The sequence below is a fragment of the Malus domestica genome, chromosome 11 (genome assembly GCF_042453785.1).
Source record: "Malus domestica chromosome 11, GDT2T_hap1".
In the NCBI taxonomy this organism is placed as follows: Eukaryota; Viridiplantae; Streptophyta; class Magnoliopsida; order Rosales; family Rosaceae; genus Malus; species Malus domestica.
In genome coordinates, this window is record NC_091671.1 from 14,147,255 (window position 1) to 14,219,343 (window position 72,089).

The 72,089-nt window shown below is 37.9% G+C and overlaps 2 protein-coding genes and 2 pseudogenes across 4 annotated transcripts; 3 read left to right on the forward strand and 1 right to left on the reverse strand.

Moving 5' to 3' along the window:
- The first annotated feature begins 22,630 nt into the window (after positions 1-22,630).
- On the forward strand, positions 22,631-29,943 carry LOC103448022 (protein argonaute 5-like). 3 transcript variants are annotated; one of them, XM_008387254.4, is made up of 22 exons: positions 22,631-23,419; positions 24,334-24,560; positions 24,665-24,814; positions 24,916-25,049; positions 25,145-25,254; positions 25,685-25,785; positions 26,019-26,154; positions 26,258-26,374; positions 26,482-26,592; positions 26,686-26,757; positions 27,095-27,214; positions 27,311-27,482; positions 27,598-27,719; positions 27,851-27,988; positions 28,070-28,212; positions 28,318-28,380; positions 28,461-28,524; positions 28,674-28,800; positions 28,889-28,962; positions 29,106-29,200; positions 29,306-29,337; positions 29,427-29,943. In XM_008387254.4, exons 1-22 carry the CDS (start codon positions 22,955-22,957, stop codon positions 29,600-29,602), a joined length of 2,949 nt encoding a protein of 982 aa, XP_008385476.1. In that variant the 5' UTR covers positions 22,631-22,954; the 3' UTR covers positions 29,603-29,943. The 3 variants fall into 3 exon arrangements, with proteins under 3 accessions (XP_008385476.1, XP_008385477.1, XP_070664940.1); XM_008387255.4 differs by lacking the exon at positions 22,631-23,419 and adding an exon at positions 23,940-24,230; XM_070808839.1 differs by lacking the exon at positions 22,631-23,419 and adding an exon at positions 23,983-24,129.
- A 2,088-nt stretch (positions 29,944-32,031) lies between these two features.
- On the forward strand, positions 32,032-50,365 carry LOC103448086 (protein argonaute 5-like; annotated as a pseudogene).
- On the forward strand, positions 37,504-38,197 carry LOC139189237 (heat shock protein 82-like; annotated as a pseudogene).
- Positions 50,366-51,079: 714 nt separating the features above from the next.
- On the reverse strand, positions 51,080-54,981 carry LOC103448024 (aspartic proteinase 36). The gene is made up of 10 exons (XM_008387256.4): positions 54,504-54,981; positions 54,055-54,184; positions 53,683-53,933; positions 53,355-53,582; positions 52,798-52,960; positions 52,527-52,600; positions 52,332-52,428; positions 51,890-51,956; positions 51,596-51,667; positions 51,080-51,484 (listed from the first exon to the last, which is right to left on the reverse strand). The coding sequence occupies exons 1-10, from the start codon at positions 54,734-54,736 to the stop codon at positions 51,309-51,311; spliced, it is 1,491 nt and encodes a 496-aa protein (XP_008385478.1). The 5' UTR covers positions 54,737-54,981; the 3' UTR covers positions 51,080-51,308.
- Between the last annotated feature and the right edge of the window lie 17,108 nt (positions 54,982-72,089).

The following is a 72,089-nucleotide window of genomic DNA, read 5'->3' on the forward strand; positions in this document are numbered from 1 at the left end:
GCTGATCTGGACACATTTCACGCACGATACAGAGCATAAGTATAGTACAGTAAGGTGAGATAATGATTATACCATCATAAAAGATAATGATTATACCATCATAAAAGACATCTGTGCTGAAAAGTGCCACGAATCTTCGTCGATACGGAACTCTGCTGCTAGAACCTGGAGGGGTACAAAAACAGAAAATGTGAGTGAGTGAAATAAAACACTTCAAACCAATTCCAACTACCAAAGATAGTAGCCCCTCGCCATAATACCTGTTTAATTTCCCAGAAAATAACATACGTGACTATAAATCAAAACCATAACCAAAATAATAGTCTCACAGTTATGCTACGTCAAATATCTTAACAGGAATGAGTAACCCAGGTGAAATAAACCAATAGGAAATGGCATGTTAGCCGGATCCACCTATCATGTACGGTTGAATCAATATCTCATCCCGTATATGCTAGCATCTCATCACATATCTCATCATAAATATATGCTAGCATCTCATTATATATCATCACATATATGCTAGCATCTCATCACATATCTCATCATAAATATATGCTAGCATCTCATCACATATCTCATCATAAATATGTGCTAGCATCTCATTATATATCATCACATATATGCTAGCATCTCATCACATATCTCATCATAAATATATGCTAGCATCTCATCATATATGCTAGTTCGTAACATATCTCATCGTACATGTTAGCATCTCATTACATATCTCATCGCATATATGTTGGCATCTCATTACATGAATGCTAGCATCTCATCACATATCTCATCATAAATATATGTTATCTCATCACATATATCATCACATATGCTAGCTCATAAGTCGGATTCACCTCTTGTGACATGTACGACTGAATATATATCTCATCACATAAGTCGGAGTCACCTCTTGTGACCTGTACGACTGAATATATATCTCATCACATAACATGTACGATTCATGAGCAACCAGTACGACAGTGTCAGGGTTGTTTAAGACATAATATAGTCATGCCATAACCCCATCATGTCAACTAATACCATAAACTTACCAGAACTTACCTGGGTGTCTTGAGTTCACCTTCGCGCTTCCAAGCATTTACAATGATTATGTACAAGTAATATACATAAGAATATACCATGATGCAATCAAAATTCAACCATGACATAGTATTCCTAAATATATATATATATATATATATATATATATGGCATAAGATGCATAATTCGTAACGCCTTACTCCTGAACTACTTATTTTCGGAAATAATTATCGATGATAAGACCAATTAGATACTAGTTTAATTAACTATCATTACTTACATTTCCTTACTTCAAATTCCTAATTCTTCATACATTGATTTATGACCAATATTTAACTACCAAATCATAAGGTTAAATCTTATATTTTCCACCAATGTCCCTCACATTACTAAATTCCCTAGACAAGGCTATTGCCTCAATTATTTAGTCTCTTTTATTGTATGACTGCATCTAACGTCTCGTTAGACTGCCTACGTACCCTAAATAGGGATCAAGCCATTCGTAGTTCACAATGATTACTTCAAAGCATTCACAGTAAGCCATAATCAATTTATAAACGTTTATGGAATTATCAATCGTGTATATATATATATATATATATATAATATGCGATGAAAAGGAAAAGACCCACTCACTTGAGGTTCGCGCTACAACTCCCTAGCACGCATATCGAAACATCAAGAACCATTGTCACATGTGACCAATTATCAAATCACATCTCAGAGTTCTGACTAATAAAAATACATAATTTACATAAAACACACCACTAAGATTTTATCCGGAAGATCCGCATTACGGATTTCCGATATGTTACTTCCAAAGATACACATTATGCTTCTAGAACGACATCCTAAAATTTCATTACGATCCAACAGTCGGATCTCCGCCAATTGTCAAAAACCAAGTGGCGGTTAACATTTTATTTTATGAACTTACAAATCCAATTCGGGAAGATCCGTATGTTGGATTCCCGATCCGTAAGTTCCTATGGTCCTCAATTATTATATACTATAACATACTAAAGTTTGGTGACAATCCAACAGTCGGATTGTCGATTCATATCTTTACCAAGTAACGTATCCTAATGAGTTTAGGTCAAAACGATCAAACTACGATATACAATTGCCAAAACTGAACTCAAGACATCTAATTTAGCCTAAGGATAACATCGGCAGTCCCCTGGCCACGCGCCGCCGCACTCACCGCCGCGGGTGGCGGTTAGCCATCCCGGAAAATCCAACTATTTCCAAAAATTATCAAAATTTACAGGAATGAAGATCTCAATGAGTAGATTAGACTTTATACCTGTGGCCAAGTCCAATTTGGCCGAGAAACACCTCAATTTTACATAAATCCGTCAAAAACCCTAATGAGGGTGTGCTTCGATTCGACCTTAATTCAACTCCGACGCTCCAACCAATGATTGGGCATTGTTCTAAGCCTCCAGGGAAGTTGGTTGATGGTGGGAATCGACGAGAAAAGTTGCAGAAAACGGCGAATCACTGTCAGGTGTCCTCGGAGTCGCCATTACCACATCCCACGAAACAAGCCCAAATCTCGTCCAATTTGTGTAGGAAATCGAAGAAGAAGGACCGAGGAGAAGTTCCTAGGTATTGGCCCGGTGCGATTCGCCGGAATTTGACAAGAGAAAGCACTGGATTCCATGTATTCCCGCCGGGTCCGATTTCAAAGAAGAAACAGGTCGGAGGGGACCTGGGTAATCTACCCCTCTCCCTCCATCCTTTCCCTCCCGTCTCTCCCTCCGATTCGTCCCCTCTCTCTTTCTCCTTCTCTTTGATTCGTCCCCTGGTCTTTCCTTTCTTTCTGATTGGGCAATGCCCATCTTCTTTTTCTCCTTCTCCACTTTGCTGCCATCAGGCAGCCTTCCTCTTCCTCTTTAAAATAATTAATAGATAAATAATATCAACATTATAAAATATAATTAGTGACTAAGGCAAAAGTACTTCTCGATTTTACTTCAGGACAACACTAAAGGATTAATTCATACACCTCACTATACGCTGATCAACGAAAGTCAATACCCCCGCCTCTTTTTCATAAAATCACGCTTTTAAATTAATAGAAATGTAAAATTTGGAATGGGTTGTCACATAGTTGATAAAGAACCCTACTTTTAAAAAATGTCTACTTAACATTTCACTAAAAGTATTGCAACGAAAATTAAGGAATTTTAATTCACTATATACTCAAGAATGTCGAAGAAATGCATGAAATTTTTTTTTTTTCAAACTTGAAGATGAAAGATGATTTATTCATTTCAAACCATGAAGATGAAATATTCATAAAAAAAAACCTATGCATCCTTTTAAAAATGAAAAATCATTCACTTAATTACACCGTACTTTGACTTTTATGATTTACTCTTTTCTTCTCTTATATGTGATGCTATTAATGATAAAAACTCTAAAATTAAGGTAGTGCTATGTGTTTAGGATTGGATTAGAATAATTAACTCACTTTATTCAAGGATGATGAAGAAATACATGAATTTTTCTGTCAAGCTCGAAGGTCAAAAATGAATTATCCATTTAGAAAACTCATGCATCCCACTAAAAATTAAAAATCATTCATTTTCACATACATTGACTTTGATGAATTGTCAAATCAATTCAAATCATATACACCAAACAAGTCATATACGTTGAATTGTAACTGTGAGTACAAAAATAAATGTTTTACTCAATTCTTCTCTTATTCGTACATTGATGTTCAATGACTTAACTCATTTGTGCAAATAATGATTTGGTTGTCCGACCTCTCTTTTTTAATCAAATTAATGTAAAAAAATCTCTGTTAATTAGGCTATAACTTATAAATCATGAGTTAAAATATAAAATTTAAGCTTGTAAGTTTTTATTAATAATACAACAACAACAAAGACTTTTCCTATTAAGTGGGGTTAATTATATGAATCATATAACGTCATTGCGATCGGTCCTGTGCTATGTCCTCCGTTAGATCCAAGTACTCTAAGTTTTTTTTAGAGACTCTTCCAAAGTTTTCCTAGGTCTTCTTCTATCCCTTCGGCCCTAGACATCTGTCCTATAATCGCATCTCGCTTTTATTAATAATAAAAGGAAAAAAATCATGTCAGTGTCAAGATCAAAACCATTTGTTAGATATGTTAGTTCAAGAAAGGCGCGATAACATGTCGGTCGACCAACCAAGGGTAAATGGGCGGCAAATTGAACATCTACAAAACATAACAACATGAACGTTTGGATAAGAAAACGTGTTTTATTTTATTCGTTGAAGTTACAAGCTCTCAAATTAAAAATAGTTTTTTTGTTTTTTGCTTGAATAATTAACTTTACTATTTAGGTCAAATGATAATGATGTACAACTTTACCAAAACATTAAAAAATTCATAACTTGACTACCAAATAAGAACAAAGAGGTTTGGTATGCTTTGGGGCCCACTTCTAATTTGGTAAAAAGAAAAAAGAAATGTTTTGGTCACTCTCTAAAAAAATATGGCTCTTCGTAAACTCAATGAAATTTCACAATTAACGTCAATTTTCATATGAATATTATAAAATATTTGTACCAAAAATATGAGGTATCAAAATTTTTGAAAAGTTGCACTTTTGAAAGAGAGTTCCTAAGCTTTCTCAAAAGGAAAATTTGATATCCAATATTTTCATGCTATTGGCGCAGTGCAAATACCTACGTTTTGCCTTCTGCCAAAGAAATGTGTCCCACATGGTGTGCCAGTACAATACCGCTACAAGTTATCACGTTGACGACATGCTGGCTAGAGCACCTTTACACCATATCATGCACAAAGTTTTAAAGCGGTCTAGATAGTGTTAGGCGGGTTGGACGGCTTAGTGACTTTACTTTTATAAATAACTTAGATATTTTATCTACAAATTGTTTAAAGTTGTGCATGTAACGTTACTTGGTGGACAATTAATCCTACCTTAATTCCCACCAAAAGAAAAGGTCAAGGCTTTCCTTAAAAGAGGGAGCTTGTGGAACCCGCATGTGCAAGGCACACCAAAAACCTTCTGCACTAAGTTTGAGCGAGGCTGTACGGAGCAGAAGAATCCAATAGACTTGTTTCCAAAGCTATTGCTTTTGGGATAAAGATATAATCTGCTGCAGTGACGGTCTACGGAAATAAATACCAGATACGCGCGAGACACGATCATAAGTTTTAGCGGGTTTTGAGGTCTCGGTTTGTGGGGCCCGTCCTAAGGATGTTTTCTTGGTTAAATCAAATCACCTCCCCGTTTGAAGTTTTCCATGGTAGTGACTGTTTGTTTTCATTTCAAATCAACATCTCTCTGCCATGATTAGACAAATGCTTTGTAAATTTTAGAAGGTTATTATTTCACAGATGCGTTGTATCGGACTTCGGATTAGATTTATTTTTATAGAACTTTAACGAAAAACATCTGGTACTGTTCACTTTAACGAAAAATCACATTTTTACATTAAAAAGTCAATCTTAGTACTATTCACTTTACCCTTTATTTTATCCTTATCATTAAAACTCAAAGTTTTCAATCTCTTTTCATTAATTTTCCTTTTATTTTACGGATTAAATTGAATTGATTTTACCTAAAATAAGTAGTATATGAATGGTAAAGTTTTTGGTGCAGGTTACATAATATAATATTTTTAAACTCAATAAATTCTTTTTTTAATATTTTTTACCCTTTTTAATTTCCTCAAACTTTCCTAGAAACTTCTTCCCTTGCATTATTTTAATTAATTCAATAAAAAAATGCACAAATTAATTCAATAAGTAATTTAAGATCAGAAGAAGAATCTCGCCAAGGTATACCCAAAACCATAACACCCTTTTCTCCTTCATCCGGTCCTATGTGCGATAGTCTGATACAAGCGGTGGTGGGGCTGGGTCATCGTAGAATAGCTACTATGGTGGTTGCTACTCGGTGGAGATGATTTTGGGGAAGATGAGAGACGAGTAATGTAGTCCTAGCTAATACCGAATGAAGGTTTGTACTAAATAAAAGCACTTAGCGGGGCGTGGAGTACGAACGAATCTGAGCTAGTCTCATTTAACATAATCATTTGCCACACTAATTGTGGGGTTATAGTCCCAGCTAGTATACTTCCCCTTATCGGCCAATAAACATATACTAAAATTAATGTAGGTGAGCAAAATACACCCTAGTAACTACTCAGTACTACGATGTGGTGCAGTAGTGATATTCTTCTTCACTTAAAAATAAGAGGTTATAGATTCGAATTTTGTGGATAGTAAATTTTATACCAAATTAGGTTGTCCATTACGTGGTTTAACCGAATTTCTCTTCTCCTTAATGTAAAAATGTCGATGTACTAAAAAAAAATTAAATAAAAAAAAAAAACCCCTAGTACGAGGGTGACATTGTAATTTACTATTGATATGAACTAATCCAAATTCGAAACGCGTCACCTCAAACCTAGCTTCTTTTTTGTTTTGGACTTAAATTCTACTGACTTTTTAATTTATATTCTTTAATTTATTAGATTATAAAACTGCTCTTTTGTTTTTTCTTTAGAGTACACTTTTTCCTTTTACGTGGAAAAGGAGCAGTATGACATAAGCTGTGCCTTAATTTTGATTAGCACGCGTAAAGTTAATTGCACTTTTACATATCCTCTGAGGGTTTTTTAAAACTACACAATCATCCTTAAAGTTTTGAGGTTGTTCCACATAATCTCTTGAAGAAAAAAGCACTAAAAACAAGCATGATTGAAATAATAAACCATCCTTACACTGCCAAGTTATTAACATTTTTTTAATGAAAATTTTGATTCCACATAATCTCTTGAAGAAAAAAGCACTACAAACAAGCATGATGAAAATAATAAACCATCATTACACTGCCAAGTTATTAACTTTTTTTTAATGAAAATTTTAATCCAAGAAACATAAAGTTTATTTGTTTAAAAGAAATTCAACCATGGTGCTCGATCGCCATGTTTTATCAACTTAATTCTTCTTCTTCTTTTTTCCCTTTGATTCGTTCTACAACTTGGTTTATCATTATAAATATTTTTTTTTCCTCCCTAAATTCATGAAACTCAATTTCTCAACCAAATTCAATGATCCAGTTTCATACATTAACCAAATTCTCTTATGCAAACCAATCTAACTGGCCTCCTCATATGTCGAGAGGCCTCATTTGATGAAGAGGATAGACATAGATATGACTATTTAGTATATTGAAGGCATTTTAAAAGGAATGACAAATTTCTTATTTTGTCTAAATTGAAGGGTTACTCGTGAAGAAAAGATATCCATACTAATTTTCATAAAAAATGGTAGAATTAAAAGGTAACTATTCTTCACGTGCAACCTTCAACTTAGACAAAATAAGAAATTCGTCGTCCATTTTTTCTTTCAAAATACCTTTAATATAGAGTCCACCTAAGTCAAATTCTTTCTACCAAACAAGTCTTAAGTGTTTTAGTATTTTTAGTAAAATCTGAAGTTTGTGTTTTACACCTAACTATGGCTGTTGTACAAGGATTTATTATTGATGGTTAGTATACAAAGGGGGCCATGGGAAACAACTCTAAAATCCTAGGGATGTTAGTGTAATTTTCAAAACCTCAACGGACAATACAATAATATAATAAACCTGAGGGCATAAGTACAACAAAGTTCATAAGTGATTCCATCCCACATGGCACGTGACTTGCACAACCTCGTGGAGCCCGCGTGACCAAAAACGAATGGACAAAGCAAAACCGCCAAAAAGGACTCGTACGGACGTTGGGCCCACCAAAACAACCATGGAAATCGGATGAGATCTATTCCCGGGTAAAGTTGAATAATCAGATGCGGTGGGGACCAGGGAAAACAATACCAAACATACGGGGACAGAGTGATGGCGTCCTGCGCGTCCTGCGATGATCGTCGTCGTCGTTTCAGCGGATGTCGAGGCCAGCGCAGCCTACGAGTCTAAGGCAGGCATACGGTTGTCATACGTCCTACGGCTACCTTCTGACTGATATTTCATTGTTGTTACTTTGGATTCCATACTTTCTTAAACAAAAGTGGCAAATAAAATTTTCAGAGTGCCACTTTTTAACAAATATGAAATATTCACTTTTTGATTGTACTGATCTCTCGGTTGTTCTCTAAGTTTCTCTTTATAAATTTATTTTCTTAAAAAAAAAAAAAAAAAAACCTTTCGCATTAACAATTTTTTATTTTATTTTTTATGAACATTCATTTTTAATCAGGCGCATTATACGTTGAATCGATATAAATATAAAAAAGACAAACAAGAATATCAAAACTGAAATACAAACTTGCATATATCTTAGTTATATTTTTTTTTGTTGGATGCTAGTTATATTATTATAAATAATTAATGACAAGAAGAATTCAGTAGTCAAGCTACTGAAGTCTGAAGTAGATTATTTTCTTTTCGTTCAAAGAGATTAAAAAAAAACTAATCTCTCTTATATGGAATAAAGCTTGGTTGCTGAATAATTACTAAGAACTCATGTTTAATAACCAACGTGATTGCTCAGCAGTTTGACGCATGTCCACTCCTTTTCTCTTTTCTAAAAAATTATGCAATATTAAAAATAACTATGTAAAAAACTAGAATAACCTTTTTACAAAGCTTGGATGTGCGAACCTCGTTAAAATTATCCAGTTCTTTTCCTCTTTTTTTCTTCATAGACGCTGATCCAAAACAAAAGAAAAGCCGAGGAGTTTAAACCTAATCCAAATTCACAAGGGTTTTAGAAACAGCTAATGATATCTTCTTCTTTAACAAAAAACCTAGCCATTTCAATGTAGTATTTGAAATCCTCAATTTCAATTCCAATTCCAATGCTTCTTCTTCTTCACTAATAAAGGGGAAAGGGAAATGGTCATGGTTGCTCTGGCTCACACCCTGCTCGACATTCCACCCGTTGTGGTCTTTACCAGGTCGTCAATCCCAAAGACAATTACAAGCTCTGCATTTGGGGTCTTTCAGAGCAATTACTTGCTACGGAATCTCCATTACTAGGGTTTCGACGAAGAAGAAGGATGATGGTAATCTCACCGTCCCCTGGACATTGAATGCAGTTGACACTCCTATCATCTTCCACAATGCTACAGCTTGCACCACTGTCGAAATCCACCGTTACCTCTCTTTCCTCTAAACGAATTGAAGCGTGGTTGGCGCATCTAAGCTTTGTAAAAAAGTTATTCTAGTCTTTTACATAGTTATTTTTAATATCGCATAATTTTTTTTAGAAGAAAAAAAAATTAGTGGACAAGTGTCAAACTGTTCAGCTGCCACATTAGTTATTTAGTAGGAGTTCCTGCTAAGAGCATATCCACTTATTAGTGGAGGGCAATGACAATTGGAGAGCAAGGAGAATAAAATTGCCCTTCCTATTCACTTTAAATAGTAATTGTTTTTGTGCAAATCCACCGATTTAGAAGAAGGAAAGGCAATGGCAAGAGCAAATACTATTCACAATTTTTTTTTTACTTTTTTTTTAATGTTTTGTCCTTGTAATTGTGTACTTAGTAAGTTTTTTGTTTTTTTTGTTTTTATATAAATAACACTCAGTATTTAAGCGTGTTGTTAAAAAACACTCGTACTTTTTTTAGAATTATTTGATATTTTTGTGTATTTTCAAATTGTTTAAACATTGGAAATTCGAACAGTCTACTGATTGAAAGGAACGTGGATGGGTTGGGTAGGCTGTCACATGGGCAGGGCTCTCACTCACCCTCATGCTGATTGAAAGGGTGCAAGCTCGGGCAATTGTTGCAAGGGCAGTTGCAATGGCTGCTGCCACTTGCTCAACTGCCTCTCATTCTTTCTACCAGTTGAGCATTATTTTTGGGTTCAAAGGCAACTGAACCTAATTGCCCTTGCAATTGGAAATCGGTTGGAGATGCTCTAATGTTCAGCAACCAAGCTGTTCCCTTAAGAGTATACCCGTCATTTTAAAGTTACCGGTTAAGATCAAAGATCAAAACTCTTATAGCAAAGAATTTAAAATTGCATCAACAGAATCCTCAAGCCAAATTCTAAAATCACCTAAAACGACCAAAAGTCCAAAACAAGCAACATGATAAGTCACCATGTTGCCATTGTGGCAGATTTGGGTGAAGTATCTAATGCACGAGAGGAGGAATAACTTCGAATTCCTCTCACTAATCAATCAAAGAAGATTAGGCATCTCCAACAGGAAAATGTAAATAGGAGAGTATAATGTCGTTATTAATGCCAATGACAAGAAAGGTAACTGGGGCATTCTCAATACATCGCCCAATCTGATGCCTACGACAATTACATTGGAATGGTAAATATTCATATTTACAGCATTTTTAAAGGAGATGTCAAATGTCCAAACAATAACAGTAAAAAAAGACAGCAACAATGTTTTCTAACTTAGAAACCAAATCTGATGTGGCATGACCCCCTTGCTAGCAAATTTGACAGCAGCTTCAAAAAAAATTTAATTAATTATTAAATGCTTTTTATTAATTTTTTTTATTGGTTTAAAGCCTTGCTTGCCTTTTAATTGAGTTTGACTGCCAATGCAATGTTTAAATATCTTTATACTTTTTATTCATTTTCTTCCATTATCAATGCAAAGAAAATAAATATGAAATTTTATTTTATCTTTAAAATTAGACATATCAGGCAAAAAATTTAAAAGATGTTAAAGTGCCACATAAGCTGTCAAATTTAAATTTTATGTTAAAAAATTTATGGGTAACTTTTTTGTGAGACTCCAGTTTACTGTTTGAAGAAAATACTGAAAACACACTCACCTAGTAAAACAAAATTATACTATTACTAAACATGAAGTGTGAAATAATTTAAGATATGAGTACACAAGAATATTTGATTGACTCATAAATTAATCTCTCAATTGCACTCAAAGAGCTCACAAAGAATATCATAGAGATGAGATGGATGAAAACTGCTTAACTATTTGAAGAGTTTTTATGAGGTATCATAAATTGACTAAAGACAAATAAGTTGCGTAGAGTTTATGAACATCCAGAGATGGATAAATATTATTAAAGTTGCCTAAAAAGAATGACAATGTCTATTAAAGTGAGAAATGAGTTGTTTTAATCTTGAGGAATGCTAGCTGCCTTGATCATTTACCTTCATCTACTTTCATTCCCACAGATCACCTGATACGTGGAATTTCTTTACACATTAACGTGGAAATTAAATGCTTTGAAATTACGAATATAAAAGTAGAATATAAAAAAAAAATCTAACATCAACACCTCCTTCTAACTCTATTTCCTAATTTGTCGTTTTTACGCTTTCTGACATACCCTGACCTAGATAGAAGTATGTTGGCCGTCACGTGAGGGTGACGTAGTCATGTGCACAGTATGGAAGAAAAATTGATATAAGAAATACGAATAAACAAAAATCAAACCAACTAGAGCACTAGATAAGATAAGGTGCAAGTACGATAATCAGAGCATAAGTAGCCTAAGTGCAGTACAGTAGGACGAATACTATACAACACCGAAAGGGAAAATCCTACATTAGTGATAATCTGTCAGAGCTGCCGTGAGTTCCTCGTAAGCCACCAACTAGCACTCTTACCTAAAACTTGAAGGGGCGCAAAACAGAAAGTGTGAGTGGGCAAAAACAAAACTTTTCCAAAACCATTTCATTTATCAAAAGTTCTAACCACTCGCCGTAAAACTTGTATAATTTCCCAGAAAATAGAGTATATATACATATCTCAAAACCTTGCTCAGAAAACAATATTCATAAGTATGTCATGCCAAATATCTCAAAATGACATAATAAGTAACTCAGGTGAAATAACATATCAGCCGGATCTACTTAAAGTGGCCTGTAAGGCTGAATCTATAGCTCCACAAGTATGCCTGCATACGAGTCAGAACTACCTATAGTGGTCTATACGACATGACTGAGTTAAATAAATACACTATAATGCTATAATCACGTGAAGACTGTACGAATAATCGTGGGTCACCTACGAGTCGGAACCACCTATAGTGGTCTGTACGACAGGACTGTGCACCTAACTTGGATCCAAGGTGAGCGTATGGTGCGGGAGGTGAACATCATGTGAAGGATTGTGCCCTAACCACGGGCCGAAACACTAACACCGGGGTGCAAGTTTATGAGTTCTCAACACATCTCACATAATCGTTAATTCATAATAACAATCTACAAATCACATGTACTTACCTGAGCGTCCACAATGTCGAGCATAGATATATGCAATTACTATACTAATTCATAGTCTAAGCACAAATCAATAGGCATGGCATTTCAAAACATGGTTTCATTTAAACACACTTTCTGGGAAAAATACCAAGTATATATTGAAAATCAAAAGCCCACTCACTGATATGTGGAAGGGTCGTAGCCCCCGAGTCTCGCTTGATTGCGCTCGTCCTCATGATAGGTCTCACCTATATGCAAAACAACTATTTAAACGTTATTTTAAAGCACATATACAAAACTACGTAATAATTTCTCATACATTGCTCAATTGGGGTATTTGAATATACAACCGTGACCTACTCAACCTCAGGAACATCCCCATATTTTTAGAAAAAAATTTCGAGTACTCACGCGCCCTCACGCACCAGCCAAGGCATGGCCAGATGCGTGGCATACGCGCAGGCACGTGCCTGGCACACTAAACGGATTCCCTAACGGCGTTAGGGAATATTCCGTTAAAAATCAGCATATACCTTTAAATATACCTGACGCTGTTAGCATATTCCGTCAACTTTGACGGAATATTTTCCTCATTCAACCTTGGTTCGCCGGAGTCCGGCGCTGGTACCGCTGCGATCGCCGGTTTTTGAAAAATCTTAGAACTTCAATATCTTCTTATTTTTCAACCAAAATTCATGAAATTTGTACCAAATTGAAGCTTAGGATGAGAGGAACAATTCCTTACCACTTTGGATACCTAAAACCAACGGAAACTCGCTGGAAAAAGTCACGATAATCTGGGCACCCTGAAACTTGTCAAACCCGAGCTTCCCAACGTCCAAAACCTTCCAAAATTAATCCAAAGTACTAGCAAAGCAAGAATATAGCCTTCTTAAGTCTCAAAACTACTTGAAACCTTCGCGATCAAGTCGAGTCACTGTGCACCTCTTCGGGGGTAACCTGGTTCCCGAGTTCCCGACGTCCTCACGTCCAACCAAAAGTATTGCTCGACTTCTAAGCTTGAAAGGAGCACAAAAACAACTACTAAAACCCCGATCTGAGATTAGTGAGCTAGGTTCGAGGTTGTCCGTATGGTTATACGGAAATGGAAGAAAATTCGAGAGGGAGGAGAGAGAGAGAGGGTCAACGGGATTGGTTGATGTGTGTGTGTGGTCCAGTTTGCAGCTAATCAACCAAAACCTTAGGCCTTTTAGTTCTAATTAGGTCCAATTAATTAGGAATAGAACTAATTGGTCCAAAACCTTAGCTTATACACACACGACTCAACAATTAAAGGGCATAATAAAAATTTCCACACTCTCGAGGATAAAATAATATATACGTTCGGGACGGGTTGTCACACTTTCACTTGCTTAACACAACATTCTCTGCAACTCTCCCACAGCCGCCGCCACCACTACAAACTCATCCCCTCTCTTTCCTTTATCTTTAATCTCATTCACTACCTCTAACCCACAGAACCCCTCTCTTTTTCTTCATCTTAATCCTCCAAAACCAACTTCCCTCTCACATACCCACAAGCCCCCATCCCCTCTCTCTTTCCTCTATCTTTAATCTCATTCACTACCTCTAACCCACTAAACCCCTCTTTTTTTTCTTCCCCATAACCCTCCAAAACATTCCTTCTCAAAACCTCATCCCTTTCACTTACCCACAAGCCCTCATCCACCCTCCACTATGAAAACCCAATTTTCTACATTTTCTGGGCCACTAAACAAAACCCAGATGGCCACTCAATCAATTATGGTGATGAGAAAAAGCTCTAGGAGGAGTGTGGCATGGTCGGCATATATTGTGGTAGAAAATTTTCGCCATCTTCGGTCTTGATGAATTTGTACCTACAAAACAAATAAACACCTTTGATCAAAGACCAAAACAACGTGGGGAGGGGTTTGGCCAACAACACGCCTAAGGAGTTGGGGGGGGGGACGGGTTTGGCTAATGGATCTCTAATACCTATGAAAAGAGAGAGTTTTAGGACTTAATTGCATAGTAAAAGTTTACCAAAATATGGCAAAGAAAGGGGTATTTATAGGGAGATGGCCGACCATGGGGAAAAAGATTCTTGCTTCATGTGTCATATCATCCAATTGGCCAAGGTGTGTCATTTGTAAGACGGAGAATGAAAGAATCATCCTGAAGATGTTATTTGATTAAATAATATCTTAGGATGATCTTGTAATATCTTTGATTTGATATGATTGTGATTCATTGTTTGATTGAGTTGATCTTCAATTAGAAAAACATAAAGATACGATTTAGTAATTAATCATATCTTTAATACATTTGACTTTTCTCCTTGCAATGGCATGAGAGCTTGATGAGGTTATAGTCAGCTGCTCAGGTCTCCAACAATATTAAACTGCACGTGGATTAAATGTGGCCTCGTCAATTTAATAAGAACATTCTCGTCATTCGCGGGTAAAAATCTACGTGTCAGCTCCATGATTTTTAAATTATTTTTTGCTATACATATACGATGACCCAGAAGCTTCGCACACCTTCTATTTTTCCCTACACAATTGGGAAAAAGTCAAAGAGCTTGGAGAAAAGTGAGAGAGGATGAGATGGATGGGTGGGTGGGTGGGTAGGTAGGCTTCGGTTTTTAAATTTTTTATATGTATTAGGGGTAAACATGGAAAGATAAACTTCGCAATTTCAGAGCAATAAAATTTTCAACTTAATGTGTAAATGAATTACATGTGTCAAGTGATAGATCATATAGATTTCTTTTTAATCACAATCAAGGTTCTAAAAGACAGAGTTAGTCTGGTGACGAACTGGAGTCTAGTACCTAAACGAATTTAAGTAAGTTTATTACACACACACACACACATGTGGATAACCATTAAATAATACTTATATTATTTTTTAAAAGTGTAATACACTATTTATATTTATATATATAATGTGAGAGTTTAAAGTAAATATGATGGGGTCTTAAAAGAGAAAAAAATAAGAAAGAAGCAAAACAAAAGTTACAAGAATAAGTAAAACATTGAAAAATAAATAAATGGGTAAACAAATGACAAAAAAAGGTGGGGTCGGGAAGAGGAAAAAATGAAAAAAAAAGGGTACCCAAACGACAAAAGAAAGGTAAGGTCAGAAAGATTAAATAAAGAAAAGAAGAAAATGGCAGGGTAAATATAGTCAGTTTAGAAAAAATGAAGAAAAAAAAAAGAAATGTTAGCAAACAAAATCGAAATCTTTTGGAAAACAATGCTGTGTAGGTGTAGGAAATATCAACAAGATGAAGGCTTCATCTTCTTCGCGAGTTGTCGTCACTCTGCAACTAATTATTTTGCAAATTTCGTTCTTCATATAAGTCTGCCTAACCCCATCTAATTCCGCCCAGCCACTGCCTAATTAGCTTTTCTTTTTATTACCGATTATGGGTTAATCACGGTGGTTGGCTGGCGATTAGCACATTGGTGTCTCCTAGACGGTTTTTTTAAAACACTGATCACTATAGAGAACAAACTCCAATTACATATCTCTTCGCCTGTTGTCAAACAAAAAAGGAAAATAAGTTGTTGCATGATTTTTTTGAGGTGCTATGATAGAAATTTTACTAGAGAAACTGATAGAGAAACTGAGGCATTTAGGCATATAATCTTCAAGGATGACATTATGGATTAAGTTAAAAGGCTCATCAAACCAACAGAGAGTAAAATAAGAAAATAAGGTTAACTTGGCCAATCTATACGCTCCCATGTTGGCAGTACGACGAAGATGACATACTCTCTATGCAAAAAAGTTTTGTAACTCACCTTTAACATTCTCCGCCACAAAAACTAGAGAGAGTTGCCACATTAGGTGTTGGTTAGAGATTTGACAAGCTAAAGGGAATTGTGAAAGCAAATTTTTGCCAAGGATAGATTGACGAAAATCAACATCTGCAAAACAATTAACATCGTTAAGGTTTATTGATGAACACCTAAAAAAAGGGGAAGGTGTTTGCCAAAGAACCTTTCATGCCTAAGCCATAATAAGTTGTGAGAGAAACTGAACTTGTGAGAGTTCTGAGTAGTGAGTGGTGATTACCTATCTCCATTTTTGACTTGACTATTTATAGAAAAGACTTCTCGTAGGTAGCCTAATAATACGGTTGCAGGCCATGATAAGCAAACATATATGTTCTACTAGGATGGTGCAAATCTCTTGCTAGGATAGTGTAGGCCTTTGTGGTAAGCGTGATCTTTATCAGGACTTACCGGAGCATGAGACACCCAAGGGAGACTACGAAGAATTGAACCTTGCCTCTTTGGACGCAGAGAAGGGCAAGGTTGCAACATTATGGGCATCATGGGCCTAGAAAAGACACCTTGATATATACTTGAACACAGAAGCCCAAACCGATAAGGCATACATATGCTAGCCTACTACGGTTTTGTGTGTGGTCTACTCTTGACGTTAAGATTAAATTCATCATATTGAGCTAATAGTTCATGTGTGCAATGTAGGGTTCCAAATCTTGGTGGGAAATTGATTCCTTTTTGCTTCCTCGTTAGGTGATTAGGTAACTGAGAAACTCTGAACGTGCACTTTGTGGGTTTAACTTCACGTGTACACTCACAAGAGTGAGAACTCTCTGCGAGGTTCTTGAGGTTATCTGCACGTTTTGGATCAAAGGGTAAGAGGTTTTGATTGTAAGGGGTCTTATATGATCTCTAATCTGTAAGATGTTACACTTTATCTTAGACTCTTCATGAAATGTAGTTGACTTAATCAAGGAGTCTTGTTGGAAAGTATTGGGTCTTAACTATGACTCATTAGAATAATGTAGTCTGTTTATGTGCGCGCTTTGCTGAGTCTTAGTTTTAAGATTGAATAATTATCGTTTGTTGGGAGAGGAACATGGTGACTTGCTTAGGAGCCAATGTTTTGCTAGAGTTCCAAGCTCTTGGTGTGGCTTTGGGCTTGATTGAAGTGGGCTTGTGCAACTCCTCATTGGTTTTGTATAGCCAACTATAGCTTCGCGCGGTTTTGGTGGAGTAGTGATCCAAATAAATGGAAAATTCATTGGAAGTCATGGGAGAAGCTATGTTTATTGAAAGACGAATGTAAATTGGGATTCTAGGACTTCTTTGCGTTCAATTTGGCTGTGTTAGCAAAGCAGGGATGGTGTTTTGAACAAATCCTGACTCATTGGTTGCTTGGTTGGTCATGGCACGCTATTTTCCAGACTTGACTTTTTGGGAGGCTTATTCTCGGACAAATAACTCGTATTGTTAGAAGAGTATTATCTAGGCTCGGGGCATTTTAAAATGAGGCTCTCGGTAAATGGTTGGGAATAAGGCTAACATCTAGGTGTGGTGAGGTCGTTGGATATCGAGATCAGACTCTTTCAAGGTATTTTCAATAGCTTCGGGTTCTCAGATGAATTGAATGTTAGCCACTTGATTAATAGAGATACATGCTCCTAGAAACATAAGTTGTTGGTAGAGTTGTTCACGACGGAAGATGTTGAGACGGTTAGTACAACCGACGACTCTCAATGCATCATTTTCTTCTGCCTGCATCCCATATACCCTGCTGTGGAAGTCGATTTGGAAGGCCAAAGTGCCACCTAAAGTTAAAATTTTCACGTGGAAGACTAGTCATGGTATACTCCTGACAAAAAACAACCTAGTAAAGAAAGAGGTAGTTATGGAGTTGGCATGTATATCGTGCAGTGAAGGGCTTGAGACCGATGAGCATATGTTTTGGGAATGTAGCTTTGTAAGGGCCTTATGGTTTGTGTCTCCATTTGGGGTCAGGTTTGGTACTAGGGGCCGACCTGTCTATGTGGGAGTGGATGATGTCATTAGTGGAGCAGCGTATCAAGGATTTTGAGGTCTTTTGTATGCTGATGTGGGCATTATAGCAGAAGAGAAACTCACTAGTTGGGGAAGGAAAAAATGGGTAGCCTGTGGAGGTGGTCCAAAGGGTAATGAGTTGGTATAATTCTTTTCGGTTAGTGTTTGAGCAACCAAGGTTGTCTAAACAAACTACCTAACAAAAATGGATAGTGCTTGCGAAAGGGGTGGGTAAATGTGAATGTGGATGGGGCTACGTGGCTGGAAAGGAAGGTAGGTAGGGTTGGGGCTATAATTCGAGATTGGAAAGGTAATTTTATTACTGCTGGTGTGTGGAAGATGGAGGGGATTGGGACTGCAATTATAGTGGAGCTCCTGCCAGTGTTGAAGGGGTTGCAGCTGGTGGGTAGCTTGGGGCTAACAAAGGTGGTGGTGGAGAGTGATTCTTCACTCGTCATTGTTGCCATTAAGGAGCCTAGAAAGGACCTATTAAAGTACGGGTTCATGGCGGAGGATGAGCTGCATGTAGCAGCTTTTATTGGACACATTAAGTTTGTGTATGCTTCAAGAACTTGTAATGGCGTTGCCTATTGAATTGCTCAGTTGACCACTGCTATTGGCAATAAACTAGTTTGGTTTGAGGAGCCTCCTAACTTTATTCAGGACCTTCTTGTTCAAGACATGATGTATTATGTACTATTTCAATAAAATATAGATGTTCCATTAAAAAAACTAAAGCTTAATTAATGAGTTTATTTTATCGTTAAGAGCAATTTCGTCATTCTAATTATAAAATCCACTTGGTACACGTTGATTGATTATGATCATTTATGGTTGTGAAATCCTGTCCCTGGATTTCACTATTTTCATTTTATTAATTTCAACGTGTTTATATTCGAGGAGCATAATGTTTTTAGTAAAAGGACGAAAACGCCTTTAATCACCTGAACATAATTTTTGAGGACATATTTGATGCATATGTATTTTTCCATTTTTCTTTATGTGTTCGGATAATACTTATCGATATGAGCGCGTGAGCATAAACGGAACGTAATTTGGAGCTATAACGAATGAGTTTTTAACGTTTAAAGTCGGGGGCATTTTAGTAGATTTAACCTTCATATTTAGAAGGCTCCAGAAAAATTTGGAGCAGTGAGGAAGTGACACGTGGACGGCTGATATGAAAAGAAAAGAAGAGTAAGGAGAAAGGGAAGGGAGGAATCATAAGGGAGAAAAGGGGGCGGGGGGAATGAGAGAAAGGATGGGAACTCGGCTGGATCCTCTTTGACTCGGTTTCTTGATCCGGTTGTATCTCTTCCGTCCGACGTCCAATTGAGGTGATTTTGGTGTCAATGGAAATCTCTCGGCGAGCCCAACATCTCGATGGTAATATATTTCTCAATTTCTAACCCAATTTTACAAACTGAAGCCACAAAGTCCATGATTTTCCGACTGTTTTCTCATTTTTTCGATGATTTTGACAACGATTACCATCAATCGCCACCACCAATAGACTCCCCTAAACCCCATGAATAAAGCCCAAGTAGTGGTGGAGGCGTCGGAGCTCGTATGGAAGCCGAATCGAAGCACACCATTTTCTAGGGTTTTCGACGGTCCAAGGCTGATTTCAGGCGTTTCCTGGCCGAATTGGACTTCAGCCCAAGTATGAAAATTTCTCCCTTCATTGAGATATACAAATCTCTAAATTTTGGTAATTTTTTGAAACAGTTGAATTTTCAGGCGAGTCGGGGCGGCTGGCCGCCATGTGGCGGTAGTGCATGGGTTCAAACCCCACCTGACCTTTCTAGGCTAAATTTGATGCTCCGATTCCATATTTACATCCGTGTAGTGAAATTCTGATGTTTTAACATAGTTTCGTAGTTGACCGCCTAGTTGGCCACCATGGGGTCATTATATCAATTGACAATCCGACCGTTGGATCGGCACCAAACTTAAATAGGTAATAGTACATAATATTTAAGTACATTAGGAACTTACAGATCGGGAATCCGACTACGGATATTCCCGAATTAGATTTCTAAGTTGTAAAATCAAACGTTGACCACCGCTTGAATTTGCGATTGGCGGAAATCCAATTGTTTGATTGTAATGAAATTTTAGTATGTTGTTCTAGAAGCATAAGGAGACTCTTGGGAAGTTACAGATCAAAAATCTAATAGGCAGATCATTCAGATTAGGTTATTAGGGATATGGACCCTACTTTCGATCTTGATCGACGGTTGACTTTTTGGTCAATTAGCCCAAGTTCTTCTAGCATGCCGCTAATCTTAGAGTGTTGCTGAGATTCCATGGAGCTTATTAGGCTTATCATGATGATGTGTCTTCCTCGATTGACGTGCACCTCGATTTACGTACTGATGGCATCACATTGTGTTTTGCTTGTTGATTTTATATGCTTTGACTTGTGTATTGAACTTGTTGTGGAGTGTGGTTGATTTATATGTTTGGCCTAATGTGATGACATGTGAGGGCTAGAAGTGGACCATGAACCCATTGTCATGAAGTTTGTTGCTTCGAGACTTGTTTCACATATCGTATCATTATTTCATTTCTCGTTTTGTTGAGCCGTTCTAATTGTGTACCTTGTGCTTTGTTCCATTTATTGTTTTGTTGAGTTTTTGTATTTTGAGTATTTGTTTCATGTATTGTTCTTCGAGTGTTGCTATATTTCTTGGACTTCTGCTCGCTTCCGTTGAGTGATCCGGAACTAGGTTTCTGTTAGGGTTCCATTGAGTGGTCCAGTTCCCTGCTTCGTTTGGATTCTGTTGAGTGGTTTAGAATCCCTCGTGATTCGCGATTTCATTAAGTGGTCCGAAATCGTATCCAGCTTGGATTTCTTTGAGTGGTTCAATAAGCATTGTACTCTACGATTCCGTTAAGTGGTTCAAAATCGTATTCACTCGGATTTCGTTAAGAGGTCCAGAATTCCTTTTACTCCGCGATTTCGTTGAGTGATCTGGAATCGTATCCTGGTTTGGATTCCGTTGAGTAGTCTGGAATCCCACTTGGTGTTTTGGTTTTGTTGAGTGGTCCAGAACCCGATGTTGATGGATTTCGTGGAGTGGTTCGAAATTGCATCATTTGACCTGTTGGTTCCTTGGATTTGATTTTAGCTTCATAGACGTAAGCTTTGGGTGAACTGTGTTGCTCTAGCCCTACATTTCGATGTATTGTATGTGTTATTGATTGGTGTTGGAAAACATATGTATGTGTGAATGGCAAGATGACTAGAGAATATTATTGTGCTTCGTCGAATGTTCCTTGAGATGTTGCATGCCTGAATCGTGGTATTATGTTGGGACATAGTGGTTTATGTGATGAATGTTTGAGTGTAGTGAATGACGAACTACGAATAGATTGATTCCTGTTTAGGGTACGTAGGCAGTCTAACGAGGAGGTTAGATGCAACCATAAAGCATACGAAAAATTACTATGCGGTTTGATTCTTGAGTTGTGTTTTGCCCATATCCAGGAAGCGGGGTATGATAGATACGAATTTTTTGTGACATCATGTGTCAATCCTGGATGTATGTCGGGATCGGAGCGTGACAATGGTTCCACATGTTCAATCTAGACACTCGAAATACAGAAGGGTGGGGCCAAATTAAAATGTGAAGAGTTGTTTTGCATGTTTGGTCAAAACTTCACGTGGTCAGGTGCTCTACACCTGAGAGGTTCTTCTAATCCTGACATGCCAATCGGTGTTATTTTGGTTATAAAAATAATTTCACAAAAAAAAAATCCGGACCATAAACAGAGAATCGTATATCAAATATTGTACCAGGCGTTTCTAATTTGACAAGAAACGAATATCAAGTTGAAAAAATGTACAAGATACCTAATATTACCATACTAAAAAAAGTTTGAAAAAGACCAACAAAAATGAAGTAAATTAGCACCACTTGGTACCCCTTTGTATTCTTTATCTCAAAAGCTAAAAAGCCAATGAATCTAGTAAATTTATTTGTGCTAAAAAAAATGCTAAAAATGCTAAATTTCAAATTCCATTTTAGAGCAAGTTTAAGCAAAGAATTTCCAATCAATGACAACCGCTTAAGGGCTGGTTTGGTATTGCTGTGCTTTGAAAAAAAAACTGCTTCTGCTGTGCTGTGAGAATAAGCGGCTGTGAAATAAAGCTGTAGAGTGTTTGATAATTTTTTTTGTAAAAAATGCTTTTGAAAAAAAAAAGTAGTATTATAGTGTTTGGTAAACTGTTATGTAAAATAGATGTGAAAAAAAGCTGGTTTTTTAAAGCTGGATTTTGCAGCTTCTTGTTTTTGGCTTGTTTTCACCCAAAACTGTGAAAAAAAGCTGAACCTGAATGTTTACCAAACACAAAAAAACTCGTAATTTCCCCCAAAACACAAAAAGAGCAGCAGGTCAATTGTCAAAGCGTCCCCTCTCCCAAAATCCTTTGCCCAAACTAATATTCCTTTCCCACGCCCAATCATATTCCTTTCACACCCCTGCGGTTTGCCCAAACTAATATTCCTTTCCCACGCCCAATCATATTCCTTTCACACCCCTGCGGTTGTTTTATCAAAGCCCACTTAACCGCATAATCCAAATCCCCACAACCGTCTCCGAGCGTAATCCAAATCAATTCCCCAATTTCACGGCGGTCTGGAAAACAACGGAAGGGCAAAAGAGTCATTTCACGAGACACTCTTTCCTTCGCTCTTCCTTCTGCTATTTGAACCCCACCCCCTCCCCCGAAGTCTCTTCCTCAGCACGTATTAATTTAAATTTCTTTTGATATAAATATCATGCAAGCCCCACTCTCTGCTCTCCTCACACGCTAAAAGCTTACTCCTCCTCCTCCTCCTCTCTCTCTCTCTCTCTCTCTCTCTCTCTCTCTCTCTCTCTCAAAACTCAGACCGATCACAGACGCGATGTCTCAACGCGGCCGCGGCCGAGGCCGCCATTCCGATCCCTCGTACGGCTCCGACGCCCCGCCGTTTAATCGCGGTGGTAGAGGCGGAGGCCGTGGTCGGGGACGACAGTCCGGCGCTCCACCGTCGTTTCAGTCCGAATCGGGCCCTAGCCGTGGTGGTCCTGGAGTTGTCGCCGCTCCGACGGTGACTCAAGCTCCCTCGCCGGCGCCGATGGCTCAAACACCGGCTCCTCGTGGGCCGGCGCCGGCTCAGGCTTCCTCCAGCTCGGCGCCTCCGCCCGCTGAGGCTCTTCTCATCTCTGAGATGGAGCAGAAACTGACGATGACCGCTCCGCCGCCGTCTTCTTCCAAGGCCATCCGGCATCCGCCGAGGCCGGGCTACGGGAAGGTCGGCGAGAAGGTCCAAGTCAGGGCCAACCATTTCTTAGTGGAGGTTGCGGATAGAGATCTCCATCATTACGATGTAAGCGTCCTTCTTCCTTTGTTCTTTTTGCAGTTTTCACTTTTTCGTTTTTATTTTTCTGTGTTTATCTGTCCATCTGCATTTTACAGTTAATTTTGATTTTTTTTTTTGACGTTTTCCTTTTATTTTGTTTTTAAAAACTTGACTAGGAATGTCGTTTTTGGACCCGAAAATGATGATCTGTTGCCCTCAAAACATCTCTGTGACTCCAAAATTTCTTTGACATTTTACTTTTTACAATTTTTAAAAGTATTTCTGGGTTGTTCTGCTCAGTTGCTTCCGACTTTCGAGCGTCGTCATTATGTTTTCAATTTTTGGCAACCATTTTGTTTTTGTTTTTAATTTTTTGAAATTTTCTTTTGGATTTCGTTTTGGCGTTCTTTTACTGCTGTAAATCTGACTTAGAAACGAGATTTGACGTTCCGAAAAAGATTTTCTGAGTCGAAGGCGAGTCATATGCTTTTGTACAATTTATTCTCTATTTGCTTTACTTTTCGCTGTTGCCCAACTATTTAAAATTGACCTAAATTTGTTCTAGTCAAAATGCTGAATTGCAAAATCCCAGTTTCATTTGTTTTTCAAAAATGGTTTTGTAAATTTGATCCAGGGAGGTGTTTTGGGAAAACTCGTGATGGTTTTGAAAACACGTTGCTGATTCAAAATACCGAGTGCCAAACAGCATCTATTGATGAAAGTTTGGGTGAAATAGGGTTGGTTTTCATTTGGTATTCTGTATTTTTGACTCAGAAGTGTGTTTTTGGAATGTAATTCTTTGGGTACTTTCTGAGCTTAGTAAACAGTGATTTTCTTGGTAAACCGTTCGTATTCTCGCTTAATTGGACAGTTGATTATTGTTGTTTTGGTTATGTGGTTGTGGGGTGTCTTAAGATTTCATTTGGTTGCCGTTGCTGTAGGTGTCGATTACCCCTGAAGTTGCATCGAAAAAGATCAACAGGGATGTAATTAAGCAGCTCGTAAAACTTTACAAGGAATCCCACCTGGGCAAGAGAACCCCAGCTTATGATGGGATGAAAAGTATCTATACAGCAGGCCCCTTACCATTTGCCTCGAAAGAGTTTGTGGTGAGGTTGGCCGAGAAGGAAGGCCGGGAGAGTTCCTCTGCGGCAGCTGGTGCCAAGAGGTATATTTGTATGAAAGTTTAGTGTCTTGTTGTCATTTTTGCATTGTTTTTTATTTGTTGCGGTTTTTTAATGTTTTCTTCTTTGTGTTTGAATGGGCTTACAGAAGGGACCGAGATTTCAAGGTTACTCTTAAATTGGCTAGCAAACCGGACCTTTATCAACTCCAGCAGTTCCTACGAAGCCAGCAGCATGAGTCACCTCAAGACGCAATTCAAGTTCTGGATGTTGCTCTTAGGGCTACACCTTCAGAAAAGTAAAGTCATTATTTCTTAGAAGGGGCATAGGATTTATGTCGTCCTTATGTACGTTTTCTTCCTTAACTACTGACGGTTTGAGTGTTGTAATTTCTATCAGATACACTGTTGCTGGGAGGTCTTTTTTTGCCATTGAGCTTGGGCAGAAAGGTGATCTTGGTGACGGTCTGGAATACTGGAGAGGCTTTTACCAGAGTCTAAGGCCTACTCAGTTTGGGCTTTCACTCAACATAGGTAATGCATTGACCCAAATTTCCCTGTTCTGATAATCATATGAAGTTAAGTAACAAGAGTGTTGTGACTATCTTTTTTTATTCATATATTTGCAGATGTATCAGCAAGAGCATTTTATGATCCTGTCCTGGTAACTGTGTTTGTGAAGAAACTTTTAAATTACAGAGAATTGTCAAGGCCTTTGCCTGATCGCGATCGTTTGAAGGTATTTACTATTTTTGTTTCGATTTGTTTCATTTTGTTTCACTCAGTTTTGGTAGGCAACTTATCAAAGAGTAAAGCTATTATGAATAAAATACAATGTGAATATGTTGAGTTGATAGTTTGTAATTATTTTCTACCAGTCTGAACAACTAAGTACAAGTAATTTATGCTAGTTGTGGGTTATATTTATGCAACAGATTTGCTAGTAATTATGCTCATTTGGTTTTGAAGCTGCATAGCATGTAATCAGTTGCTTTTATCTTGAATTGACTTGTCCATTTTGGATTGACTTCCTTTGGATCAGGTCTAGATGTCTACATAGACTAATTTATTCAGAGTTCTGTGTATTACTATTTACTTATGTTTGTTCAAAATTGTTGCTTAAAAGTATTTGTCTTAATCAGAACTGGTCGGCATTCTGTTTCTTACAGGTGAAAAAGGCCTTAAAGGGGCTCAAGGTAGCAGTTTCTTATCGTGAGAATAGATCTTATAAAATCAGTGGGGTCTCCGTCGAACCGCTGAACAAGTTGACGTAAGTCTTGTAATCTTTACATTACATTCATGCTTATATCTTGTTTATATGTAAATAGACTTCTTGTGGTACTTGATTGGCTTGAAATATAGAACACGACTTTTCATACACATTATCTACTTTTGTTAGCATACATCGTAAGGGTTAATTTTGAAAAGAAAATCAAATTGAGTTATGACGGTGTTCCATGGTAACAGACCATTCATAACTTATTATCCATCTTTGCGTTTTAGGTTCACTCGAGAGGATAATAGTAGAATTTCAGTAGAACAATATTATCGCGATACGTACAATATTGTGCTAAGGGATGTGGCAATGCCTGCACTTCAATCTGGGAGCGATTCAAAACCTGTTTATTTGCCTATGGAGGTTCCTTTCTTGACTTCTTAGCCATTTTATTTCCTAGCATGTTTCAGTTCTAAGTACGGTAGTAGTATTGAGGAGATAGTTTACTTATTTAACTTTTTGGCAGCTTTGTTCCATTGTTGCTGGGCAGAGGTACACTAAGAAGTTGAATGAGAGACAAGTAACAGCTCTTCTGAGAGCAACTTGTCAACGCCCTGGAGATAGAGAACGAAGTATATACCAGGTCTGGATGTGATTTAATCTTTTCAACCAATGGCACTCTTTTCCTAATCTATATGGTTTTCATTTTGTTTCTGGTGCTGACGTTTCTGCATCTGTGATTCTGTGCAGATGGTTAAACACAATGCTTACAATAAAGATGAGCTTGTCCAGCGGGAATTTGGAATGCATATAAGAGAAGATATGGCTTTAGTTAATGCTCGTGTGTTGCCGCCGCCTTCGGTAATTTTTTATTTCCAATTTTGTTTGAATATTGCAAGTGTTTTTTTATTCATCTTTTTTTTTCTTTGCTGGTGTTTGAATTGATGACAACAGCTGAAATACCATGACACTGGTCGTGAGAAGTCTGAAAATCCACGAATGGGGCAATGGAACATGATCAATAAGGTATGGTATTGGTTTTTAATTTATTTAGATGGATCTGTGTGTATGTTGAACTCCATTGCATACGTATTGAATCCTTGATGTGTTTTGAGGGTAGTTACACATGATTTATGCAACTGAAGGGGTTTGACGTTAGTTAAACATGATTTTTGTAATTTAAGAGTCTTTGCAGATAGCAACTTCACTAGTTCATATTTATTATCGGTTTGTAAGCATTTTAAAATACTGTTTCTTTTTTTTTTAACGGCTTTTGTGATTTGTGATGCGGCATCAAAATTAAACCATTTTTCTTATTAAAAATTTGGTTTCTGATTATTTTTAGTTTATTCTGGTTCTGTAGAAAATGGTTAACGGTGGTCGAGTGGATTTCTGGGCATGCGTCAATTTCTCCCGATTGGACCCAAATTTTAACTTCCGATTCTGTGAGGATTTGGTTAATATGTGTGGCAGCAAGGGAGTGGTACGACTTCCTTTCATAACTTTCTCCTCTTTCTTAACTTACTCCTCTCTTTGCGTTGAATTATTTCTTTTCCTAACCAAATTGTTTATTTCCTAGCATTTCCATCCGCAACCTTTACTTGCTCATCAATCAGCACATCCTGGGCAAATAGAGAGGGTGCTTAGAGATATCCATAAGACGTCTAGCAAGAAACTTGATGAAATTGGACATAAGGGAAAGCCTCTTCAGTTGTTAATTGTCATTTTGCCTGATGTCACTGGATCATATGGTGAGTAGCAATCATGGAACAAAAACTCTTATATTTCTACAATATTATGCTTAAAATAATTGTCTTGTATTTCAAGAAAATCATGTTTAAAATCTGACATGTTGATTGCTTGCAGGGATGATAAAACGAATCTGTGAAACCGAGTTAGGAATCGTGTCTCAGTGCTGTCAGCCTAGGGCAGCATCAAAGCTGAGTAAACAATACCTTGAAAATTTATCGCTCAAGATAAATGTGAAGGTTCGTTAACGGAAAAAAAAGAAAAGAAAGAGATTCTATTGTCCATCACATTACTTATTGTGTGTGTTCTTTATGTGTTGTCTCACATTACTTAAACATTAAAATGTTGACACCATTGAAAACTGTTGTAGGTTGGCGGAAGGAACACTGTTTTGACCGACGCCATTGAAAGAAGGATTCCTCGGGTGAGTGACATTCCCACAATCATATTTGGTGCGGATGTTACCCATCCTCAACCTGGGGAGGACAGCAGTCCGTCAATTGCTGCTGTAAGTTCTGTCTTTTATTTTGATTTCATTTTAATTAAAAATGCATAATGTGTCTGTTAACCTGATAATTTATTCCAACAGGTGGTGGCGTCCATGGATTGGCCAGAGGTCACCAAGTACAGAGGAATTGTTTCTGCACAGGTTCACCGTGAAGAAATCATCCAAGATCTGTATACTGTAAAACAGGACCCTAACAAGGGACTTATTGCTGGAGGAATGATCAGGTAATTGGGTCAACATGCACCTGCTTTTGTTATTTCATTTTTTATTTTTATTTTTTTATAATAGTTGAGTATATTTTCTTATCATGATTATTTTCATGATGTTAGGGAGCATTTCCGAGCATTTCGACTAGCAACTGGCCAAATACCAAAAAGAGTAATCTTCTTCAGGTAATAATTGTTTTTGCTGTGGTCAAGGAAAATCAAACACAACAACACTGCTAATATTTGTTTTGATGTTTGCTTGACAGGGATGGAGTTAGCGAAGGGCAATTTAGTCAAGTTCTGTTGTATGAAATGGATGCTATAAGAAAGGTATGCTGACTACTGGAATTCCAGAATTATTTTTTTATTCTTTAGATAACTTGACATTGATCACTACTTAATTATTTAAATTGAGTAGTTAGTGAATTATTTTTTAAGATAAGCGATTTTATCTAATATGTGTGTCACTGCCTTTTCAGGCTTGTCAATCACTTCAGGAGGGATATCTGCCACCAGTTACTTTTGTTGTGGTGCAGAAAAGGCATCATACGCGCCTGTTCCCTACTGATAATCGGAGGACTGATAGGAGTGGCAATATTCAACCAGGTTACAATTTTATATGCATTGAGAATCTGAGATTTATTAAATTTGTTGCTTTTCTGGTTTGCGCTTTAACTCTCTTTATCTTGTCTAGGCACTGTCGTTGACACCCAAATTTGTCATCCGACGGAGTTTGACTTCTATCTCAACAGTCATGCTGGCATTCAGGTACTATATTTATGTATGCCAGTTCCCTTTTTGCCGGTGGTTTCCTTGCTCTCGATGAGGATGTATTTGTGTTCTAGTAACTTTTAAATATGAAATATTGCGCTGTGCTATAGTTTGAACTGATATCTTCTTGTGCTATGCAGGGAACTAGCAGGCCTGCACATTACCATGTCTTGTATGATGAGAACAATTTCACCGCAGATGCACTGCAGATGCTAACGAACAACCTATGCTACACGTAAGCAGACAGTAATTTCAATTCTTACTCTGGCTTATGCACTTGTACGATGCCAATTTGAAGATAACATATTGTTTGCTGACTTTCTAATTGTATGTTTTTCAGGTATGCAAGATGCACTCGTTCAGTTTCCATTGGTACGCACTTGAGTTGGATTTGTACATATGTTTTCTGAAATCATGTTTTTTCCTGATTGCACCGATGATGTTTGTGTTTTTCCATGCAGTTCCTCCTGCTTACTATGCTCACTTGGCTGCCTTCCGTGCAAGATACTACATTGAAGGCGAGTACTCAGATGGAGGTTCTACTACCGGATCTACAGCTGGGGGTTCTGGTGGTGTGCGGTTCCGTGCCCTACCTGAGATAAAAGAAAATGTGAAAGAAGTTATGTTCTACTGCTGAATCAGTCTTGAGCTCCGTTTGGTCTTTGGTGGCATTGGTTTCGACTAGTGTTTTGTAGAGGTCCGTTTTGTCGCTGGCGGCGGTTTCTAGTAGTTGTGTTTCGTCAAGGTCGTATGAACTAAAAGTTGCACAAGACTTTAATCTTATATTTTGGTTATCGTCTGGAAGACGGACGTTTAAATCGCTCATCTCATCCGCGATGGTTTTGGTTGTAAGTTTTGTGTCCTATGGGGGCTTATGAAACAAGTCTTGTGAAGGAAATGGATTTTGGTTCAAAGTTAAGAACCAGAATATTTTGAGGTGGATATATTACAAGGGAACTAATGAAAAACGTTTGAAAATTTTGAGTTTTAATAATAATGATAAAATGAAGAGTAAAGTGAATAGTATTAGAATTGATTTTATAGTGTAAAAATGTGGTTTTTCACTATAATGAACAATACTGGGAGCTTTTCGTTAAAGTTCTCATTATTATATGTTACTTGCTTAAAAAAATTATAAATTAAATTTTGTAAACTAAATTATGTGGTTGTTGATAATTGAATTATTGCTTAAGCGTTGATACTCAGAATTATTAGATTCTATTTTGTGTATATTTTTGTTGGCTAAATCGCTAAAATGGTCTTTGAGATTTACATAACTTATTACTTTGGTTCTTGAGATTCCAAATTGATAAAAGTGGTTCCTGAGATTGTCCACTATTCATCATTTGGGTCATTCCGTTAAACATTTCGTTAAATGTTCCAGAGTTCTTGGCCGTACGTTTGGGCAATTTTCAAAGTTTTGTAACTCAATTATTTCTTAACCAAATTCGACCTATAATATATCAAAATGAAGATAAGAAAGTTTATAATAAGATTATAACTATTTTGAAGTCCAATGGTTGTCGGAGATGGTTAGAAAATAGTTTCAAAGTTGACTGATCTGAGTGCAAAACTTGAAAACTCGCCGGAAACTAGTTAGCTTTAAACGTTCATAACTTCTTCAATACTCAAGAAATCAAGTGATTCAAAAATGAAAATCATATATCTCGATGAGACGAAGAGAATGGTACCTTTTTCGACAGCTAACTCGCCGTGGTTTGGCCGGAAAACGGCTTGAAAGTGGCTGTTTTGGTCTCGAGTTAGCCACTTTCAAGCCATTTTCCGGCCAAAACACGGTGATCTAGCAGTTGAAAAAGGTAGCATTCTCTTTGTCTCATTGAGAAGTATGATTTTCGCTTTTGAATCACTGATTTCGTTGAGTATTGAAGAAGTTATGAATGTTTAAAGTTTACCCAGTTTCCAGCGAGTTTTTCAGTTTTCGCTCGGACAGTCAACTTTGAGACTATTTTCCGGCCATCTCCGGCAACCATTGGACTTCGAAATAGGTATAATCTTATTATATACTTTCCTATCTTCATTTTGATATATTATGGGTCGAATTTGGTTAAGAAACGATTGAGTTACGAAGCTTTGAAAATTGTCCAAACTTCAGGCCAAGAGCTCCGGGACACTAAATGGAGTTTTTAACGGAATGACCAAATGATGGATGGTGGACAATCTTAGGGACCACTTTTGTCGATTTGGAATCTCATGGACCAAAGTGATGAGTTATGCAAATCTCAGGAACCATTTTGGCGATTTACCCTATTGTTGTTCCGTATTTGACCTTCCTCTGCTTGCCAATTGGTTCGTTTGGGTGAAAGTATGGCAGTTCATATTTTTGTCCAAATATTGCCAATTGGCTAATATCCCAGACAATTATCGTCCTAAGGAGTGGAGTTGCTCTAATAGCTTCTACAAGGGAGATGGAAGAAGCACATAGGATCTCCAAACTATATCTCCCTCATGGATTAACACTCATGTACATGTATTTTACATTTCAATTTTGCATATATCTGTTGAAATTGCTGTAATGAAGGTAGCCATGACATTGTTCCAACTTCCAATTAATAGGCATTTAGTATTATAGTTTAATGTATTTCTTTTTATTTATAAGTGAGAAGTCTTATATTCGATTCTCGTCAAACACGTATTTTAGATCCCATTATTGTCAGCAATAATATCGTTTGTTAAAAAAAAAAATCGCAATTTATAACATCCACGCTTGTCTTATTGGCTGCCCCAACTCCAACTATTTATGATCAGCAAAATCAACCGTCTCATATTCCCTTCTTAAAACTCAAATTCCAACAAAAATCAAATCGCTATTAATTAATAAAACCCTCTTTGTCAATCAAAAGAGGGTAAAAAGACTATTAAGTTTTCTATCACATAAACAAAATGATGGGCAATAATGTAATTTTACATGTCCAAATTTTACTGTTTTTTATTGAAACCTCACCTACAGGTAATGTTAAAATACCTTCAATATTTATATAAAAAAAAAAATTAAAGAAAACCAAAAATTAAACAAAACGTGGCCGCTGCCGAGGCCGAGGTCGCCATTCGGACCCCTCGCACGCCTCCTACGCCCCGTCGTTTAATCGTGGTGGAGGTGGCAGCGATCGTGGAGCACAGAGAGAGGCGAGGTCTCAAAGTAGCCGGCAATGGCGGACTAACAACGCCACCATAATCACCGGTGCACCACAGACGTCATTTCAATCCGAAACGGGCCCCAGCCAGCGCAGGCCAGAAGGAACGGGCGGTTATAGTGGAGTGGTTGCACCAACACCAACACGGGAGCCTAGGACAAATACTCCTCGCGAACCGGTGCCGGCTCAGGCTTCGCTCAGTCCTACTCCTCCGGATGCAGAGGCACCGCTGATCTGTGAGATGGAGGAGAAGCTAACATTAACCCCTCTGACACCGGCTTTGTCCAAGGCCATTAGGTTTCCGGCCAGGTTTCAGAACTCTAGGGGAGTAGGTCCAAGTGAGGGCCAACCACTTCTTAGTGGAGGTTGCGGACAGGGATCTCCATCACTACGATGTAAGCAATTAAGCCTCTCTGTATTCCGACTCTTCAGTGTCCTCTTACAGTAAGTATTTTTCCTTGGTATTATTTTTGCGTTTTCCGTTTACTTATCAAGAATGAATAAATATTCAAGGCATGAATATCATTCTCTTCTGAGCAAAAAACCGAGTAACAATTAGCAAACAACCTGTTCACGCATTCTCTTATTTTATAAATTTCTTTCGTATTTCCTTTTTGCTTTTTCTCTACTGAGAGTTGTTTCACAAAAATTTTGGAGAAATTTTATTTGAACCCTTATAACCTATTTTTAACATTTTATTTAAATTTTGCATGTGAAGTGTCTTTTTTATCCTATTGTATAATTATAATAAAGTACAAGAAGAAATTAACAATAAAACTAAGTTTTATCAATACACCCACTGTAAAACCCCACCCCAATTATAAAGGTAATTTTGAGTTTTTATTTTAAAAATTGTTTTTTTAAGGCCTTAATAGGTGTCTAATTTCACACACACACACACACACATAATTCCCTCTCTCCTCTCCCTCACCTCTCCCGTAACTTTCTCTCTCTCCCTCTCATCTTTCCCGTTGAAGCTCTTTGTAACTCACCCTCACTCTCTCTAATTTCTCAAGCATCACCACTCACAACCACCATCTCTTACGGCTTGGTTCAACACAAAATCACCAGAAATAAATATTGGATTGCCTGAGGATCTTAGCAGTGGCTCTGCATGTTCAATCTGATAACTGGTTGAGGGGGGCTGATCGGGGAGCTCCATGTTTGCCGGCGAAGTCCAACTAAAAAATGACGTTTCAGTCGTTAATTTTACACGAGAATCATTCTTATTCGACCTCAGGTATTTTCCTAGGTTTACTTCATAACTTTTGGACTCGAATCCGAGATTCTAACTCCTGTAGTCCTTTTGTTCTTCACCCTAATTTCCGATGTGGATCTTCGGCGAGGAACTCGGTAATTTTGAGGTCCCTTGAGCTCGAATGGGTCCTCATTAAACCTCAGGAAAACATTTCATGCTCTGCATGTTTGAATTTACCTAAATATCTAGGTGCTAACCTATGTATAACTTTCGGTGTTTTCCTAGATTTGTTCCGGTAACGCCTGTTGTTGAACTCCGGCGAGTTCGTGTGCGGTGTGTGTGTGTGTGTGTGTGTGTGTGTGTGTGTGTGTGTGTGTGTGTGTGTGTGTGTGTGTGTGTTGTGCCGTGTGTGTGTGATGTGTATACTGTGCACCCATGTGAGTGTGTGTGTTGTTGTGTATGGGTGTGTGCGTGTACAGTGTATGTGTACAGTGTGTGTGTGTGTATTTAGTGCGTGTGTATGTGTATATGATGTGAGTGTATATGTGTGTGTATGGCGTGTACTGTGTGTGCTGTGCATGTGTGCATGTGTGTTGTGCATACATGTGTGTGTGCTGGCGTGTGTGTATGTGTGTTGTGTGGGTTTGGGCTCAAGCCCAAACCACCCCTTTTGTTCCTTAACTATTCAAACCCAAAACCCAATAGGTCCTAACCCTATTTAACCTAAACTTAAACCCTAATCCGGATCCAAACCCAAGACCCATTTCCATTTCTTGAAATTCTATAGTTGGGTAGTTTGATAAATTGTACATTTTTGTGCTTAGGTGAAGTTGCTAGTGAGGATTTCCTTAATCCTTTTCCGCACAACTCTGCTGCTACGGAGTATCTGTGAGTGGAACCCTTCTAAAATTACATGATTTCATAGTTTAATTGCATAAATGAATAACATGCCTTACGAGTTTATGAACTAATTTTATGTTAAGCATGTTTATGGTAAATGTTGTTTATCGTCTTGTTTTTGGTGATGAATTAATTGTTGGCCTATATTGAGCTATATTTTAATATATCGTATTTTCTATAAAAACCATGAACTGGTAGACTATCTGATGGATGACGATAGGATGCTAGAACATATTTTCAAAACCCTTTTTATAGTATAGATGATGGATGGCTTTATACTATGAAGTGGTTATTTATGAAAGGTGTAACTATTTGTGCGTACCTAGTGGACACTATGCCGCCTGGGGCGAGGATTTGGTGTTGGCAGATAGGCTGGGAGAAATAATTCCTAGTTACGGGTTGAGGGACACGGAACAGGCATTGGGTCGTGAGTTGGTAATCTCTGGCTACGGGTGCAGAGACCACGATGCTGGCATAGGGCTGAGAGTTATATTTATTCAGTGATCTTACTAGCAGCACACCGCGCTTACGAGACGATCTGTGAGACGTTTGATGTTTTGATTTCTGCGATATGTCTTTAGAGATGTTTTTGGCATGCTAGGGTTTTCAGTAAACCTATCACTTATTATGCTAGTAGTTTTCTGTATATAAACTGTGGGGGTTAGTATCTTGATATCTGTTTTATTATTACTGTATATATGAACTTGGTCCACTCACCTTTGTTTTGCACCCCCATTCAGGACTTATAATCGAGGCATACAATCCCGGCGTCAAGGCATTTACGCAGCGGCATCTTCGAGTCCTCTTGATGTAGGACCTGCTCATTTGTTCATTCAATTTTGTTGATGTACAAAACCGGAGGTCTTGGCACAACGTAAATTCAACCGTGAATCTGCAAAAAATGTAAATAACACAAGATGTATCGTGGTTCACCCCAATGTTTGGGCTACGTCCACACTGATTATTGTATTTTTGAGAAGATTGTGAGAGAGAGCTTCTGAGGGTGAGAGGGCCTAGGAATTGGCCTCCCCTAATTGTGAGGGTGATGAGTCCTTTTATAGAATAAGGGCTCCTTACTTATTACATATTTGCCCCTTCCTTTATTACATAATTACATTTAAGACCCCCGAGTATTTGTACGAGATCTAAATACGGATGCCCTCAGTATGTTATAAACAGTAGTCCCCCAAGTTTTCTGTCAAGATAGTCTTTTGGCTGGAGACTTGAAATTCAGTCCATGTGTGGGCCGAAGTAACTAGATGTTGTCTTGAACTGATGATCGATATGAAGCGGTGCTCAATCTGAAATGATGCTCAACTAGAAGTTGCACATGCTGTGAGGCTGCTCGGCTCGTGGCTTATGTTGCCTTGGTTGGCTCGACTTGTGGTGTTGAAGGTGAAGGAGTCCATTTTATAGAATAAGGGCCCGCTCCTCAATACATGAACGATGGGCTAGAGTTGATGCTCTCTAATGATGGTGAGGGAGTCCCTTTTATAGAATAAGGGCTCGCTCCTCAATACATAAATGATGGGTTAGAAGTGATGCTCGCGGTGAAGCGGTTGCTCAGCTGAAGGCGATGCCCTCTATTGAAGGTGAGGGAGTCCCTTTTATAAAATAAGGGCTCGCTCCTCAGTACATGAATAATGGGTGCTCTCTAATGAAAGTGAAGGAGTCCCTTTTATAAAATAAGGGCTCGCTCCTCAATACATTAATGATGGGTTAGAGTCCCCCAAGTATTTTTTATGAGGCCCAATATATGGTACATAGTGTAGTCCCCCAAGTCTTCGGTCAATAGAGTCTGTTGGCTGGAGACTTCAAATTGAATCCATGTGTGGGCCGAAGTGGCAGTTGTTCAGAGGTGGTATTTGTATACCCTGTATTGAAGCTTTGTAGGTGAAGCTTTGCAAGTGAAGCTTTGAAGCTGGAGCTCTGTAAATGAAGCTTTTGAAGCTAGAGCTTTTGTAAATAAAGCTTTTGAAGTTAGAGCTCTGTAAATGAAGCTTTTGAAGCTAGAGCTTTTGTAAATGAAGCTTTTGAAGCTGATTGAAATGAGTGATGCTCATGAATGTTTATGTTGATTGACATGAGTGATGCTCATGGATGTTGACATGAGTGATGCTCATGAATGTTGACATGAGTGATGCTCATGAATGTTTATGTATGATTGATATGAGTAATGCTCATGAATGTTTATGTATGATTGACATGAGTAATGCTCATGTATAATTTGAAGTACTGGGCGTACTTTTGATCACCTGGTTGGTGGTAATAGCGGCAGGTTGCCAAATAATTTTGGAGTACTGGGCGTACTTTTGATCACCTGATTGGTGTTATTTTGGGCTTATGGGCCTTCGTCCTCCACAACATACTAGCCCATTTATTTTGGGTTTTGCCGTTTATTTTTTATTTTTTTTATTTTTTATTATTACCCTCTAATGGGGTTTATATAGATGTCTCCGAAAGATAGGAAAAATAAATTACATCATACAAAAATAAATCCGACTCTCTGCTCAATGGGTCACGCCCATAATTCCCTTTTTTCCACCGCACTCTCTTTGTCTCTTCACCTGGCAGACAAAAGGAATCATAATAATAGGAAGATCTTTTGCTTTTCTTCTTTTCTCCTTTCCTTTTTCTTTTTCTTTTCACTTTCTGCTTTGCTTTTACACTAATTTCTTCCCTATTTCTGAAATATTCTCATAGTCCACGTTTAGCCCATCTTCTGGTGAAAAGCACGCCTTCACTTGCAGGACCCACATGCAAGACCCAAGTTTAGCCCATCACTCCAGCCAAAAGTGAAGACGATGTGCAGAGCACCTTTGACGAAATTCAATGTGCAGAGCACCTTCGACGGAATTCGATGTGCAGAGCATCTTTTCTGACTTGAAAAACTCACCGTGAATAACGTCAATGAGTACGCTCCTGCTCCACTTATTAAGATTGGAAGAGTATGGCAACGATGATTTCATCTTGTTCCCTCTTTAGTTCTTTCTTGTAATGATCAGCTTCACTCGTAGCAGCAAGGTACCCGCCAAGTCCCATAGATATTGCACCGACGTCACTTCAGCAATGCCGGCAATGAGAATGATAGATGAGCTAACATCGGCACCGGACAAGCCAGCGGCTAGGGCAAAAGGGACAGTGAGACCGTTGGATACACCGAGAATGACGTCACGCACAATCTCACTCGACATGAAGTGCTTCTCTTCATGGTCATGCAGAATCAACATCTACTTCTTTAGGTCAGCATAACCATTTTGATCAATATCAGTCTTTAGGTCAACATAACCATCTTCTCCTCGTGACGAATACGCCGTCGGGCAATTGAAGGAATACGACGGCAAGAAGCTGGTGTCCGCCACCAAGGAGGGTTTCAAACTCGATGATGAGATAGAGGAAGAGAAGAAAGCAAAGGAGGAGAAAAAAAAGTCATTTGAGAACTTCTGCAAAACAATGAAGGACATTCTGGGAGAGAGGGTCGAGAAGGTGGTGGTTTCCGACAGGATTGTCGACTCGCCCTGCTGCTTGGTGATCGGAGAATACGGGTGGACGGCCAACATGGAGATGATCATGAAGGTGTAGGCGCTGCGGGACAATAACATGAGCTCCTACATGTCGAGCAAGAAGACGATGGAGATCAACCTGGATAACGAAATCATGGAGGAGCTGAGGAAGAAGGTGGAGGCTGACAAGAATGACAAGTCTGTGAATGACCTCATGCTGCTGCTGTTCGAGACTGCTCTGCTGACCTCCAGCTTCAGCCTGGATGACCCCAACACTTTCGCAGCGAGAATTCACCGGATGTTGAAATTGGGGCTGAGTATTGAGGAGGAGGAGACCGACGGTGATGATACTGACATGCCTGCTTTGGAGGAGGACGGTGCTGAGGAGAGCAAGATGGAGGAGGTGGACTAAGCCAGTTTCTGCGTTTTGGAGTCAATTGGGATGTCATTTGAGTTTGTGGATATTTCGGGTATTTTGGTTTCCTGGGTTTTTTTGTAGATTTACGGCGGGGGTGAAAAAATGAAAGAGAACCGAGATAACTTTTCGTATCGTTTCCCACAGACGGCGCCAAATGTTGATGCACAAAACCGGAGGTATTGGCACAAAGTAAATCCGACCGTGAATCTGCAAAAAATGTAAATGACACAAGATGTATCGTGGTTCACCCCAATGTTTGGGGTACGTCCACACTGATTATTGTATTTCTGAGAAGATTGTGAGAGAGAGCTTCTGAGGGTGAGAGGGCCTAGGAATTGGCATCCCCTAATTGTGAGGGTGAAGAGTCCTTTTATAGAATAAGGGCTCCTTACTTATTACATAATTACGTTTAAGTCCCCCGAATATTTGTACGAGATCTAAATACGGAGGCCCTAAGTATGGTATAAACAAATTTTATATTATTTCTTTTAGTATTCTGGTTAGTTGTATGCTCTGAACACGTTCCTTAAATGCATATTCTTTATTCTTTTATATTTATAAGTCTTAATTATTCCTTATTTTCAACTTTTGCACTCAATAAATGGTTTTCGTCACCCTCGGGTGTCAGCCAACACGTGCCTATCCTGGTATTCAGGAAATATCAGGATCGGGGCGTGTCAGATTGGTATCAGAGCGTGGGTTGTTCAGAGCATACTTAGGATTCTCTTCTATTCTCGTAAAGTGTCGGTTTTGACATCATTTAGATGTCAGGACTTCTATATTTGGTTCCATTCGGCACAGTTGTGCTAACCTTTCTCTATTTGAATTGTCACATTCTGGCTGAAATACAATAATTCATGTCGGGATTGTACCTCAGTAGTGATGGATTGGATTGTTGGATGACTTTCAACATTAGATCGATACTTCGCAACATGCATTCCCTAGGAATTACGAGCGGAGTGGATCTGCATAAGAGCGTTGGGAAACGGAAAAACCTAAGTGGTTTGAATTTGGAAGATTTGAAGCGATGATATCACCCTGCGACATGTGTTCCTTAGGAATGGCGGGCAGAGTCATATGTCTTGGAAATTGCTCGAAACATTCAAAGTGCGTGTTAAAGAAGCGAGTAAGTGCTAGTGGTGACAACAATTAGTAGGTGGTAGTTGGTGGGAGCAAATCAATGTTCTCGGACTCGTTTCCACTGAGGATATTTGTGTGAATCTTTAGAATGAATCTTCGGTGATTATTCTATTGATAACCTTTTTGCTTATTCCAATGACGAAGTCAAGTTCATTGACATTTGGCTGTCAGCTTCACATCAAATTCTTCAAGTATTGACTTCGTTTACAATAATTGCTTTTCTTGGGAAACTCCTTGGTAGCAGACGATATTCTCATTAATTTTCCAATGGGAGTTGCGATTCCTTTTGTTGTTGTAACTAGACTTAGATGATGAAGATCCATACTTGTTTGGATAAATAAACTTCTTGAATTTCACCTGGGGGTCTAATACTCGGTGGTAAACCCTAACTCCTTGTCCATGCACTTTTTGGTAAAGTTGAATTTAGCCTCTTACTTTTAGCCCAACTAACTAATGCTCTTGTCCACTACCTGTTCAGCCTCGCAATTTTCAGTGTAATGGCTTGAGGCTGTACCATATTCATCATTGTATGAAGATCGAGCTTTACTTTGAATTTCTCTGGACTCATTGAACTTTGGTTTCCTCAAGGGCATCACTTTAAGGTAACCAATAGTGCCACTGCATACATTTGCAGGCTGCTTTGTATCTTTCTTCTTCGTCATTCTGCTGATTTAGAGGTTCTATGTTTAAATTTTGAACTTTGAAACAGCTTTCACAAAGTATTGTGAATTTTGAATTGTCTTTGGCCTCGTCAAATCTTATTAACAGTTCTTAACTATTCTTGAGATTAGACCTATTTTCTTTTGGCTAAGAAACTAGTTGATTTTACTGTGATGATTAACCAAATAATCATAGACAGTGACTCCTATTTCTGCATCTTCACCTTCATTCGCTCGTTTGTTTCTCATTGTAAACTGGATCATGCTGGAACAATACACCGAGGATGACAAAAAAAAAACATTTGTTCTCAGCATGGTTTCTAGTTCAAATCCCAACATCTTGTACTCTAGATTCTAATGGACTTGTTTTGACCTTTAAATTCTTGAGTGTTCTTTCAACCTTCTCGACATGGTTTTTCGTTCAATTAGTGAGGAATTCACGATCGATCGATTTAGTGAAAGTGTGTGCCCAATTCTTATCAATTTGGACAGGAATGTTAGGAGCATAACCTTTTCACAAGCTTACCAAACTTACCAGAAATAGTTCCATGTAGGTGTGAAGTTAAGCCGTCTTTTGGTAAGAGATTGGTGAAGATTGTAGTGTAAGTGATCAGCTGATTGCATCACTATCTTCACGTTGAATTGAAAGGTCACCACTCATTATCTTGTTGCAATTCATCACCATCATATCGTACTCTGGTAGACCTTTTCGATGATGTAATGTGTTTGCCACAACGCAGCTTTCCATTACCTCTCACCAGGATCCTTCTGTTCGAGAGCACGTGGGCATGAGGTTTAAGCGGTCTTTTAGCAAGAGTTGGATGAAGGTTTTAGTACAGAAGGTCAGCAGATTGTATCACCATCTTACTATAATTCATAGGCATCACATTGGTTCTTTTCCAACGTTATGTGTTTGTCTCAAAGCATCTTTTCACTGCTTCACTTCCGAACCTTATTGTTGTGAGTAGGCGGATGTCGAAACACTTCTAGCAAATCTGTTTGGTGCACTCTGGGATGGCACTACAACACGGTTGAGGTGAGAATTGGATAATCTTTACACCTCTCTCAAAAGGTGTGTGCTATCTTTTGTTTTTAGGTTGATCATTTGCGAGTCGTTCTTCTTTCCACCAACTTTGACCTTGTTTGACTAGAAATCTGCAACTAAGCAAAAATGGAGAAGTGGTTTAAGTACTACAATAGCTCCCAAGAAGTACTTCTTGTCAAGGAAGATGACTTATCATTTTCTGCTTGCTTGGTTCGAGCTTTTGGGTATACTATTAACATAGTAGCCACTTTTCTTGAATCTCAAGGTACATTTTTCAAATGGGTTCTTTATTTGTGAAACTCTGGAGTAGTTGGTCACATTTGGAAGAACGGAGGAGAATAGGATGCTTGGTGTTGGATGCAATTGTTACGACGATAGTTTTTATTTTGTTTGGTTGGGTACGACACTTTTGTGACATAGTACGAAAGTTTTCTACAGGCAACACTGGTTGGCAGAGGAGTATTGTGAACTGGTATTTGGATGATTAAATTTACAACATGTGAAATTGTGCACCCTCAGGAAATTAGTGCTTGCTTATCGAGACAACAATGTGTTGTTGATATCGTGGGCTGCAGACTGTGATATCAATAGCTTATTCGTTGGGTTCGCTAAGCAAGTGGGCAGGAAGACCTTTCTTCAGCAGTGGTTACGGATTTATTATTGTTGTGGCTCGACCCAAAAACGTATCTATTCTCGGAGTACGTGACGTTTCGAATTCTTGGGCAAGACCCACTTTCATTTCCAATTTTGGATTTTCAATATAAATATTTTAACTTCCGTTACTAGTTATTTATTTTGACGTTACAAATGTTTTGGGGGAAGTATTTCCGTTTTCAGTTTTAAGTTTAGCACGAGTTTTTTACCTATATGTTTACCTATCTATTTTGATGTTATCGTATTTTACATCCTTACTTTTGGCCTTAAGCTATTTTGTGTTTTCGACTTTATATTTCATTAAAGTATGTTTCTACTTTTCCACTGATGGGGAAAGAAAGTAAGAGCTTGGAGGCATGATAGAGGATTTGGCAAACCGCTCGCGACGGTGTGGCGTATTCTCTTTGATGCACCCACTCTGACTTAATTTCTCTTTATACATAAATTCTTCTTCCTATTTTTGAGTTTTTCAGTGTAGTCAGTTATTTCAAATTTCGGGGACGAAATTTCTTTAAGGGGGTAGATTGTAAAACCCCACCCCCAATTATAAAGGTAATTTTGAGTTTTTATTTAAAAATTTGTTTTTTAAGGCCTTAATAGGTGTGCCCAAGGGGCCCACCTTGTTTTTGTGTCCTGGTTTTTCCCTTTTTTGTATTTCTAACACACACACACACACACACACACACAATTCCCTCTCTCTTCTCCCTCACCTCTCCCGTAACTTTCTCTCTCTCCCTCTCATCTCTCCCGTTGAAGCTCTTTGTAGCTCACCCTCACTCTCTCTTATTTCTCGAGCATCACCACTCACAACCATCATCTTTTACGGCTTGGTTCAACATAAAATCACCAGAAATAAATATTGGGTTGCCTGAGGATCTCAGCAGTGGCTCTGCATGTTCAATCTGATAACTGGATGGGGGGCTGATCGGGGAGCTCTATGTTTGCCAGCGAAGCCCGACTAAAAAACAACATTTCAGTCGTTGATTTTACATGAGAATCATTCCTATTCGACCCCAGGTATTTTCCTAGGTTTAATTCATAACTTTTTGACTCGAATTCGAGATTCTAACTCCTGTAGTCCTTTTGTTCTTCACCCCAGTTTCCGATGTGGAGCTCCGATGAGGAACTCGGTAATTTTGAGGTTCCTTGAGCTCAAATGGGTCCTCATTAAACCTTAGGAAAACATTTCATGCTCTTCATGTTTGAATTTACCTAAATCTCGAGGTGCTAACTTATGTATAACTTTCGGCTCCCCATATTTGTTCTGGTAACGCCTGCTGTTGAACTCTGGTGAGTTCGTGTGTGGTGTGTGTGTGTGTCTGTGTGAGTGTGTGTATGTGTGTGTGTGTTGTGCCGTGTGTGTGTGATGTGTATACTGTGCACCCTGTAAGTGTGTGTTGTTGTGTATGAGTGTGTGCGTGTATAATGTGTGTGTGTGTGTATTTAGTGCGTGTGTATGTGTATATGATGTGAGTGTATATGATGTGAGTGTAGATGTGTGTGTATGGCGTGTACCGTGTGTGCTGTGCATGTGTGCATGTGTGCTGTACATATATATGTGTGTGCTGGCGTGTGTGTATGTGTGTTGTGTGGGTTTGGGCTCAAGCCCAAACCACCCTCTTTGTTCCTAAACTATCCAAACCCAAAACCCAATAGGTCATAACCCTATTTAACCTAAACCTAAACCCTAATCCGGATCCAAACCCAAGACCCATTTCCATTTCTTGAAATTCTATAGTTGGGTAATTTGATAAATTGTACATTTTTGTGCTTAGGTGAAGTTGCTAGTGGGGATTTCCTTAATCCTTTTCCACACAACTCTGCTGCTACGAAGTATCTGTGAGTGGACCCCTTCTAAAATTACGTGATTTCATAGTTTAATTGCATAAATGAATAGCATGCCTTACGAGTTTATGAACTAATTTTATGTTAAGCATGTTTATGGTAAATGTTGTTTATCGTCTCGTTTTTGGTGAGGAATTAATTGTTGGCCTATATTGAGCTATATTTTAATATATCGTATTTTCTATAAAAACCATGAACTGGTAGACTATCTGATGGATGACGATAGGATGCTAGAATATGTTTTCAAAACTCCTCTTTATAGTATAGACGATGGATTGCCTTATACTATGAAGTGGTTATTTATGAAAGGCGTAACTATCTGTGAGTACCTAGTGGACACTCTGCCGCCTGGGGCGATGATTTGGTGTTGGCAGATAGGCCGGGAGAAATAATCCCTAGCTACTGGTCTGAGGGACACGGAGCATGCATTGGATCGGGAGTTGGTAATCTCTAACTACGGGCGCAGAGACAACGGTGCTGGCATAGGGCCGGGAGTTATATTTATTCAGTGATTTTACTAGCAGTACACCGCGCTTACGAGACGATCTGTGAGACGTTTGATGTTTTGATTTCCGCGATGTCTTTAGAGATGTTTTTGGCATGCTAGGGTTTTCAGTAAACCTATCACTTATTATGCTAGTGGTTTTCTGTATATAAACTGTGAGGGTTAGTATCTTGATAATTGTTTTATTATTACTATATATATGAACTTGGTCCACTCACCTTTGTTTTGCGTCCCCATTCAGGACTTAGAATCGAGGCATACAATCCTGGCATCAAGGCACTTCCGCAGTTGCATCTTCAAGTCCTCTTGGTGTAGGACATGCTCCTTTGTTCATTCAATTTTATATTATTTCTTTTAGTATTAATGTTAGTTGTATGCTCTGAACACGTTCCTTAAATGCATATTCTTTATTCTTTTATATTTATAAGTCTTAATTATTCCTTATTTTCAGCCTTTGCACTCAATAAATGGCTTTCGTCACCCTCAAGTGTCGACTAGCATTTGCCTATCCTGGTATTTGGGGAAATATCGGGATCGGGGCGTGTCACCCACACCCAGTAATCAAACTCTTACCATCATGCAATCTTTTGCCTACTTTCTATTATGGCGATCTTGAAGTTTTGGATCCTCCAACTAAGGTATGAATCGAATCCATCTCGTTACAAGTCTAGTCCCAATAGTAAGGAATTATTCATTTTATAAATTCTTTTGGTTCTTTTATCTGCCGACAACTCTTGAGTCTCTTTGCCAGTTGATAATCTTGGTTTTTTAATGATAATATTATTATGTCTTTCGTGTCTTATGGATGTGGGGGTGGGGGGTGCATATAGTGACTGTTTCATTTGGTGGCTACGCATATAGGTGTTAATTACCCCTGATGTTCCAGTGAAAAGGGTGAAAAGGGATGTGATTAAGCAGCTCGTTGTTTTGTACAAAGAGTCACACTTAGGTCAAAGAACCCCAGCGTATGATGGTATGAAAAGCATTTACACAGCAGGTCCATTGCCTTTTGAATCCAAAGAATTTCTAATCAAGCTACCTGAGAAAGATTACTGTGACGGGTCATCTTCTTCTTCTCGCTCGAAAAGGTATAACTATTTTCGTATGAGAGTTCAGTGCTTGTGTGTCTTGTTTTCATCTATATATGTTTTTATAGTTATTGCAGTTTTCTGAATATCAATTGTTTTTGCCCTTTGGTGTGTTTGAATGACTTACAGGTTGGATAGGGAATTTAAGGTGACTCTCAAACTGGGGAACAAACCCGACCTTTATCAACTACAACAATTCTTGCGCAGGAAGAAACACGAGTTGCCTCAAGAGGCTATACAAGCACTTGATGTTGCTCTTAGAGCCTCACCATCTGAAAAGTAACGCATCTCTTTGTTAGAACCAGCTTATGACATGGTTTCTTTCATTCTTCTGTAGGGCCGGCACTGAGGGGGTGCAAGTGGTGCTACCGCACAGGGTCCCCGATTTTTCAATTTTGCATGCATTTATATATATAGTAGTATGTGTAAAATATTACAAACTTGAGTCTTAGTGCAAGTGGAATTATTGCTTCTTTACATCAGCTTAGGGGATGAGTTTGAAACTCATCTCTATCATTTTTTCAGTTTATATTTTTATTAAATGCATAAGCTTCCACAAAATAATATAAAAATTCCACATAATAACATACAAATTCGAACCCTAACCCTCTAAATAGTTAAGGAAAAACAATACGCCACATTTCCACTTGTTGATTTGTTAAATTTGTTTGTGCTATTAGAATTTATAGAAGCTCAATTGAAAACTAAAATTATTATTTTGAACAAAAAAATATAAAAAAATAAATAAATTCTTAGCACTTTTTAAGGCCTCCAATCTCAGGACCGGCTCTGTTCTTCTGTTTCTTGTTTCGTTACTAATTATATGTTGAATGTTGTATTTTCTACTACAGTTAAACCGTTGTTGGGAGGCCTTTTTTCTCCACAACGCTTGGGCCAAAAGGCGAGCTATGTGAGTCTTGTGATCTTTATGCTCAGACCTATTTTCAGTTTGAATCAGTACTTATTATACGAACTCTGAATATTAGGTTTGCTCTAGAAGACGGAAGTAGTAAGACACTAGTTCAATATTATCGTGAAAGGTACAATGTTGTGCTAAAGAATGTGGCGATGCCTGCCATTCAATCTGGAAGTGCTTCCAAACCTGTTTATTTGCCCATGGAGGTACCTTCCTCGACTCTTTAAGCGGCTTGTTTTCCAGTTTGATATTTTTTCTGGGTACGGTACTAGCCTTTATGAATTAATTTACCTATTTACCTTTCTGGCAGCTTTGTACAATTGTTTCTGGCCAGAGATACTCCAGGAAGCTTAATGAAAGACAAGTAACAGCCTTACTACGAGCTACATGTCAACGTCCCGGTGATAGAGAGAGAGTATACATCAGGTCTACTCCTATGTCGTCTCTACAATGGATGGTATTTTTTACTAAATCTAGATGGTTTTTAAACTTGTTTCTTGTGGTCATGTTTCTGCATTTATGAAGATGGTTGCACACAATAATTATGATGGTGATGGACTTGTCAAGGGGGGAATTTGGAATGCGAATGAGAAAAAAAATGACTTTGGTTAATGCTCGAGTTTTACCGCCTCCATCGATGATTAGTTGTTTCTGTTTTTATTTTAGCAGCGCAAGTGTTTTGTTGATCTTTTTTTTGTTACTGACGTTTGAATTGATGGCAACAGCTAAAATACCATGACAGTGGTCGTGAAAAGTTTGCAAATCCATCGATGGGGCAATGGAACATGACGAACAAGGTGAGGAAGTGGTTTCTAGATTTTTTAAGATGAATGTGGTATCTGTACGTTGGACACCATTGCACGTGTGAAATCTTCAATGTGTTTTGAGGATAATTAGTGGCTTTACAGACAGGAACTTCATTTGAAATCTTTAATTGTGGATTTGTAATTATTTGAAAATACAGTCTTTTACTGATTTTTTGATATTTAAGGTAACATCACAATGCAACAATCATCTATATTAGGAGTCCGATTACTGATTTTTTTGGTAGAAATTGGTTAACGGTGGTAGAGTAGATTTCTGGGGTTTTGTCAATTTCTCCCGGTTGGACCAGAATTTTAACTACCGATTCTGTGAAGATTTGGTCAATACGTGCATCAGCAAGGGAGTGGTACATACAGCTCTAATTTTAACTTGTTCCAATATCTGTCTTGAAACGTTTAATGGATTTCTTACCGTATTGTTTATCTTCTTAGCATTTCAATGTGGAACCTTTAGTACCGTTCCAATCAGCTCATCACGGACAAATGGAGAGCGTGCTAAGAGATATTCATAGGACGTCTATCAAGCGACTTGAAGAAATTGGACAGAAGGGAAGGCATCTTCAGTTGTTGATCGTCATTTTGCCTGACGTCAGTGGAACATATGGTGGGAAGAAAACCAGCAACAATTTAATTTTTGACACGACATTTAAAACTGTTGTAGGTTGGCGGAAGGAATACTATTCTGAATGATGCCGTTCAAGAGAGGAATCCCTTTTTTACTGGCGATGCCACAATCATCTTTGGTGCGGATGTTACTCATCCTCCACCTGGGGAGGACAGCAGCCTGTCAATTGCAGCTGTAAGTTATGTCTTCTGTTTTGATTTTATTAGGAAGGTAAAACTTGTAATCTTTCATGCTGTTAATTTTTTTTCCCAACAGGTGGTAGCTTCAATGGATTGGCCAGAGGTTACAAAGTTTTTGGGTCAACATTTGAACTTTGGGCTGAAAGGAAGGAGGACCCAAAAAGACTAAAGAAAGGAGGCTTGCTCAAAGGCCAACACCAAGCCTAGACCGTCCATCTCAAGACCAACTGGCGCTTCGCCATTAATGCAAAGGCTAGGTGCTTACAAGAGAAGTGACAACTAATGGAAATCAACCTACTCTCAGCCCAAAAATACTTTTCAGTGGCAATACAAGTAAAATACTGATTAGTCACAACCCTTCAATTGCTTTCAGGCAAGAACAAAGCTACAGGCGGTCGGGCTAATTAGGCTATTAAAGGAGGAAGAGGGCCCAGAGACAAGGACACTCAACCAATCAAACAAACAAATATACAACTTGCCTCTCAGTCAAGCAAATACCCAAAAAGTTGTACTTTGTCCAGACTCTGCACCCTTTTAGCCATAGATTCCCCTTAGAAAGACATCTTTTGTCTAGTGTAAAAGCTCTGCTACCTTTCCCAAATATTATAGTATCGATTCTCTCATGTAAACTTGTTCATCTTTCATCCCATTTTAGTACTCGATCCCCTGTAACCACAAGGAGAAAGAGATTGCAAGACGTTCAGACCTTGCCTGACAAGGTGAAATCTTGCCTGATTCTCTTTGTTTTGTCTTTAAATCAATAGATTTGGTGTTATAATGTATTTCCCAGTATATGTTCAAGTCGTTTCTAGTCTTTTGACGATCCCAAGTCCCATCAGTACTCAGATCTGGCTTACTTAGTGGTTACCATCATTAAAAAGGCTAAATGGGAACCAAACTGGTGACTTAATCAGATCTGGACCTTCACCCTTTAAGCATACAAGATAACGAACTAAAAGTCCTTGGTCTCAAGGCATAGAAAAGAACTTAATGTGGACTTAACCCATCCACGACAATCCTTTGATAACAAGAAGTCAGAATAACTTGGGACGCAAGTAATCGGCTTAAATACATTTGTTCTACATCTGTCATACAGAGATGGAAGTGGCATGCCTTCGCACTCAGTTAGTTTTGATTGTGAGCCTCAAGGCCTACACCTAAGGCCCCACAAAGGCACATTTCGGAACTAACAGTGTCCTCCTCTTGCAGCATCCCGACAAGCAGGAGCCCGACAAACAACTAAAGTGCCAACTCCTCAGGAAGCTGTATGCTCGAGCCAGGGACCATTCCCAGCGAAATTCCTGCCCGAACACAAAGTACCGAGGAATTGTTTCTGCACGAGCTCACCGTGAAGAAATAATCCAAAATCTTTATACTTCAAGGCAGGACAATAAGAATACTGTTGTTCATGGAGGAATGATCAGGTAAGGGTATTGTTTCTGCACTAGTACATTTTCGTTATCATTTCTTTTATGATCGTTCTTATGTTTTCTTATCATTCCTTTTTTCATTATGTTAGGGACCATTTGATTGCATTTTATAAAGCAAATCGTCAAAAAAAATAAAAATAAAAAAAACCAGCGAGAATTATCTTCTACCGGTAAAAAAATTTCCATTGTGGTCAAGCAATATTGCACAAAACCAGAGAGATTTATCGCCTACCTGTAAAATTATCTGCTATTGTATTTGTTTTGATGTTTGCTTGACAGAGATGGAGTTAGTGAAGGCCAATTTAGTCAAGTTCTGCTGCATGAAGTGGATGCAATACGACGTGTATGTTGACTATTAGAATTCAGGAACTCATTTTCGAGATTAGCTAATTTTACCTAAACGTTCGTCACTCCTTTCAGGCTTGTGCCTCGCTGGAGAAGGGATGCATGCCACCAGTTACTTTCGTAGTGGTGCAGAAAAGACATCATACTCGGCTGTTCCCTACTGATCGGAAGGCAGATAAGAGTGGCAATATTCTACCAGGTTTGCAAATTTGGATGCATTGAGAATCTGATATTAATAAATTTGATGTTTTTCGGTTGTGCATCAACTTTTTTAACCTTCTCTAGGCACTGTCGTTGATACTACGATTTGTCACCCGACGGAGTTTGATTTTATCTCAACAGTCATGCTGGAATTCAGGTACTGTCTGTACGTACACTTAACAAATACATCCCAGTTGTGTTTTCGTGGTATTTTATCTGGGTATTATCCGCTGCGAAATTTGAATTTTTCTGTTCATAATTCGAACTGTCTTGTTATTGTTCATGTAGGGAACTAGCCGGCCAGCGCATTACCATGTCTTTTTCGATGAGAACAGGTTCACTGCCGATGCCTTGCAAGTATTAACAAACAACTTATGTTACACGTAAGTTTCTGCTGATTTCAATTCTTTGTTTTGGTTTTGCACTTGTACGGTGCAGTTTGAATATAACATATGTTGTTTCAGGTATGCAAGGTGCACTCGCTCTGTTTCAATAGGTACGAACTTGCCTGAGATTTTTTACTTCTGTTTTTTGAAAATTATGCGTTTGCTGATTGCGCCCTACTGTTGTTTACGTTTTTTTCGTTTTCTCGTGCAGTTCCTCCTGCTTACTATGCTCATCTCCTTGCTTATCGCGCACAACACTACATTGAGGGAGATTATTCTGATGGAGGTCCTAGTACAGGTCCTAAAGCCGGGGTTGCTGGTGGTGTGCGGTTCAGAGCCCTGCCCGAGATCAAACAAAATGTGAAGAATGTCATGTTCTACTGCTGAAATATATAGGCAGTCTTGGTGCTTCTTCCAAGTTCTTTTCTTTTAGAAGCGTGCTTTGTCGAGGTACTTCGAATTAAGTTGCACAAAGACCTTAATCTTGCACTTCTGTTTCTCTGAAAAAATGACATCTGAATCTCATCGGTGATGGTTCTTCTCGCAAGTTGTGTGTCCTGTGTATTGTGCATTTTGTTAAGTATTGTATTTTTGCATTAAGGCTACGTCTGGGTAGTGGAAAAAGGAGGATTATGGACGTACTTTCATGTTTGGTGAGTCCAAGCTTGGAATTGTTTTTCCTCGTCCTAGCGCGAAAGAGGAGGATTACGAAATTACTTACTTTTAAACGTCTCGGTGAGTTCAATGTCAAGATTGTTTCTCCTCCTACGGGGAAAAAGGAGGAAACCCAATCCCAAGCTTGGACTCACCTAAACGTGCACAACTGTAAGCCTGCTAGAGTAACAGTTGTGCACCCGGGTTTACCTGCCCGATGCCAACGATACGAAGAGCTAGCTTTGCTACCCGAAAAGGCTCCTTTCTTTCGGGTAATACTCGCAAACTGATGAGCACAATTGATAAGCATTGTCAAAGAACTGTAGATCACATGTTAAAGCAAATGTGAGAATAAAAATCCAGTTTCAACTTCACAGTTAACATCTTGATAATATCTAGGTAATCACAAGCATATACCGATGCAAATAAGGCATGACACGAAGGAAGTTTCGGATAAACTACTATCCCGTCGAACCAATAAAATGTAAATGTATTTTACAACCTATCGACAGGGCGATGTGTAATTCTACATGTTTGATGAAAACAATCTCAGAAGAAACACAAACCTATTCTAATGCACACGGTCTTACCGGTTCCAACAAATATAAACCAGCAAGATAAGAGATTCAGTGGAAAAAAGAATGAAATGATAACCCCGGATCTTTAGAAGCGTATGCTATAAAAACGAGTTTCCTTGTATAGTTATGATAAGTGAAAGGAAAGCCAACATGCATGCTGGAATCAGCTCGTAGCGATCATTATGCAAAGAACGGCTGTCACTTAGCTGTCCTGCATTGACATATTCACTTTGTCCGGTTCTACTTGTTGCAGAAACATTAACTGTTGTTGAACCTAATAAAGATGATAAATCGGATCAAAGTTTAGTGCTGGCATAGACTCGGAACTTAGAGAGCAAGTGCATAGATTGCATAAAATTCTTTCAGGAGGATTATGGAAACTTACAGTCATAGTTAGTCCATCCAATTCGTTGACCACCCAAATCATAGACCACGATTTTGTCTTTCAGCACGAGGTCTGGCAAAAGAAATATCACATTAATAAAAAATTAAAAAAAATTTGGGGAGAGAGAGAGTAGGTTACAAAAATGTAATAAAAAAATTCTCATACAAGGATTTCAAACTCTAACATACACCGAACCCACCAAGCTCATGAGATAAGGGAATATAAATCTTCAAAGTGGTACGGAATAGGCAAAATTAATTATTCGATGAGAAGTTTCTAGTTTGGTGTCTATACCTCCTAAAATCGTTATCCCCGAACCTCGAATCTTCTGAAGGCCAATGCACCACCTTGCAGCTCCACTCTGTAACAAGAAGTTTACCCATTTCAACTATAGATTCAGACAGCAAGACTACAGCTCTACATAAGGTTAATAATGGACAAGCGGTGTATGGATGATGTAAATCCTATAGCTGACAAAACCATTTTTACTTTTCAATATGTACGTGCTAAATTCTATTGAGTGGAGAGCAACCGTTAACGGAGGAAATGTTGAAGAAAAAAGCAGTAGAATGTATACTGAGGTATTGTCAAGAAAAACTATGCAGTTGGAGATTCCATCATAAGGATTGTCCATTAGAAGAAGCTTATGCATTTCACTCCAACTCGTTAGCACTTTGTGAAAGAGAAATGTCCAAGCAAATCCTTGGTAACTGAAACAATTAAAAGGAAAACTTACAACAGAAGTCTGCTGTATAAGGTAGTCCTGCGGTCTCAGAATCAAGGATGCACCGCCAGCAAAGTTAAAACTAACTTGAGGAAATATATCACTGACACTGAACATAAAATACACATACATTTTAGAGTAAAATCATTACAAAACAGAAAGCACTGAATGGAAAAACAATGGAGATAACAGATTCAGAAAGTTAACCTGGAGGTGATTAAATAACATTGATTTGCGCTGGAAACAACAGGGTGCACTGATTGTGAAACTGAAGCAGTTATCTGCATGGCACGGAAAAGTATAAATTCAAAACTTTCTAACTTATGTTTACCCAAATTTTGTGAAACTCAAGATCAGAAAAATTAACTAGATTAACATGTCATAGAGCATGATGGTTTCATTTTTTTCTATCGAAGCACCAATATGATGTCCAAAGCAGACTAATTATAGGAAATCACATTACATAAGTGAGACTTACAGCACTGACAAAAGGGTCATAGGCTTCGGCTGCAAGGTATGCCAAAGTTGTACCAGAATCAACTATAGTTCCTCGGTTGCTTGATGTTGCAAACACTGCTGTATCAATGGGTAATATCTGCCCGTTGACAGAAATGCTCTGCAGATTCAAATTATAATGAGGCCTGAAATATTAAATGTCCAAATGATTAGTCAAAACACATCAGTCAGGAAACAATATCAAATAGAAAAAAATTCCTAAAATTTGACATATCAGAATTGAGCAACATGTTAATTTGTTTGGGGGTAAGGCTAGCCGACATTCACCTCTCCCAGACCCTGCGTAAAGCGGGAGCCTTGTGCACTGGGTACGAGAAGTATACGCAGAAGGACTAGTTAAGTTGTTAAGGATTCCAAATGGTTTGGTTTTAGGTGATGACAATGCTATAACGGAGTCGGATTTCTATAATGAGTAATGACTGATCAACAATTGTGAAATAACAGAAAGCCACCAAATATTTTTGGCTTTGGGGTGATATTGTAAGATGTGCAGTGGATTTATAATCAAAAGGAACGTACTGTGAGGGGACAAGCGGGCTATAGACTATATTTGGTTCCACAATCTCGCCGATAACCAATATACCTCCACCAGTATCGTCTCCCCTCAAGCAGTGGGAGAAGACACTTGGTGCTACTCCTTGCGAAGACAACTGAGAGATGACAGACATACCCTGTTGGCCAAACCCGAAGATCCCATCAACTGCTCTATCTGACTTTGTCAAGTCCCCACTCTGCAAGGTGCTACACCTGTTTTCACCATCCTAGGGAATGACTTTCAAGATTCAAGCAAAATGCACAAAAGATTATAAATCAATTATTTAACTTGGAAAGACCCGTTATAACTCACCCAAAAACAACATTAGCTGAATAATTTTGGGTCAGAGAACCCTCAAGAATCGTCTCAAGGTGCAACAAGTCTGATACGTAATAACCTGATGTCCCACTGCCATCTCCATACTGGAATGTGTAAGAACACTGGTTATTCTGCGTGGAACAATCAGAATCCGAGGATCGAACTCCAAGACTGCACCTTCGATCCGAGCAAGAAATGAATTGTGACGTTGTTGAGCTTCCAGGATCAAACAAATTGAGCTGAATCTGTAAGAATTACAAACAACCTTTACGAAAACTGTCGCAGAAAATGGCTCCTAAGCTTTCACAAGCTCAAAAAGATTGAAACCATGATAGGAATGTCGACAGTAAGGAAATGCGCGTTTACCGGGAGCCCACTTGTCTCAGGGCAACCATTGCAGGAACCGCAATTGACCCACAAAACATCACTTCCGGTGTCAATCTGCACATAATAATCTCTTGGAGGAGATCCCAATTGCAGCTTTGTATAATAAAGCCTATATAAGGGAAACAAATTCCCCAAAAAGCCACAGAATTATTAACAATCCTCCAAAGCATTTAATGATAAATACCCATTACTGCTAAGAATATAAAACTTAGAGAACAGTCAAAGCAGAAGAAAACAATTAAGAAAATCGCATTAAATTTAAAACTTATACAACTTTCAAAGAATCAAATAAGGAAAGAAACCACAACAGGGAACTAATTGTTACTTATAAGGAAAGAAACCCAATTCCACAACATCAAATCTAAAAAATTAGAGAAAACCCACATCAGAATTACATAAAATGGTGCCAAAGAAGGTGTCCAAATTACCCAACGCGGAAGGGGTTGTAAGTTCCCTCAACAGGGAAATCAACGATGCCATTGGAGGACTGAAGCTTCCTCCCATGCCGGACTCTGTCCCGAGCTCTGAGTTGACTCAGGTCCTCTAGGTGGTTCGAAGGAAAAGCTCTCTCGAGGCTGAGGGTCGCCGGAAAACTACAGAGGACCACAGCCGCCGACATCAGAATTGCGCCGGCGATGAAAATTACGGTGGGAAATCCCATTTTGGTCGGACCAGAATTTGTATTAAAATACAAGACCCGAGAATTAATTAGGAGCACTCAGAGCTTCCAAAGTTCCAACGGCAGACAAGGGCATTGATTGAGGCAAGTATCTATCTTCGTTGTGCGTTTTTGAGAGTGAGGAAAGAAAGAGTCTTGAGAGAGAGACAGAGACAGAGACAGAGACAGAGACAGAGAGATGGGAATTGAGGGGAGAGAGAGTACAGACAGAAGTTTCGAAAAAGTGGAAATGGACAAACTTTTTATTTTTTATTTTTATACTTAATTAATTTGTGGTAACCTTTACTTTGTGTTGTCTAATCGTACTTCTTTAGTCTTTTACTTTTCAAAGTACAAATCTTTGAGTCTGCGCTGTGACACAAGTGGGGGACTTTCCACGCTATTTCTGGGTTTTGGTGAACTAGTCTACAATGTACATCGCGTACGGTCTCTCTCTATGGGTTACAAGGTCGAAAATAGTCTGAAAATCGTCTCTAACCAAGGATTAAGTCAGAGGGCATTGAAATTTGGGAGGGCCCCACGGAATCGGAGAGGGTTGGAGGGCTGGCCAATTTTTTTTTTTAATGTTTTGGTATTTCTGTCGGTTATAGCCGATAGAAATAATATATTTTATATTATTAGTGTCGGTTAACCAACACTAATAGCAATGTTAATATAATATCAGTTTGAATAGTATCGGTTAAAACCGACACTAATTTGAATTCCAATGGCTAGCCAGTTACTAGCCGTTGTATTCAAATTTTTTTTTTGTTTTTATGAATTTAAATCTTTTTTTTTTTTAACTTTAACGAAAAACACCCGGTACTATTCACTTTAACGAAAAACCACATTTTTACATTAAAAAGTCAATCTTGGTACTATTCACTTTACCTTTTATTTTATCCTTATCATTAAAACTCAAAGTTTTCAAGCACTTTTCATTAGTTTTTTTTTTTTTTTCTATAACTTCCTATAACTTTTTTTCTATAACTTATATTTTACAAAATTTGGTTCATATTTTTTTTTAAATTCCATTTTTTCCTATAACTTCTATTTCACAAAATTTGTTTCATATTTTTTTTAAATTCCATTTTTTTCCTATAACTTCTATTTCACAAAATTTGTTGGATTTGAATTCAAGTTGTAGTTTTTAAATAATAAATTATGTTTGGCTCTATAGCCATTTGGCCCTCGGTTGGAGACGATTTTTTGTGACAGGGCTAAAACGAGCCCTCTGGCCCTCTGGCCCTTGGTTGGAGACGGAGGCAAATATGGCCTTGTACTGTTCATTAAAATATTAATATTTTAGAGAATCTTAGAGGACCAGAGGGCTAAAACGAGCCATCTAACCAGTCATCGGTTAAAGATGACCTTACTTTGCAAGTAATATATTGGTCACATCAAGTAACATTGCAAGCCATATTTTATAGCTACGAATTATTCAATAATATGAATGTTTTACGTTCTCAATAATTATCATTTTGCAATAAATTATTTTAAATATAGTTCCGTTCATAATTATTATTCTGTAAGAAATTATTTTTAAATCAATTATGTCAGACTATATTCATATATTAGCTATAATTGAAGAGACTAAACGTAGTCCCTCAATAATTTATTATTTTTAAGTTACCTTCAACTTTATTTGTAATTGAATTAAACTACCATATTTGCATCCATTGTCACTTTCTTTCAAAAGCAATGGACCCATTTACCCATTGATTAAGCATCGACCAGTCTTAAGATTATAAATTAAACGGACTGAAAGGGTAGCAGGAGTTAGTGGTCTTTTAGTTATTATTTGACCCAATGGGCTCTATAGATTTATTAATCTCCATTGGGAAGAGTTTTTGGACACTATGGACAATTTTTTGGCTTTTGAACTTTTAGCCTTCTTTATTGAAGACGACTTAAATCTCAATCGTGTGTACCTGATTTAATTCACTTCATTATCTATTAGCATCACCAACTTTTGCAGAACGTCCTCACTTTCGGATCTCCTCCTCCTTCATCACATGAACATGTTCCCCGTCTTTGTATCCAACCACACCATCTCTTAACACTTGTCCATGATTAGTATAGGAGCAAGAGTGGAGTTTGCAAGTCCAATCCCACATTACTTTAGGATGAAACTTCAATGTGGGGCGGAATTTCAAATTAGCCTTCAATTATGATGCAATTCTGTAGAAGGAGAGGGTCCCACTCTCCACCATTGCTTAACAAAAGAGCCAAATTCTCCAAGTTCCACTATCTTTTGATAATCCATTTTTTGTGAACTTTAGGTGAACCCAATGCACAATTATTTCACATTTTACTTTATATGTCTGTTTTTAAAGCTAAAAGTAGTCCAAGTTTGTTTACTATGAATGCGAATGTGAATATAAAAGATTATGAATACGAAGAACTACGTATGAAATATAACTCTTTATATGATACTTTAATTGTTTTTTTATTAAATTAGAACGATACAAAACATTAGTGGAAAACGTCATTTTCATTAGTGGACAGAGATGAGAATTAATTAGTATGAAGAGTAACGTAGCAACCGTTTAAGAAGGTCCTATTAACTCCAAATCCTGAAATTTTCAGTCTTGGCAACAACATGATACAAGATGGAGAGGGTTTTGGATTTTATTTTAATCAAACTTGGGACGGTGTCACATGGAAAGGAACAAAAAAGAATGCAGTGTCATTTGGCTTTGTGTTTTGTGTACCAACCAAAGAATCAGAGAAGGAAGCTTCCTGACATTCCTTCTCCTCTTAATACCGCAACACTGACAACAGGCAGGCGCTCTTGTAGAACAAGCCCAACTTGTTTGAAATTGACCAAGTTTCATTCAATTGACAAAATATCGACTTTGCAATATCGCATTAGTCCTAAATCTTTTTTTTTAACTTTTTTTTTGTCAAATGATAGTTTGTTAGATTATGAAGTTAAAGAATTCCATCTCAAAATGTGGTGTAGAACAACACTTCTTTCTACCACTGTGGTACATAACTACTTGCCCTATCCAAATTTATTCAGTAAATATTAAATATTACTTAAATATTGGACAAGTAACTTATTTATTTCTTATCCTAAAAGAAAAAACTTATTTATTTGGTTGGTGAAGGGGATCAATGGGAAATCATGAAGACTCATGGCCTAACTTGGTGACCTTCACTGCATTTGCGGAATGCTTGGTTCCTCAAGGTTGAGGAGGACTTTCTTCTTAAAATAGTTCGTAATGCTTTTACCAGGGGTTGAGCAATGGTCCCAGACCTATCCTGATATTTTTTTTACACAAAAAAATCTAGAGTTATTCCTATGATTTCTACCAATTTTTCAAGGGATTAGATGCCCAATCAGATTTTTTTTTCTTATTCCCTCCATCAGGTTCGATTTGAGGCTGGTGGCTCTTATACAGTTAAACCGATGTTACTATGAGTTTTGAGGGATTCAGGTGATCAGAAGAGGGGGGAGAGAGGAAATAGGTGAGAGAGCTTATTTTATTTTTACTTTATCCTCTTATTTTATTCCTTAAAAGGTTTTTTTTTAAATTTTTTTATAAGAATATTATCTACACTAAAGGGTGAGAGAGTAGGCTAAGCCTATTCCTTCAAGTATTTTAATACTATTACTTTCGTTTTTTTTAATTTTTAATTTCCCTCCTCTCATCCCTTCCTTTTTCCGCTTAAAATGACTTTTTTTTTTTTTATATTTGAATTTGAGTCATGATACTGGCCATGAGGGTTGAGGAGGATTACAAGAACAACGTCATACCAAACCCCAATAATGGTGGTCAGTAGCTTAGGACATGGCAGATCCTTATATTTTTAAGATCATGAAAGTGTTTAAGGGTGAGACTTTTGGGTCTTTTATGAGATAAAATTCTAGCTCTGCCATTGCTTTTATCAAATTCGTTCATTATCTTTTACAGTTTGATGACTAATAATAAAATATTTATGCAGAGGTGATGTTTACATGGTGATTTATAATAGTAATGTTCTGATCATAAGTACGAAATTTCGAGGACTCCTCCTCATCCTTTAAGGAGCCAAGTTTATCCTTTGCAGTTTACAAAGGGGTAGCTCCAAGTTTCCCCCAAGTGGTAGATCCCCCATCACAATATAATATAGGACAATATGCCCTAGTGAAAGGATGCACATATCCCTTAATTTGTAAATAATGTATTTTAATCATATAAACTCAACGATTTGAACCATTTAGTTCTTTTTTAATTATTGAAGATCACTCCTACAAACAATTGTTAATTCGAATAAAAAATCGTTTAATCATTCAACTATATCGAATAAATAAACGGTTCATCATGAATATATTACTTGGTACTCACACCATTAATTTGTTTTATCAATGACTAAATGATCTCTGATTCAATTTTTTTTTTTGTAGGTAAGGGTAATTTTTAAATGAAATGAAGATTAAAAAATTGCACGATTCCAATTATGAGATTTGTGCCGTAAATATACATTATTTGCATGGAGATAATAAGTTCATTCCTTCACAGGGGAATTGCAAGTATTATCCTATAAGGCTATAATATAAAAGAAGACGTACCTCTCATGTGTAAAGCAAGCAGCATGGACTTGAACTAAAGTGGAGATATTACATTCATAATTTGATGGACCATTGCCTTGCCAGTTTCAAACTTTCTGTTGCATCAAACACCAGGAACATAACAAGAGGGATTTTACGACGTCCAAGTACAGATTCTAAGTAAAACATGGTGTGATTTAGACACGAAACTTAATTAATTAGCGTTAATCTTGCGTATTTGAAATCCTCCCAATGTCCATTTGTGTTCTCCATTAACATCAAATAATTAATAATTTAGAAGTCTCATTTACCCAATTCATAATTAGACGCACAAATTAATTTTCCACCAACAAGAGAAGACGATACAATTATGAAAAATCCTAACCTTTTCAACTCTGTTAACATCTGGTGTGGGAGTCATTGATTTCTAGCCTGCATGTTATTTTATTTTTACCTTTTTCCTATTTAGTTTAGAATTGCTCGCTCTTGCTGGCTGAATTTTAATTAATTACTATTATTTGTTTTCTTGTTGTTGAATTTCCTTGTTGGAGCACCGCGGTAACCAAGTTGTTAGAGACAGGTTGGTGGATGGACACCAAATCATCCTCTTGGAGATACTCATGAAGAGAACGACTACCCTTAGTGTTAAAGTTTGGATTTTTGGGAGAAATTATGATGCAAAATTGAAACAAAACAAAAGTAATTTGGCTAGAATTTTAGTGAGCAAATCTATGCTGCTGCACTGCTATTTCATTCATACATTCGTCATCATTGGACAAACATTCTTATCTGCAAAAATTGCATAAGGTACACAGCTTTGAAGGCAACAGCTAGATGTGTCAATCCCAGCCCTTCACATGTTCTAATCCTAGTCTTAATCTAGCCGTTACACAAACTTAAAACACTTTGGTCTTGACTTCGAAATCAAGGTTGCAAAACAACTTACATTCCAACACTTCCCTTTAAGCTGTTTCCAGACTTGACACCAAGTAGCCCTCTGAGATATATCAATCTCTCTTTAAGCAATGGTTTGGTGAAGATATTAGCCACTTGATCCTCAGTTTTGTAGTAGAGCAATTGTATCACATTCAGCTGCAAATTGTCCCTCATGAAATGATATTCCTCTTGAAGTGCCTTGTTCTATGATGGGATATAGGATTCTTAGTCATTATAACTGCTGACATGTTGTCACACATCAGTGGTGTACCTTCCAATTAAACTTCACTAAAGTCTTTTATCACAAATCTAAGCCAAAAGACTTTAGAGGTTGCTTCTGCAGCAGTCACATACTCAGCTTCTGCAGTTGATAATGCAACAGTTTGTTGCTTGATAGAAGCCCATGAAAACACACATAATCCCAAGGTGAAGGGCATACCCTGAGGTGCTTTTTGGATCATCCTCACTGCCTCCCTAGTCAAGATCACATATGCATTCAAGAATTGTGGATTTGCCCTTCTCATAGTGAATTCCATGATCAATTGTGCCTTAAACATATATGATGACCTTTTTTGCAGTTCCCAAATGAGTTTTTGTTGGAAAATGCATGAACGTTGAGAGTAGACTTGATGCATACATGATATCATGTTAAAGAGAGGAGACTACCAACAATACTCCTATATTGATCCACAACTTCAGTTCCATCATCTTGACGTAGTTTTGCATTTGACACAAGTGGAGTGCAATACTGGTTTGCAATCATTCAGTCTAAATTTCTCCAACAAGGTCTTGGCATACTTCTTTTGATGAATGAAGATCCCACTGTCATTCTGCACTACTCCTATACCAAGGAAATGATGCAATATGCCCAAGTCTGTCATGTCATATTGCTTCATCATATCATTTTTGAACTCATTGAGCATTTCTCACAATTGCCAATGAACACCACATCATCCATATAAATCGACACTATGAGCATATCAAAATTGCCTTGTTTCGTGGTAACAAGGTAGCCTCACTTGAGCTTCTATGGAACCCATTCTTAGTGAAATAGGAATCAATTTCACCATACCATGTGCTCTTGATGCTTGCTTTAGACTTAAGGTCTTCTTCAACCCATACACCTTGTCTTCTGCATTTAATATCCAAGTGGAACAACTTCCAATCCTTTTGAGTTGCCGACGCTATCATGGGTCTAATTATGTCCAACCTTGCCACTGGGGGAAAAATTTCATTAAAATCAACTCCAAGTTGCTGTGAGAGTACCCTTTGGCAACAAGTCTTGCTTTGTTCTTCTTTATAGACCAATCCAAGTTGAGTTTGGTCTTGTACACCCATTTGACACCAATAACAGGCTTATCACTTAGCCTATTAACCAATTTGCTTGTTTAATTCTTTTTAATAACTGCAATCTCATCCTCCATTGCTTTCGGCCATGCTACATCATCGTTAGCTTCTCCAAAGTTTTCTGGTTCTACAACACAGAAATTGCAGAAGTGATATATCCAATTCAAACTTCTCACTCTGATAGGAGTTAAACTTGGAGTAGATTCCTGTGATCTTGCCAATTGAGAACCTTCACTTGTACTCTGAGGTGTTGACATTTAAGAGGGACTAGAAATGCAATATATGATTATTACAAAGATGTGTAAGAGGAATTTGCAAATGACACTTTCTAAGCAGAATTTGCGTATCCCTTTCAAATTTTGTGATTCATTTGTTACTAGCATGGGCCTCAATCTCTTGTGACTTGGACCTGGAAGTCCTTTATCCAAACAAAGCCTTGTGCTATATAAATTACGATATTGATTGATTCACATACATTGTAGAACTTAAAACCCTAGAAAAATGTATTAGCATCAGATTTACTATTTCATATCGTTGGATAAACTTGAACCAATTGCTTAGAGATCCAGGTAGTTAGTAGATTAAAACAAGCTCATAGAATTGTACAAATTAAGTAATTTTGTCTTGTATATTTATTATTTTAAAAGAAAAGAATGCAAAATACTCTAAGGGAGATGTCAAATTTTAAAGTTAAATATGACAGTTTATGTGGCATTTTGATATCTTTTAAAGTTTTATTCTTCACCCGATACGTCAAATTTTAAACATAAAATAAAAATTCATTTTATTTTCTTTCAATTGGTAATGAAGGAAAATGAATTAAAAGGTATAAAAATATTTAAACATTGCATTGATAATGAAAAGAAATTAAAAGGTAACGCTTTAAACCAATGAAAAAATTAATAAAAAGCATTGAATAATTTTTTTTTTTTTTTGAAGCTGCTATCAAATTTGGCAACAAGGGGAGAGATGTCATTCCATGTCATGCCACATCAGATTTGGCTTCTCAGTTGGAAAACATTGTTGTTGTCTTTTTTTACCGTTATTAATTATTTGGAAATTTTGACATTTCCTTTAAAGATCACTAATATTGTTTATGAATGTTATTGTGTAAATCTAGATGTAGATTCCAATAGGATTTGGGTATCTAATACTTTATGACTGGTTTTCATTTTTTGATAGGAACTCTTATTTTTTGTTTAAAAAAAAAAACTTTATGACTTGTATTAAGTGTGAGGCAAGTATAAATAAAGACATAAGATACCAAGGAGCACAAGTGAAAATACAACCACTGATCCCTTTTCTTACTCTCTCTTGTTGCCCCTCTTCTACCGTTACTCTTTAAATTTTCCTTCAATTGAATTACAGTTCCTTTTTACATTGGTGATAATCGAACCATTAATATTTTCTTTTTCTTTGTTACATTCGTGACTCTATCCCATTATCTTTCTTCATTTGTTTTGATAAACAATAATGCTAATGGATTAAATTGTTAAAATGTTAAAGAGAAAGGGATCAATGGTGATCAAACTCCCACCAAAGTACAAAAACATTATTGCTTTTCACCACTGCGGTAAAACGCCATCTACATCTTATCTCATTATATCAAGATACGTTGACTCTCATTTCTATTTCTTTCAATTGGTGTTTATGTTTTCTTCAACTTCTTTCGTTTTACTGTGAAATGTGTAGTCAACTTAGGATTTGAAAGGATTATAATATATTTTGTTACCTGATGAATTTCATAGGATTATGAGACTTCTATAATATCCATATGGATTTTGGAAGATTTGAGAATATTCATATAATAGATTTCTGCGGATTTTGATAGATTTTACATCGTTGAATCTTGATCGTCAAATAAATCAAATGATGATAAATGTATCTAATTCATAAATCTACTAAAATGAAGCTGAAATAAAAAGTCAAGATTATCACATAAACCCAACAACTCAAAAGTCTCCAGATGCACCCCTTTCCAATCCTATTTCCTCCCCATTTTATTCTTGTCTCTTTTCCGTTCCACCTAACCCCTCTCCTCCAATCCTTTTTTTGTCAATACTCCTCTAATCTTGTTTTCCGTGACTCTCTTACTCCTCTTCCTTTACAACCCAATTCCAATCCCCCTTCTCTGCCATGAAGAAAAAATTGCACAAAATTGCAAAAAGAATTGTAGAAAAATTGCAGAGATAAAGAAAAAATTGTAGAGATGAAGGAAGAAGATGAAGTGTGAGAGGAAGAGAGAGGTTCTTGGATTTGAAATCCTAAGGTGTGAGGTAGGATTTTATTTGGTCTTGGTTATATATACTTTTTACTCTCAAATCTCGCAAAATCCACAACTTAATGAAATCCTACAAAATCTTTAGGGCCTGTTTGGTATCATATTTGAAATTTTTTATCATTTCTCAAGATATTTCTTGAAAACAATTTTTTTAAGACTCAACAACTTGATTGGTTTGCAATTTAAAATTTTTAAATCTTACGACTTAAACTAGACAAATAAATCTAAAAAGAGGGGGGTTGCAGGAGAGGGAGAAAGAGGAGAAAGGAGGAAAGAAAGTAAGAGATGATTAAAGGAAAGAGAAAAAAGAGAGAGGATCGGACAATTGAATATCGGAGTGCGCAACGAACGAGACTAACAAAATAATAGAAATATTATTAAACAAACGAGAATGCCGAAAGGGCTATATAATCCCTAGAGACTACATCGTGACTGACTTGTTAAAACTAACTAATACAAGCACTATTATATATAGTGAAAACTAAAGCAAACCCTAATCCTTAAAGGATATGGAAAACTAAAGCACAATCCTAATCCTTAAAGGATATAGAAAATTCTAACATACTTGTCCCACAAGAAAACCACAAACAAAAATAAACTAATAACTAATTTTTCCAACACGGACGAGATAGAGAGGAAGAGGAGTGAGAGAAAGAACCGAGAAAATGAGGAGAGCAGATTGGAAAAGAGACAAAAAAGGAAAAAAAAAGAGAGGAGAGAGAAATAAGAAAAGAGAGAGAGAGATAGATTTGGACTGAGAGGGGAGGAGGGAGATAAAATAAAGAAGTGAGTTTAAGTTTAAAAACTCTAAAAACTCACTTTTTATGTTTTTAGAAATAGACTATATTTTTGAGTTAGTCTTGAGTTTAGTTTTTTAAAATAGTCCTACCAAACAAGTTTTTAAGGCCTAACACTTGAAAATTGTTTTTGAGTTTAAAAAGTTGAATTCAAGTAGAGTACCAAACAGACACTTAATTTTTCAATACACCTAAATTTAGATGAATTTTAAAAATGACTATTAAAATCTTGATTGACTATCCAGATTTGCATGAATTTTAAAAAATCCTTTGGTTGGCTACACTAAAATTTTAAAACTTCCCAAATCTGAGTTGACCGCACCCCTAAATTATTATTGTGAAATTGAATGGCGCGGAGAACTCCGAAAGACGTACGACTAAAAACCCATTCGGTTTCTTCTCATAAACCTTACGAGGGTACTCTTTCTCCAATTTACAATGCACGAAGGCATGACTCTCTCTCTCTCTCTAGGTTTCAAGCCCTCAGGCCTCTTATCAAGCTTTGAAGTTGAAAATTTGATATTTCAAAACTAGCTAGAAAGAATCTCAAAGTCTTGGATCGTTTTGTGGTGTGAACTGTGGAAAGTGAGGGCTGCGGAACTTGTGGTTTGAAATTGAAAAGGTTCATCTTTTTTCTGTGATGATTACTTGGTTTACCGATATGTCAGTTTTGATTAACATTAAGATTCATTTCATCAATCTTAGTATTTTATTTATTCGATTATTAGATTTTGGTAAATTATTTCAATGTTCGTCCCTTCATCTCACATGTTATTTTTGTTTTGGGATGTTCTTTGGTGTGATAAATTGTACATTTTTATTTGTATGGAAGGCCGGGTTTTATAGGGAAAATGTAATGGCTGGGAGGACAATGAAACTTGGGAAATGAGGGGTAATGTTGCAAAGGAATTTGATTAATTGAATTTGAATAAATTACTTATAATTAATACACATCTAGTCTCAAGAGCATATGGTAGTTTTAAGAAAATTTTTATATGCTATCCCCCTCTAAGAAGTTTTATGTATTTAGGTGGATTTGTTAAACAGTGTTAGCTGATTTATATGTATCGCTATTCCAACAGATTCAAATGATCAACAAAGCCAAGTTTCATATCCATTTGATTCTTTATGTTTGTACTTTTGTTGGCATATATATAATCATCATTTTTCTGGTTCACATTTACTTTAAAACTATGCTAAGTGGCACATAAGCATTTGTTGATTTGTTGCAACTGATGGAGAAGATTGACATTTTATAAAGAGCAGGTTATGAACACACGGAGTCTTGCAAGCAGCAAGATTGCAGCATTATTCGATCAGGTCACTATTAAGAATGAAAGTTCGAATATGCAGTTGATACTATAGCTTCTTAATTAGATCACCGCTACCAGCCCAAATTAGCAAAGCCATGAGTGTGAAGGAAACTTGTTTAATTTGTTTTGAAGACATTTCTGGTGATCGAATGTTTTCAATTGGTACTTGTGAACACAAATATTGCTTGCCTTGCATGAAACATCACGTCGAAATAAGTTGGCAAAATGGGATCGTGGCACAATGCCCTCATAAAGACTGTAAGTGCGAAGTGAATATCGATGGTTGTAAAAAATTCTTGTCGCCTGAACTAGCTGCTGTTATGATCGAAAGAATCAAGGAGTGTTCTATTCCTGTTACAGAGAAAGTTTACTGCCCATATCCAAGGTGTTCCGCACTAATGTCAAAACAGGAGGTCTTGGAACATACCAAGACTTCGTTTGTTGGTGAGGGAGGCAGGAAGTGCATGAAATGTAAACACTATTTCTGTATCAATTGCAAGGTTCCTTGGCACTATGATATGAGCTGCTACGATTGTCAGAGATCCGAAACATATTCCTGCGTAGAAGACCAATTGTTGAAATCACTTGCAACGAAGAAACTTTGGCGCCAGTGTTCGAAGTGCAATCATATGGTTGAACTTGATAGTGGTTGCTACCACATCACCTGCAGGTGCTTGTGCTTTACACTTCTAATCCCTCCAATCTGATTAATTTTTAGGTTTCCCTTGTGATTCTTTTGCCTGTCTTAATATAGAAAACTTTGCAATATTATACAGTAAAACCTCTATACATCCATAATGTTGGGTTCTAAAAGGTGCTAGTCATGCGGCTGCTTGCCGCTTAGTGCCTAGGCCGCCGAAATAGAGAGGTAGTTATAAAATTATTTTTTGATTCACTTATCCTTAATGAAAGTAAAAAATGAAATGAACTATATTAGTAGTGGAACATGCTAATTATCAAGCATATAGTCTATCATAGCTTGTGCATGTATGTATGTAGTTCCCGCCTTAGTGTGTCTCTTTCTAGGTAGATTTATAAATACATACAAGACAAACCAATTAAATCTTTAGAGAGATAGTTTATTTCATTTTAGATTTTATTGTGACATTGACAATTATTACTATGTGGAGGCAAGTTTCTTAAGACGGGACCTAGAAGAATTATAAGTTATTACAATATATTGTTTATTTCATGTATATAACTGACTTGTGTTGGGACTGAAAATTTTTATGACTACATGAAGGTTATTCCTTTATCGAGTATCAATATGGAGAGGTTTTGCTGTATTATGAAAGGATAACCATGAAAAGAAAAGACAATAATAGGGGAGAAGTGATTTCGGCACTCTTTCTCTCTCATGAACACCTCTCTTTATGGTATAAATCAAAGGTTAATCACGGAAAAAAAATAATCAAAGGAGTGCGGAATGAGAAAATGTATATCTGGAAGTCATCTCTAATAGAATATGCATCTCTGAAAACAAAGGATGATCATCTAAATGGTAGCCAGTGCATAGTATTGTTGAGATATAGAGTTCTTATGTTGAATAACCAAGAAAAGGCGTCACTCGTTGTTTTATTGTATTTTATTTTTCCGGATGCATATATAATTTCATGATTTTTGTATAAACCCTTGTTGTTTGTATTGTCTTTGTAGATGTGGACATCAATTTTGTTATACTTGTGGAGCTGAATGGAAGAACAAGCATGCAACATGTTCCTGCCCGATCTGGGACGAGCATTTTATTATACGGCCGTGATGACGAGTGTGACATGTCAGTATATGTGAACCTCTCGTCGAATTACAAATATGCACATCTAAAGTTCTAAACAGATAGGTTGATATATTGAGTTTTCTTTTGATTTCTCGTCAATTTCTTTAGGTTTCTTTCTTATGTTAAAGTGTAGTTGTAACCTGTACTAAGAGATCAGAGAGGGCGTAGGAAGGGTGGTGGAGGACCAACAATGCAGAAGGTATTAATGTGAAACAGATTTTGTGCAAGGATTTCTTTCTTTTAATTGTTGGAACTATGTTCTCTCCCCTTGGCTTAGTTTTCTTTTGATCAGTGTTTTAACTCGCGAGGATGCATTTTTTTCTCCTCATAGAGTTCTTGAGGAGTAATGGCTCTTTTGAAGTGATTTTGAAAGGGCTAGAAGCAGTTTTTGGGAGAAGCATCTGCTATGTGCTTCTGTTATCTGTACGTCGTGGTCTTAGCATCACCAAGATCACCCAATTCTCGAATTTACAGTCGGTTGTCTAAGTACATAAAAGATAGTTTATGTGGTTCGGATGTCCCCGACCAAGGATATAAAACGGTTATCACTGGTTAGCATCTCACATGGAAGACACTGCTACTACACGGACATAACCCTTCTGTGTATTAGACATCCACAACTCCCCTGAGATTGGGTTGAACCACGGTCAGTTGACATGGGAAAGACTTGTCTGACTTGTTTCCATCTTTTTAAGGATGTCAAGATACTCAGGACAGAGTAATTAAATAAAATAATTTAAGAATTTCAATGAAATATGAAAGTCGATGCAAATTTCTGCCGTCTTCAGTCTTGACAAAAATGCATCTGCAAAACAAACACATTTGATAGAGTAATCCTAAACCCTAGGTCAATGGATCTCCGATGCCTAAGTTAGTTTCTCTGAGAGAGTAAAGTGTTTAAGGCTTTTTTAGAGTTGCAAAAAGCTTTCAAAATTTGGTAGAATATGAGGTATTTATAGGGCTAGGGCCGGCCATATAGTGTTTAATAGAGAGATGTTCTCTAAATATTCCCAAGATATTTAATAGGAGATAATATCTTGAGATAATGGGGTAATTATCCCTAATTGATTTAAATTAGGATTACTTACTTGATTGGAGTCAATCTTCAATTAGGAATGTATTAAATATAGGATTTGAGTAATTAATCCTTATCTTTAATTCCTTGCCAAAGGCAGGTGAGCTGTGGGCAGTTGTGTTCAGCTGCTGAGGCCTCCAGGGGTGTGAGCTGCACGTGGGAGTATCTGAGAAGCTTGCCCATTTATTGAGGGCAATCTTGTCTTCTTTGAATAAAAGTTCACATGTCACCTCTAGAATATTTGGATTTGAGGCTCCACAAATGCCCCCACCTGGGCTGCACGCATGAAAAGGGCAGTAGGTGTAGAAATCCCAAGCTGCTTGGGTTTGTAGAATTGTTTCCCAATTTGAACTTGATCTTCTTTCTTGATTTGGAGATAGACTTCTTCTAGGAAAAGGAAAATAATTTCCCCTAATACCAATTTAATTCTGCCTTAAGCAGGGGATTAAATAAATTTGGAGAACAATCATTATTCCAACAAGGAAGAGAAGCTAGAGGAAATTTTTATTTCCTCTCCCTTAGCATTCTTCTTCTCTTGCCCTTGCAAAGAGTCGTCTCTCATTGTAGTTCTTATTCTCCGTGCCACACCAAGGTAAGAAAAATTTGGATTTTCTTCTTGAATTTTTTAGGAGTCTTGGGACTTGAAAAATTGGCTTGGTGGGGGTCGTGGGTGTGGGTAACACACGGCATGGGAGCCTCGGGGCTGCTTGGTGGTGTAGCACGAGTCTGTTAGCGTGGGCCAGGTGGACGACTTGGCTCGGGCCGAGGGGATCGGCACGCTAGGGCACGGGGAGACCGGTGTGGGTCGGCTCTCTTGCGTGCGCAACCTGGGCCGAGAGGCCTGGGCCTGCCTTAGGGCACGTTAGGCATGGAAGAAAGAGGGGAAGGAGGCGCGGGCCTCCCCTCATGCCACATCTTTTCTAAGAGGTGATCTGCTTCATGAAATGCGCGCCTGCTCAGTGTTCCCCAAATGCAGTTCGTGCGATGATGGGGTTCTCGAACTTGAGTAGGTTCTTTGATCTTGGCTTGACCATAAATGAGTTTTGGTACTTTTTTGAGATTGGCCATAAGAAAGGTGTGGGGCATCTAAGGTCTTGCCATAGGTTGCTCGATGCTTCTAGCAAAGGTGACCATGAGTGGGCGAGAGATACCTTGGAAGTGAGGGGAGACTGGGAGTCTGACTCTTCTCCTGAGCTGCGTGTCTCGACTACCTTTATTAGTGGTAAGTGAACTGCTTCATTCTTATCCTGCTTGAATTTCTGTTGAGATGCTCTATGACTTCAATTTATCGATCGTCTTTCTTACTTTGTGTAGACTCGGAGTTTGGCTCAACTCCAAGGACTTTGGTAGATATGAAGAAAATACACGTCACCTTGGGCATTCTTGCTGAGTACCATGAGTGGCGCTGGCTGCTCAGCCCTCTTCATTGGGAGAAGGGTGACTTGCCTCCGAAGGAAGAGATAAAGCAGATAAAGGATAAGGCATTGGCTCACCCGATTGCTGTTGTAGAGCCTACTACAAATAAGGGTGGAAAGAAGAGGTCTTCCTCACCTGCTTGTGAGCCTTCGGCTGAGAAGAAGCCAATGACTTCTTCTGTTGCTCGTGGGAGCTCGTCTGCTGCCGAGAAGCTTGTCATTGATCTGACTTCCCCCAAGGGGCGAAGAAGACCGTTGAGCATGAGCCTGTGAAACCTACTGCTTTGAAGGTGACCGCATCCATTGCTGAGAGACTTGCCCAACGAAAGAGTTCGGTGATACCTCCGGTATCTGGGTTTGTATCGAACCGTCCGTCGGGAACAAAGTTTGGTTCCGATTATAAGAGGCTCGCAGCTATAAAGAGCAGGAAGGTGGATACTGCTACTAAGGTGGTGTCTGGGCTTACTCCTCATTCTTCCGTGATTGACTCGTTTACTAAGAAGGGGAAATCTGCTCGCACGGGTAGTTGTGAGAGATCCACCGAGTCCGAGGCTGGTGAGTTTCCTAAAGTTTATGTGCTGCTGAAGGCTGACCTGCTTGAGGACGTCGATGCTGTAGACATCGAAATTTCGGTAAAATAAATGTTGACCAATAATTAAAATTTCAACACTCACGTGTTACATAAATTTTACACGTAGCGTGTGACTCAATGAAAAATCGAAATAAATCAGAAAAGTCGTCAAATAGGACACGTGTTAACACATGACAGAAATGATTTATTTCATCTGATTATTTAAATCCAAAAATCAAGCTTTGGAATTCTATAAATAAGAAGCCAAGGCATTCATTTTCATTCACCAATTCACATCATACCAAAACCTTGAAGCTTTGAAACTCTAAAGCTCTCAAGCCAAATCCTAAAGGATCAAGAAAGCCTTCTTCATTCTTTGTCAAATCCTCCTTCAAGATCAAGCCCCGACGACCCTTGAAGAACTTCCACCAATTCAAGATTAAGCCTCGACGGCCCTTGAAGAAAGTGTTCATTGTTCATCATCCGTTCATCCTAAGATCAAGCCCTAACGGCCCTTTAGATCAACAACATCAACAAATCCATGCATCAATTCTTCAAGACCAAGCCCAAAAGCCCTTGAAGATCCGTTCATCCCCGTTCTTCAAGATTAAGCCCAAAAGTCCTTGAAGATCTGTTCATCTTCAACCCTTAAGATCAAGCCCCAAATGCTCTTGAAGAAACTTCTAACCGTTCATCTAAGATTAAACCTCGACGGCCCTTGGATCAACAAAACATCCACAAATCTACATCTTACGGAGATCGAATCAGATGATCAAACTATAAAAAGATTGTAACCCCAAAATCATTAATACAAAATATTATTTTGTACACGTGTTCTTTTCTTGTTTCATCATAGGAAAATACGTGTTCACAAATTTGGCATGCCTAATGGGACAATCTATATCTCTCATCTATTTCCCCGTTAAGGAATCCGAACACACCTCAAAATCAATGGCATCAAGCAAGGGACAAGCCATTCTCACAACCACCAAGGGAAGGATCCTGAACACTTTCGGCATGAATAGACAATCCATTGGCTCCACAACCGCTCCTTAACATGCTGCTTCAAAGTTGGTGCCACTAAAGAAGCAAGGGGAGTATCAAAGGCGCGAGTCCATTATCAACCTGACCTCGCTGGGGGCACCGAAACATGCTACTGAGGCGCACAAGATAACATCCCAAAATGGCCAACGGGGTTCTTCGTCAGCACTTGGATGTCTGAAGGAAAGTCGCGTCTATCGGTTGCATAAGTCATGACCATTGGCGTTACCTCCATTGAAGAACAACTAACTCAAATAAATGAAGCAATT

What these genes read in the sequence shown, in the direction of transcription:
- LOC103448022 (XM_008387254.4), top strand. Translation starts at nt 22,955, where the DNA reads ATGTCTCAACGCGGCCGCGGCCGAGGCCGCCATTCCGATCCCTCGTAC. An exon ending in CTGTTTATTTGCCTATGGAG is followed by an intron (nt 26,155 to 26,257) that starts GTTCCTTTCTTG and finishes ACTTTTTGGCAG; the next exon opens with CTTTGTTCCATTGTTGCTGG. An exon ending in GTGTGTTGCCGCCGCCTTCG is followed by an intron (nt 26,593 to 26,685) that starts GTAATTTTTTAT and finishes TGATGACAACAG; the next exon opens with CTGAAATACCATGACACTGG.
- LOC103448024 (XM_008387256.4), bottom strand. Translation starts at nt 54,736, where the DNA reads ATGGGATTTCCCACCGTAATTTTCATCGCCGGCGCAATTCTGATGTCG. An exon ending in TGTTATTTAATCACCTCCAG is followed by an intron (nt 52,429 to 52,526) that starts GTTAACTTTCTG and finishes TTTTATGTTCAG; the next exon opens with TGTCAGTGATATATTTCCTC. An exon ending in TGGATGGACTAACTATGACT is followed by an intron (nt 51,485 to 51,595) that starts GTAAGTTTCCAT and finishes CATCTTTATTAG; the next exon opens with GTTCAACAACAGTTAATGTT.